General features: G+C 44.4%; 3 protein-coding genes across 4 annotated transcripts; 2 read left to right on the plus strand and 1 right to left on the minus strand.

The window, feature by feature from the left end:
* Nucleotides 1-439: 439 nt before the first annotated feature.
* On the plus strand, nt 440-10827 carry LOC120046170 (palmitoyltransferase ZDHHC16B-like). The gene is made up of 10 exons (XM_038991185.1): nt 440-684; nt 3703-3956; nt 4334-4528; nt 4651-4739; nt 4855-4883; nt 5083-5216; nt 6908-6993; nt 8628-8751; nt 8846-8916; nt 8994-10827. The coding sequence occupies exons 2-10, from the start codon at nt 3711-3713 to the stop codon at nt 9100-9102; spliced, it is 1083 nt and encodes a 360-aa protein (XP_038847113.1). The 5' UTR covers nt 440-684; nt 3703-3710; the 3' UTR covers nt 9103-10827.
* A 618-nt stretch (nt 10828-11445) lies between these two features.
* On the minus strand, nt 11446-28148 carry LOC120046168 (MMS19 nucleotide excision repair protein homolog). Its single transcript, XM_038991184.1, has 31 exons — nt 28045-28148; nt 27521-27569; nt 27306-27406; nt 27120-27205; nt 26913-26987; nt 26718-26787; nt 26419-26547; nt 25256-25317; nt 24760-24846; nt 24460-24534; nt 24283-24360; nt 24009-24147; nt 23039-23193; nt 22672-22741; nt 21628-21753; nt 21307-21388; nt 20936-21033; nt 20647-20808; nt 20008-20163; nt 19681-19774; nt 19227-19329; nt 18986-19063; nt 18653-18779; nt 18455-18561; nt 18119-18175; nt 17804-17990; nt 17592-17674; nt 14101-14265; nt 12504-12563; nt 12264-12364; nt 11446-12083 (listed from the first exon to the last, which is right to left on the minus strand). Exons 1-31 carry the CDS (start codon nt 28130-28132, stop codon nt 12053-12055), a joined length of 3081 nt encoding a protein of 1026 aa, XP_038847112.1. The 5' UTR covers nt 28133-28148; the 3' UTR covers nt 11446-12052.
* A 415-nt stretch (nt 28149-28563) lies between these two features.
* Nucleotides 28564-42010, plus strand: LOC120046171 (ubiquitin domain-containing protein 1-like). Of its 2 annotated transcripts, XM_038991187.1 has the most exons (4): nt 28564-28619; nt 29183-29324; nt 38333-38560; nt 38822-42010. In XM_038991187.1, exons 2-4 carry the CDS (start codon nt 29237-29239, stop codon nt 39202-39204), a joined length of 699 nt encoding a protein of 232 aa, XP_038847115.1. In that variant the 5' UTR covers nt 28564-28619; nt 29183-29236; the 3' UTR covers nt 39205-42010. The 2 variants fall into 2 exon arrangements, with proteins under 2 accessions (XP_038847115.1, XP_038847114.1); XM_038991186.1 differs by having other exon boundaries at nt 28570-29324.
* The last annotated feature ends 12566 nt before the right edge of the window (nt 42011-54576 follow it).

Raw genomic sequence — 54576 nt, forward strand, 5'->3', positions numbered from 1 at the left:
GATTATACTTTGATGCCTAATGTTGTTAGTTAGAAAGCTGACTTCGAGAAAAAACAGTCAAGACAAAGTTGACAGCTTCTGACTAGTTATGACAGCAAGATCATGACAGCAATATCAGGCAAGTACACGCATTTTAATTTGCTGTTATGCATCTAGCTATGTTATTTTAATGTGATGTTTATACTCTTAAGATTTAAAGAACAGCAAAGACCGATTTTTGATCAGAAAATAGGCATCTTTCCACTGCACAGATGCCGTCTCTCTCCAGTCATATGACGTCTCCACTTCCTGCTTGGAGTACCAATTTTGAGACAACGATGTTTTCTCCTCTAATAAAGAAATGTTTCCAGATTTAATTTATGGTACTCATTAAACATGAAAATCCCCAAAGGATGGATGATGTAGCGCAGCTTGAATCAATCAACAGATTAGCAGGGAACGGTTTTATTTACATCTTGAAAAGTACAAAAAAAAATCATTTCCCATGATCCAATGCATGCCCAAAGGGGTACGACGTCTCGAGGATTTTTGACACAAGAAAATAAGATAGGCTGCTTCCGCGCGCGATTTATAATGGTTTGCTCACTTTGCGAAATCTCTTGAGTGTAGCTAACGTTTCACAGTTATAATGACTTGAATGTCAATGCATTTAACCTAGCTGGTCCTATCATCTCTGAAGATAAGGTGAGTGAAATATTTTGATTATTGGCATATCAATGGTGTCAGTACTAGTAATTAGCCAGCTAGTTATCATAGCTAACTGCTAGCGAGCCATCATAAAATGGCAATATTTTGCAATCAACACACATCTCAGATTGTATTCTAATGTCATGGAGCGGCCTGCCAGCGGAAAACTCAGCAATCAAGATTGCCAGGCTGGTGGCACTCTGTCAACATGGTTTGTCTTTTGTGGTAGCCAGCGGCAACAGATATTAACATGACACTGAGTATGCTTGTCTGTGCCTTAAAGCGGCAATCGGAGGTTGAAACAAGAATAAGACATACTCCTCCTCGCCACCTTTTCGGTAAAAGGCTGAGAAATGGGTCTAGAGAAATGTTAGCTCTCAATCTCAAATTCACCAGCAGAGCTATGGACACAATGACTGAGCCATCCATGACATCAACAGGATCGTTTTAACCATGTTGAGGCTATATAGGGTTTGTTTACAAACATTTGAGTAATGGTTCTGATGGGGTACGACAGTTGAACTAAGCTCATGAGACATTTATAACTTAAATTCTTCAATAATTGATGGGTAAATGTAATTAATTTATGTCCTAAAATGTATGTAGTAACTGCAGATTGCCCCTTTTTAACGTTAGAGAACCCTGTAACATGAAGACTAGAAAGAAGTCAGGGCTATGTTATTTGTACAGTCAGCGCAGAGCTGCAGACATTCCAGATGTTTTGAGTGTTGATGGTGTGAATGTGATCATAGAAATGTAGTACTTTAGGATGTAGAACTTACTGTTCAGTGGTGACTGCATTAACATTCTATTTTGTAGAATAGGATTCTTTTCTTAATATGTGAATATGTCATTTGCATCCCTTTGGATTGTAGAATGAGGCCATTTTCTGGAGTACAATAACCCCAATAAACAACTCCCATCATTCCCTGGGCCCAGTGCTGTCAACACCGGTGTAAATGTTTACCCCGAGGACTGAACCAAGAGACACAGCAGTAGCACAGAGAGAGAGAGAGAAGTCTTGAGCAGAAGCAACAAACAGACCGAAGTGTCCGTTTTAGAGTTGTCAGTGCAGCTTGCCAGTTGCAAGGCCTGTGCTGCACACAAATATGCTAAGCCAGTTTCAGGGACAGACAGGGCAAAGCTTATTACCCTGGCAGAGCAGAGGTGACAATTTCCTTGCTGGGCAGATTTGGAGGTTGCCGTAGAGACTGCCCTCGCTGCCTTAAAGAGCTTAATTGTTGTGTTTTAAAACTGAGAATTAAGGGGTTAATCTGAGATTGCGGAAAAACGAGCTTTCTGATGGTGATGATCAGGTTTAGAGATTGATTGCATGTTCACATTTTGTTCATACAGGTTTGTTCCAATATGTCACTCTGAACTCTACCTTTGGAAATTCATGTGTAGTTGGTAGGTAGTCAACAACAGCCTGTCGATTTGGCAGGAAACCACCCCTAATCTTTTCCAGTTCCACGCAGCTTTTCTATGACTGGCATGCTGCCATATGCTGATCAATGATCTCCGTAATACTGGGTGACTTCATGGTCACCTGTTGGCATTATTAGATTTCTGTCATTCTATCTGCGCAGGTTGTAAAGAGGGATTACATACTCTCTGCATATTGACAACAGAGGGGGCAGTTGTAGGCCAAACAGCTGGCCACAGTGAAGGTCCCAGCTTTATAATTGATGATTAGGCCTTACAAATGTAATTAAAAGTTGGAACGAATGCCCCTCTTCACTTTTCTGGAAATTGCACAATTAAAGCAAAAAAGAAGTCCCCAAGCCTCCAGTGAAGAGAGAATCAACTTTCCCTCAAGTTATGGCTGAACCTTGCCTAATTTAACCTCCCAAAAGGCAAAAATATCTTGATTTGGTCGCTAGATGTTGAACTAAGGTTGCTATAGTATGTTAACAAGATAGTCTACTTCTGTTTTGTTGTTCACTCGCCTCACTCAAAAAAATAATCTGTAAAACATTTAACAAAATGTGTATGGCCTTAGCGTTCTGGAGAGCCTAACCAATGTTTCCCCCTTATCGGTGTAACTAATACTCACTTTCATGAAATTGATGCCCCAAATGGGTGTCCACTTATTCCCCTCTTAGGAAATTCATCCTTGGGCTTTTGGTGTCTTATAAGGTTACTGGTTTTGCATACCCAAGGTCTTTCAATAGAAGGCTCGGCCACAGAACTGTATTTCTAATGAATTATTAACATTATACGTTTTGTGAGAGTGGACGCACTCATTACCTGATAGCCCTGTCCCATTTTCTGGACATGCATCCTTTGGTTCCATTGGAAATGGCACTCACCTGGTTTTAATTACTTTAATGCCTTGTCTTCGCTCTGTGGAGAGGAAGACTGCGCTGAGCAGACGTCTCTCTTGATGAGCTTTTCTAGGTCTTGGAGAGCTGGTTGTTGTTAAGCATTTAAAGGGATACTTCAGGATTTTGGCAATGAGGCCTTTTATCTACACCAGAGTCAGATAAACTCGTTGATACCATTTTTATGTCTCTGTGGTAGCTAAGATGGAGGTAGTTTCGCAAGCTAATGCAATTAGCAATTGCGCTAGTTAGCAACTTCCTTCAAACTGCACGCGGAGACATAAAAATGGTATCCACGAGTTCATCTGACTGGGGAAATAAAGGGCCTCTGCCAAAATCCTGAAGTGTCCCTTTAATTGAGAGATAAGCTGAGGTTCTTCAGTTTTCTTAAGGAGAGTGGAATTCCACCTGTTTTGTATTGTTTTCATGTTTTATTCAGACAGATTAGAATTAAAGGAGGAACTTGAGGAGAAGAACACATTAGGAAGGGTGGATGCGGGTATTGAACCCTGGTCTCCGAAGTCGCAGTATGTGTCGAGCTGGGAGTGTTACCACTCAACCGTGGGTTGTATTTCTCAAAGAAAGAGTGACGACGATGACACATCTGCAATATGGATGACTGTACATTCCAAGTTCTTCTTTCCGGTCGTAGTAGTTTTTCACCTGCTTCTGTGTTGTGTGTCTGTGGAAGACTGGGCCATGCGCAGCTGGAGGTGGCAGTTCTCCAGGATGATGCGCCTTTGCCTGCGCTGGTGCCGACTGTGTCCTAAGCGAGGGGTGCGCCCCAGCAAACCCCGGAGGAAGCTAGGAGAGCTGTGGAGCTACTGGAAGCTGCTGCTCAACTCCCTCTACTTCAACAGCCTCACCAACTCTGACACCTACCTGGACTGTGTCTTTGAACCCATCTACTGGATTGTGGACAATGTGACTCGCTGGTTTGGGGTGGTAAGTCAATAGATCACTTTTCTGATACATTTGACATTTTATATACATTTGAGTCATATAACAGATGCTTTTATCCAGAGCAACTTTCACGAACAGTTAGGGTCAAGTGCCATGCTTAAGGGCACGTCAACAGATTTTTCACCTAGTTGGTTTGGGGACTCAAACTGCTAAGCTATCTGCTGCCCTGTCTGTAGATGTACAGTCAAATAGCTTTGTTTTAATGTAGTTAATTAAATATAGGCTAGTTAATTAAATATCCCATGTTTGGTTACATTAACCTTTTTGCTCTTCCATTTTTTCCCCCACAGTTTTTTCGCCTTTCACGCTCCCTCATGAGTTGTTCCCTCTGTCCGTGTCCTCCTCTCCTCTGTTCCCAGGTATTTGTGTGCCTGGTGATTGCCCTCACCAGCTCTGTGGTGGTCATTGTCTACCTGTGCCTGTTGCCTGTTATCCTCAACACCTACCCACTGCAGTGGATCATCTGGCACCTCACCTATGGCCACTGGGTCCTCATGATGGTCCTCTTCCACTACTACAAGGCCACCACCACCTCCCCTGGACACCCACCACAGGTGAGGTGCCCGCTCCAATGCCTGCAGAAACACGGTTTTGTGAAGACACAGGCTATAGGCAGTTTTAGGTGTGGTTGTGAAATAACTGTCTTCTATTTCCCTTTTTTTGGTTTGTTTCTCAGGTTAAAAGTGATACACCGTCAGTGACCATCTGTAAGAAATGCATCGTCCCCAAACCAGCCAGGACTCACCACTGCAGCATCTGCAATACGTAAGTTAAGGTCTCTGTCAGTCATTAGATGTCATCAAGAAATACAAAACCTCTACTGGATAGCTCTAGTCCATGGCGCAGGTCAATCACACTGAGTGACTTTCTTTCATTCCAGGTGTATTCTGAAGATGGATCACCACTGTCGTATCCTTTCTATCGAGACCCACAAACAGTCTTCGACATCTCACCTGTCTCATTCCTTTTTTTGTGTAATCTTTTTATTTGAATTTAATACATGTTAAAACCCAAGGGGGGGGACAGTCATTCAATTGAATAATCTCTCGCATTCCTACATGTTTTATCTTTGTTAGATCATTGCCCTTAACTTGCCTTGTGGCGCTAGCTTGGCTCAACAACTGTGTGGGCCACTTCAACCACCGCTACTTTTTCTCCTTCTGCCTGTACATGACCATGGGCTGCATGTACTGCAGCGTCAGCTGCAAAGACATGTTCATAGAGGCCTACAACGCTGTCGAGGTGAGGGAGATCAACAGACGGAAGAATGTCAACTTCTTAGAGGTTCTAGAAGGCTTGACATTTTGACTTTCAAAGAGTATTCGGAGTACTGCCCTCCGTGTAAATCATGCCTTGTTATTGACATGTGGACCAAACACCCTGATTGAGTGAGGCCGCTTGGTTCATGACTGTTTGGATAGTCTGGCATGTCTTTGCCACATTTTTCCTTCTGTTATGTGCTAGGTGAGGCGTGGGCTTGTCGTATAGGTAAGCGAAAGGCCATACATTCTGAGCATGATGTGTCAAGTTGAGCTGCCGCAAGTTTAGCTAAAGAGACAGGCAAAAGACAGCAGCCAAGCAAAGCTGGCTAACGGAGCGCCAAGGGAGCTTTGTAATGTAGGACTCAAAGACATCAGATGTAACATTAACAGCAATTAAATACACGTGTTTCTTGTTAAGTCCACTGAGAAGGCTCATGGCTGTTTGTCTAATGTAATTTAAAGTCTCCAGGATCAAGATCACTTACTGTTTTGACACCAGTCCACCATGGTAGGATGGGAGTTTATATAGTAACAGATCCTATGGCTCTTAGGCAACACCTCACTGTTTTAGATTTTTAAAATGCTTCCATCGCTGTGACAAATTCTCTCTAGCTACAGAGGTATCATGATAATAACCAGTCTAGTCGATAGTTTCCCTCACTATTATGAGTTCTGATTGAGCTAGTCAACAGCACTAACTTCTCTCCTGCATTTGGCTGTTGTCCCCCAAATGACATTTTATTCCCTATATAATGCACTACTTTTGACCAGAGCATTGTGGGCCCCGGTCAAAAGTAGTGCACTACATATGGAATAGGGTGCGATTTGGGATGTAACCAGTGTGTGTATTGATATTGTTCCATTAGCAGTGTGAATGGGGAGCCACAGAGGGAGCCAGTGATAAGAGTAGGCGACAGACTGCTTCTCAGTCTGGCCATGTAGTACAAAAGGTTCTTGAAATCACAGCACTCAGAACAGGGCCTGGTTTTCCAAAAGCATCTTAAGGCTGTTTGGGAAACCGGGCCCTGGTGTGTTGGCCAAAATTAAAACTGCAGATTCATTTGTGGAGGGTACTCAAAAAAGATGTTGAAAGTCATCATTTTTTGGCCCGGTAGTACTACAGATTGACAGGCTGCAAAGGTCCACTGGGCAACACTGGGTCCCACTGTCAATTAACAATCAACATTTGACAACAATGAGGCAATCATCTCCATGTGTAGTATGGGGCCTTCTATGTTTCCCTGCCCAGTGAGACTGCAGCTCTCTCCTCAAGCCAGGCAGTCCCATGTGATTGGTAGTTAGTTCGAGGTCCCTTGGCTATGATTGGCTACAGACTTGGCATCTAGAGTTTTGCTGATTTGCCACTAGTTGCATCCTGAGGACCGGGGATGTGCTCCTTTGTTAACCCAGCTACTGTTTGTTATTGGGCTTTTTTGTGGTTGGTGGTTTAACCCTGTGGAATACTCATTGGTATCACATTTACTAATTGAACTGTAACTTGAGTGAGACCATTCTGCACATTTTTAAGTGCGTTTTTAGCTTAAACGGTGTAGGAGGAGTAGCGTGTTTAAGGTTGAAAATTTAAGCTGGGGTTTTTGCTGTGCAAGCCCCACAATTTAAACTGCTTTTCATGTAGGGTCTTTACATTGTTTGCTTTTGCTTTCTTTCTAGAGCTACTATCAGACCCCACCAGCACTGTTTTCCTTCAGGGAAAAGTTGGTCCACAATGGTGTCATTTTCCTTTGGGTGCTGACAAGGTGAGACGAATTTGTAACCGCTAAAAGTTTGGGGTTTTGTTGTGGTGAACTGCTATGGCTGTTCTGTGTGTGTTCTCAAATAGACCTCATCTTGAGTTGTGTTCAGTACAGTCGTGGCCAAAAGTTTTGAATGACACAAATTTTCAAAGTTTGCTGCCTCGGTGTCTTTAGATATTTTTGTCAGATGTTACTATGGAATACTGACGTATAATTACAAGGATTTCATACGTGTCAAATGCTTTTATTGACAATTACATGAAGTTGATGCAAAGAGTCAAAATTTGCAGTGTTGACCCTTCTTTTTCAAGACCTCTGCAATCCGCCCTGGCATGCTGTAAATTAACCTCTGCGCCACATCCTGACTGATGGCAGCCCATTCTTGCATAAGCAATGCTTGCAGTTTGTCAGAATTTGTGGGTTTTTGTTTGTCCACCCACCTCTTGAGGATTGACCACAAGTTCTCAATGGGATTAAGATCTGGGGAGTTTCCTGGCCATGGACCTAAAATATCGATGTGTTGTTCCCCGAGCCACTTAGTTATCACTTTTGCCTTATGTCAAGGTGCTCCATCATGCTGGAAAAGGCATTGTTCGTCACCAAACTGTTCCTGGATGGTTGGGAGAAGTTGCTCTCGGAGGATGTGTTGGTACCATTCTTGGCTATGTTCTTAGGCAAATTTGTGAGTGAGCCCACTCCCTTGGCTGAGAAGCAACCCCACACATGAATGGTCTCAGGATGCTTTACTGTTGGCATGACACAGGACTGATGGTAGCGCTCACCTTGTCTTCTCCAGACAAGCTTTTTTCCGGATGCCCCAAACATTCGGAAAGGGGATTCAGAGAAAATGACTTTACCCCAGTCCTCAGCAGTCTAATCCCTGTACCTTTTGCAGAATATCAGTCTCTCCCTGATGTTTTTCCTGGAGAGAAGTGGCTTCTTTGCTACCCTTCTTGACACTAGGCCATCCACCAAAAGTCTTCGCCTCACTGTGTGTGCAGATGCACTCACACCTGCCTGCTGCCATTCCTGAGCAAGCTCTGTACTGGTGGTGCCGCGATCCCGCAGCTGAATCAACTTTAGGAGACGGTCCTGGCGCCTGCGGGACTTTCTTGGGCGCCCTGAAGCCTTCTTCACAACAATTGAACCGCTCTCCTTGAAGTTCTTGATGATCCGATAAATGGTTGATTTAGGTGCATTCTTACTGGTAGCAATATCCTTGCCTGTGAAGTCCTTTTTGTGCAAAGCAATGATGATGGCATGTGTTTCCTTGCAGGTAACAGAGGAAGAACAATGATTCCAAGCACCACCCTCCTTTTGAAGCTTCCAGTCTGTTATTCGAACTCAATCAGCATGACAGAGTGATCTCCAGCCTTGTCCTCGTCAACACTCTCACCTGTGTTAACGAGAGAATCACTGACATGTCAGCTGGTCCTTTTGTGGATTCAGTTAATTTGCATGGCAGAGGGACTTTGCAATTAATCTGATCACTCTTCATAACATTCTGGAGTATATGCAAATTGCCATCATACAAACTGAGGCAGCAGACTTTGTGAAAATTAATATTTGTCATTCAACTTTTGGCCACGACTGTACAATTGACAGATGGTCATGATCGCTGTTTGTATTCCCTGCAGTTCGGTGGCAGTTGCTCTGGGAGGTCTGACACTGTGGCATGCTATCCTCATCACTCGAGGAGAGACCAGTGTGGAGAGACACATCAACAAGAAAGAAATCAGACGTTTAAAGGAGAAAGGAAAGGTGAGGCTTATTGGACTCTGTATGGGTTTACCAAAATATCAACATGGTGTACCAGTTCGGAATGAGTGAGTAAAGCCTGTTTCTCTTTTGTAAGGTGTTCCGAAATCCATACCACTATGGGAAAATAAACCATTGGAAAGTTTTGTTTGGCGTGGAGGAGACAAGGTAAGCCTTGTTTTTAGGCTGTTGTGAAACATACATGATTGTTCTTACTGAGTTGGTTTGTCTTCCTCTTCCCACAGTCACTGGTTGACCAGAGTCCTCCTGCCGTCTAGCCATGTTCCCCATGAAGATGGACTGATATGGGAATGCCCTCGGGCTCTCACCAGAAGAGACCCGATGACCATCTAACCTCACTACTCACTGCTGCTGGACAGTTCCTCATCTCCACTTTATGGGCCATAATCACTGCTATGGCCCCTGGATGGTGGGGTAGACAGAAGACTTCTTTTAGCCTCTGAGGAGTGGACTATTTGGTGTTGATTGTGGCCCATGAGTCCAGGGACCTTAATCAGACCTCCAGTCACTGTCATGTGAAGTGAACTGATGGTCCTGTCTTTAATTGGCTCCTTGTCTTGTGAACTGACTGTGTTTTTGTACTGTTAGGTATGTTGTCCAAAGTTGATGTGAAGTGTGTGCTTTTTAATTGTACTGAAGTCACAGAAGAAGCAGTTTGGACTTTTTCAGTGCCAAAGAACAGCTTTCCACCAAAGGCTAGGTTCGAGCTAGATAACCACATGCCGTGGCCATTGTCCAACTATGGGTGAGTACTCTGGAGACTCCAGTTAGATTATGGTGCTCATGTTACTGAGCAGTGCCCCTGTCAATATTAGGAATTGTCATAAGATTGCTATGTTAAATCTTTAACCTGGTTTCTATTTGTTAATTATCAGGCACTAATGCAAAGTACAGTTTAATGTATTTTCTACTATTATCCAATCTCTCCCACATTGATTTCCCCACTAAAAAGCGGCGTGTACACTACACGATTTTGGTCCTGATAGCTGTCCCGGTCAAGTTTTTGAGATCGGTATTTTCAAACATGGGTTTTACTTTATCGGCATAAAATCAGCAATGATCTTGTAGTGTGAGATGTGCAACAAGTTTTTAGAATGGTGATAAGCAATAGCCAATGAGAGCTCGCCAGTGAGATGACGTTTCGCATCACACAGAATGTGTAGGTGCTCGAGCCGGAGCCATGAATACTATTAGTACGCGTTTGTACTTCCCTTTAACCAAAGCGTCAAGTCGTTACAGCTCTGAAGTTCACAAGCAATGTTATTGAAATCAAAATGTTGTCTAGATATTTAAACTCTGTATGGCAAGCGTGAAAGTCTTAAATAAAGGAGAGCCGCACACTCTAGGAGCTCAGATGCAAAACTATTTATGTCCAACGTTTCGACAGACAAGCCGTCTTCATCAGGGTATAATGACAAACACTGCGAGATGATTCATTTTATATAGTGTCAAAAGACACACAGGTGTCTTATCATGGACAGTTGTGGCCTGATATCAATGGTTAATTATATTAAAATAGCATACAAATACAATTTGGCTACAGCGTGAAAGTCTGACTGAAAACGTTTGAGGCTGTTGAGACCGCTCGTTGTAGCTACATTAAATCTAATAGCGTGGTATATAGAATCCTCACAAGTGAATTATCTTGTAGTGTTTGACCCCTGTCTGTGCCACATCGTTTAGTGCGCACCACTACATTGGCAAGACAACTACAGGAAAGAGGTTGTTTAACCTCTACGGAATCACTCCCCCCCCCCCCCCAGGTCATGGTTGCGCTAACGTGATGAGCATGACGTAAGTAGCATGAACATAGACATATCTGATATGAGCAGAAAGCTTAAATTCTTGTTAATCTAACTGCAATGTCCAATTTACAGTAGCTATTAGTGAAAGAATACCATGCTATTGTTGAGGAGAGTACACAGTTAGGTACTTAAATGTATCAATTAAGCACATGTTGAACAGTAATGCAATGGTTCATTGGATCAGTCTAAAACTTTGCAGAGACTGTTGCCATCTAGTGGCAAATCTAAATTGCACCTAAACTGGAATAATACATTGTGGTCTTTCTCTTGCATTTCAAAGATTAAAAAAAAACTTTTCTTTGTGTTATAGATCTAATGTGTTATTCTCCTACATTAATTTCAAAGTCTTTCCTTTTAAATGGTATCAATAATATGCATATCCTTGCTTCAGGTCCTGAGCTACAGGCAGTTTAGATTTGGGTGTGTCATTTTAGGTGAAAAAATAAATAAATAAAAAATGGGTCAGATCCTTGAGGTTTTTATTGTGAGAGGCTCAGCGACGTTAAGATTTTGAAAGTTGTGTAGTGTACACCCGGCTTAACCAACATTAAGATCACTTAACATGGTCGGAAAGCTGCGGACTTCCTCCTAGCTGATCTCGAATATGGCCACCATAGTTAGAATTCCTAGATTGGTCGGGGGATATTTCTTGTGGCCAGCCTGTAACAGGAGGGAGGGGCTATGTGGTTGACATAGTGAAAGTTGACTGCTGTGACATGACCAATAGAAACTGTTTAACTATATTGAGCACATCTATCATTACAATTGATAATACTTTTGATATTAGCTTGTATTGTTTTAATATTTGATAAAGGATTGTTTTTGGAAACGTCATCCAGCTTCTTTGAGCTCGTTGATTTTAAAGCACTGATTCATTTACAAAAATGGTTTTATTGACAGCTTAAGTTAGACATTTAAATATTGTCCACATATCTTCGGCATATGTTTGAGGTTCAAAGTTAGCCTAGTGAAATTAAATGTGCAGCCTACCATGTGCCAGCTGCATCAATCCTTCCAATACTGAATACAATGTTGACTCTTCATAATGGCATCTTCACGAGCGATGTTAAACACATTAATATTGTCATCTATGGTTAGATAGTCAATTATGTAAAATGTACTTAAATCAGTAGCTCTCGTACACAACTGGCAGGGTGAGGTCAAATGTTAGACTTGTAACTCATGATTTCAAGGCATAATATTGTAGATAGAAATGGTTCTCTCTGTGCCAAGCTTGTTTCAGTGCAGCGCAGTCCTTCCATGATGGACGGTTGGCTGTCACCTATAGGTCCACGCCACCATGCAGTGGTGGAGGGGTAGCAGTACAAAAAAAAATGGACGTGTAAAAGGTGAAGTGCTGTGGGTGGTGAGATGTCACAGACTCCAAGGGCAAAAAACTAGGGTCCCATGCCTGGATCCAAAGCCTCTTCCTCAGGAGCAGGCGGTCCCACAACCAGTCTGTAATGGTGGGGCCAAACTCACCTTCCCCCTGGACTCCCCAGTAGGAACCTTCACATGAGACACAATGGAGAGAAATTCGGGGCCTGTTTTTCTCATTGTTAGGTTTTTTGTGTCATATTGACTTCTTGTCTGGTGAATCCTGTTCCATTTCTAACAATGTTACATCAACAGATTGAAATGCCTAACCCTTGTAGTTGTGAGAATGTTTGAGGAAATCTAATGCCTCACCATTCATTGCGTGCCACCACCGCCTCGCTCCTCACCATCCTCTTGAGGTCGTCCAGGGGCACAGCCAGGCCACGCAGCACCCTCGCACGGAAAGGCATGATCTGCCAGAGGAAGGGTGGGTTTGTTTATGACCAGAGTTTATATGAATTGGTTGTTAAAGCCAATCACTTGTTAAAATCCCATCTGTGTGGCCAGTTGGCTGACAGAGGTTGTTCTGTGCAGTCCAGGACCGAGTCTTACCTCATGTTCTGGAAAGCGGGAGAGGGCATGGATACAGCGCAGAGAGGCTATCCGCACTTTCTGTGAGGACGAGGAGAGAGACAGACAAAAAAACGACCTTCGTGAGTGAAGATAAGTGTATGGGGATTGGGGACAATGGTACTCAAGGTTACCTTGGTTCATGTTGCCGCTGAATACTGAATAGTCCAGATTTCAGAAACACTGAGTTGCATTCTGGGGTTTATGACATTAATTGCGTTTCAGGTTAAAGACCACACCGGTACAGTCAAGCAGCATTTCATTTGCAGATGTATTGTGGGTTATAGTGATAGTGTGTTCGATTCTCGGGACCACACATACGTAAAATGTATGCACATGACTGCTTGTCACTTTGGATAAGTGTCTACTAAATGGCATATTATTGAATGCTCGCGGGGACACGGCTGAATCAACTACCTCTGGCACAGGAATAATAAGATACAAGGTCTGTGGGACAACGCTAATGTCACAGAGAGAACACATCTCTGCCTGATGCTCACATTTGACTATGTATTTAGCTTTCTCAATACTTGTCCCATTGGCATATGTCACTTTTATAATGATAGTGTGTGTGTGTGTTTGTCTGCCTGCGTGTGGTGTGTAATATAGGGTATGTGGACACCCCTTAAAATGAGTCGATTCGGCTATTTCAGACACACCAGTTGCTGACAGCTGTATAAAATTGAGCACACAGCCATGCAATCTCCAAAGATAAACATTGACAGTCAAATGGCCTTACTGAAGCGCTCATTGACTTTCAGCGTGGACCGACAGCCTGCCAACTTTCCAACAAGTCAGTTTGTCAAATTTTTGCCCTGCTAGAGGTGTCCGGTCAACTGTAAAACAGGACCGCCTAGTGTTAAAGAGCGCAAAAATTGTCCACCCTCGGTTGCAACACTCACTACCAAGTTCCAAACTGCCTCTGGAAGCAACGTCAGCACAAGAACAGTTTGTGCGTCGGCTGGAGTGGTTTAAAGCTTGCCGCCATTGGACTCTGGAAACACGTTCTCTGGAGTGATGAATCATGCTTCACCATCTGGCAGTCCGATGGACAAATTTGGGTTTGGCGGATGCCAGGATAACGCTACCTGCCCCAAAGCATAGTCCCAACTAAAGTTTGGTGGAGGAGGAATAATGGTCTGGGGCAGTTTTTCATGGTCCAGTGAAGGGTAATCTTACAGCATACAATGACATTCTAGACGCTTCTGTGCTTCCAACTTTGTAGCAACAGTTTGTGGACGGCCCTTTCCTAATTCGGCATGACAATGCCCGGTCCATTCAGAAATGGTTTGTCGAGATCGGTGTGGAAGAACACCTTTGGGATGAATTGGAATGCCAACTGCGAGCCAGGCCTAATCGCCCAACATCAACGCCCGACCGCACTAATGCTCTTGTGGCTGAATGGAAGCAATCCCCCCAGCAATGTTCCAACATCTAGTGGAAAGCCTTCCCAGAAGAGCGGAGGCTGTTATAGCAGCAAAGGGGGGACCAACTCCATATTAATGCCCATGATATTGGAATGAGATGTTCGACGAGCAGGCGTCCACATACACTAAGTAACCAAAGGTATGATACGTACCATAGCAGGGCTTGTGGTGAGGGTGAGGGTGCGGCCTACTAGCGCCTCCAGCTGAGTGATGAGGGCGGAGGGGGGGTCCATGAGGACAGGTTGCAGGCAGGACAGGGTGGACAGCTGCACCGCCTGGTCTGGACAGGACAGGGCCTCTAGCAGGAGGGGCAGGAGCTGACCAAACAGTGGAGAATAGAAAAGGAGGACATCACCACATCCTTAAGATACAGTGCCTTCAGAAAGTACTCACACACCCTGATTTTCTTTCTACATTTTGATGTTACAAAGTGCGACTAAAATGGATTTAAGTAATTTTTTTGTCATTTATTTATTTTTGATCCATCTACCAATAGGTGCCTTTGAGGCATTGGAAAACATCCCTGGTCTTTTTTTGTATTTTAGCTAACACTTTTATTTACAATGATGGCCTACCAAAAGGTCTCCTGCGGGGACGGGGGCTGGGATTAAAAATGAAATACAGGACAAAAACACACATCACGACAAGAAACACCACAACACTACATAAAGAGAGACCTAAGACAACAACATGGTAGCAACACCACATAACAACATGGCAGAAGAACAAAAGATGGTACAAACATTATTGGGCACAGACAAAGGCATGAAGGTAGAGACGAGACAACACATCACGCGAAGCAGCCACAAGTGTCCATGATTGAGTCTTTGAATGAAGAGATGGAGATAAAACTGTCCAGTTTGTGTGTGTTCCAGTCGCTAGCTGCAGCGAACTGAAAAGAGGAGCGACCCAGGGATGTGTGTGCTTTGGGGACCTTTAACAGAATGTGACTGGCAGAACATGTGTTGTATGTGGAGGATAAGGGCTGCAGTAGGTATCTCAGATAAGGGGGAGTATTGAGTGCAACGATGTGTCCGATAAGGAATATTGGTGGCAAATCTGATGGCCGAATGGTAAAGAACATCTAGCGGCTCGAGAGCAGCCTTTACCTACCAATCTATAAATTACGTCTCCGTAATCCATCAGTAGGATGGTCATCTGAATCAGGGTTAGTTTGGCAGCTGGGGTGAAAGAGGAGCGATTACGATAGAGGAAACCAAGTGTAGGTTTAACTTTAGCCTGCAGCTTTGATATGTGCTGAGAGAAGGACAGTGTTCCGTCTAGCCATACGCCAAAGTACTTGCATGAGGTGACTACCTCAAGCTCTAAACCCTCAGAGGTAGTAATCACACAAGTAGGGGCATTCTTCTTACCAAACCACATGACCTTTGTTTTGGAAGTGTTCAGAACGTTTTTTTTTTTTGTACCTTTATTTAACTAGGCAAGTCAATTGAACACATTCTTATTCTCAATGACGGCCTAGGAACGGTGGGTTAACTGCCTTGTTCAGGGGCAGAACGACAGATTTTTACCTTGTCAGCTCGGGGATTCAATCTTGCAACCTTACAGTTAACTAGTCCAACGCTCTAACCACCTGCCTCTCATTGCACTCCACGAGGAGCCTGCCTGTTACGCGAATGCAGTAAGCCAAGGTAAGTTGCTAGCTAGCATTAAACTTATCTTATAAAAAAACAATCAATCAGTCATAATCACTAGTTAACTACACATGGTTGATGATATTACTAGTTTATCTAGCATGTCCTGCGTTGCATATAATCGATGCGGTGCATATTCATGAAAAAGGACTGTCCTTGCTCCAATGTGTACCTAACCATAAACATCAATGCCTTTCTTAAAATCAATACACAGAAGTATATATTTTTAAACCTGCATATTTAGCTAAAAGAAATCCAGGTTAGCAGGCAATATTAACCAGGTGAAATTGTGTCACTTCTCTTGCGTTCATTGCACGCAGAGTCAGGGTATATGCAACAGTTTGGGCCGCCTGGGTCGTTGCGAACTAATTTGCCAGAATTTTACGTAATTATGACATAACATTGAAGGATGTGCAATGTAACAGGAATATTTAGACTTATGGATGCCACCCGTTAGATAAAATACGGAACAGTTCCGTATTTCACTGAAAGAATAAACGTCTTGTTTTCGAGATGATAGTTTCCGGATTCGACCATATTAATGACCTAAGGCTCGTATTTCTGTCTGTTATTATGTTATAATTAAGTCTATGATTTGATAGAGCATTCTGACTGAGCGATGGTAGACACCAGGAGGCTCGTAAGCATTCATTCAAACAGCACTTTCGTGCTCTTTGCTGTGCTTCAAGCATTGCGCTGTTTATGACTTCAAGCCCATCAACTCCCGAGATTAGGCTGGTGTAACCAATGTGAAATGACAAACGTCACTCGCTCTGAGACTTGGAGTAGTTATTCCCCTTGCTCTGCATGGGTAACGCTGCTTCGAGGGTGGCTGTTGTCGATGTGTTCCTGGTTCGAGCCCAGGTAGGGGCGAGGAGAGGAAGCTATACTGTTACACTGGCAATACTAAAGTGCCTATAAGAACATCCAATAGTCAAAGGTATATAAAATACAAATGGTATAGAGAGAAATAGTCCTATAATTCCTATAATAACTACAACCTAAAACTTCTTACCTGGGAATATTGAAGACTCATGTTAAAAGAAACCACCAGCTTTCATATGTTCTGAGCAAGGAACTTATACGTTAGCTGTTTTACATTGCACTTTTACTTTCTTCTCCAACACTTTGTTTTTGCATTATTTAAACCAAATTGAACATGTTTCATTATTTATTTGAGGCTAAATTGATTTTTATTGATATTATATTAAGTTAAAATAAGTGTTCATTCAGTATTGTTGTAATTGTCATTATTACAAAAAATAAAAAAATAAAAAAAAATCGGCCAATTAATCGGTATCGGCTTTTTTTGGTCCTCCAATAATCGGTATCGGCGTTGAAAAATCATAGTCGGTCGACCTCTACTCCAGACATTTCAGCTTTTTAAATAAAAAATAATTATTAATTAGTAAAAAAAAATCTACAAACAAAATTCCACTTTGACATTATTGGGTGTAGATCACTGACACATCTAAATGTACCGGTAATCAACTTTAAATTCAGGCTGTAACACAAAATGTGGAAAAAGTCAACGGGTGTGAATACTTTCTGAAGGCCCTGTAACAGTACCATAGTGGGATATAATGCTCATCACAGATGTATAAAATAAGAATTTTATAAACTGGGTGGTTTGAGCCCTGAATGCTGATTGGCTAAAAGCAGTGGTATATCAGACCGTATACCACATATTTATTTTTACTGTTCTAATTATGTTGGTAACCAGTTTATAATAGCAATAAGGCACCTCGGGGTTTGTGGTATATGGCCAATATACCACGGCTAAGGGCTGTATCCAGTCACTTCGCGTTGTGTTATGCCTAAGAACAGCCCTTAGCAGTGGTATATTGGCAATATACCACACCCCTCTCAGATATGTGTTTTAGATTTAAGGAATATATTCATGGAAAAAATAAATTTCTAAGTTGTTCCTGTTTTTGCTCCCTTGTCTGGCACTTATCTATACTGTTTCACTGGTTCTCTCTACTTACCGCTGGTAGCTCAGTGAGCTGAACCTGTCTGGGTAGGTTGTTCACTATGTGAGACAGTGCCTTCAGGTAGCCAGACTTCTTCTCTGTAGAGGGAGAGAAGGAAGGGAAAGTTAAGAATCGGTACAATGAACAGGACTCTCACAAACTGGTCAACAAGTTACAACACGTGGCCAGTATCTGTAGTGCATTGAAAATGTGTCCCTCTCCGGTACCTTGGGCTGCAGAGTTAAAGCCCTGGACCAGCTTGGCCGAGTTCTCGGTGAAGAAGCGCTGGCGGTACATGATGCGTATGTCGGCGTTGCAACCGCGGTTGAGGACGTCCGGCGAGTCGCTCATCAAGAGAGAGAATCCATCGGCAGCTAACGAACCCAGTTCTGAGTCACTGAGCAGGGAGAAAAGCTGAGACCGACACAGGATTATTGCTGTGTGAGGTTACTGAGGTAGAGATTTTTCTAGGGGAGAAGAGACAAAACAATTAAACTACAGACTGTGTGTGTGTAGGAGGACAGAGGACTCCTGTCCTTTACCTTGTCAGTCAGGGCTGTGGACAGAGGGTGGTAGCGGAGGAGGAGAGCCTTGGCCACCTAAAGACAAGAAAGCCATTCACAACTTGATGAATGAATGGACAGAACACCATAACAACATACAATAGGCAAGTCACCATTCACCCTAAAGGAGAGGTCGTAGGAGAAACAGAGATCCCTAGTCTAGAGACACAGGGGGGTTACAGTGTGGGGAGTTCAGTAGGCTAAGTATGGGCTGAGGGGAACAGAGAACGAAAGAGAATACATGGAAATCATAGAAACTGATGTGATTGGATAAAATACTGCCATGTGAGTAGCAATACAAAACGGGGGTCTAACCCAGAGCAGCAGCGTGAACGCCTGCTTTCGGACCGAGGAGGACGCACAGTCCAGCTCAGTGGAGATCCTCTTCAACATCCTGTCTATCAGAGAGTCCAGGGCTTCTCCTGTAGAAAGACACAACATTAAATATACCATCTCACCAACATTCACTTGACCAATCCTCATTCAGATCAAGGACAGGACTGGAGGACTCGCCTGCAGGCCTCTTGTTGACCAGCCCAGCGTAGCACTTGGCGGCTGAGGTGTAGGAGAGGGGATGGTCACAGGTACAGCTCAGCTCCTCCAGTTCTAACAGTAGCCTATCCATCTGTGGAACCTCCACCTGTCCAGGACACACGGTCAGTCAGTCAATGATAACAGGCTAAATTAAGCCATTAAATGTCAGGATATCTTAAGAATGCAACATTTGAGTATCCAGTGTAACGCATTAAACCGGTATCCATTGTATGAACATTTAACAGTACAAACACGGTTACAATGTGGTTTTGAGACCCTGTGATGAGTAGCAGACATGTAGGGCGTTCTTACACTCCGTGGCAGCGAACACACACAGCCCATTAGAAGACACACCATCTGGGACTGGCTCCAGGAGTCACCTGCCTGCTTCTGGAGGACAAGGTCAAAGGACAACCCATTCAATATACCACTCACAGATACAATGCTCTATTTACTCCCAGCATGCATCCTGTCCCTTGAGTATCCTCAGTAGTAGGTATAAGTGTGTTTTGATAAAGGAGATGGCTGGGTGTCTTTAGCATTGAACCCTGACCTTGAGGAGCTGGATCTGGGAGGGGAAGGCATTCTCTGGCAGGAAGGACATGTCCCCATCCAGGAAGAGGGACACCGCCCGCGAGGCTGTTTGGCCCGCCAGTCTGGTGACACAGCAGAGCTTAGTAGGGTTACAAAATTCCGGGAACTTTCAATAAACTCCCATTGTTTTCCAGAAATCCTGGTTGGAGGAATCTGGATTTCCTGCCTGTTTCCTCCTGAATCTGGGAATCAACCAGATTCATTTTTCCCAACCAGGAGTTTGGGAAAACCAGGGAATGTATTAAAAGTTCCGAGAGTTTTACAACCCTAGTGGTTAGCACCAAGCCAACATATTTACATATGACATAATACATGTGCCGTCATCAATTATGTGTGTGTGTGTGTGTGTGTGTGTGTGTGTGTGTGTCTCTCGTCTGACTGGGTGGCTGGCTCTCTCAGTGATGCCAACTCACTGGGACTGTAGTCGGGCACAGGTGGTGCTGATGACTGGTACCATGGCTGATAGGACAGACTCCTCCACTAAAGGACTCTGATGGTCTGAGGACCCTTCACATATAAAAGAGAGCAGAAAAAAAACATCAGTCAAAAAGAGTTAGGTCTTCTGCATTTAGTTTGCATAGGTTTGCCAAAACACACCAACTCATTTTCAGAACAGCTCTCCATTGAACCAGAGATTCCTTATCTCAAGGGACTTCCTGGTTCAATAAAGGTTACATTAATCAAAACATTACAATGTGTTGCAGAGGCCTGAAGGCATTAGTTGGTCAGAATATTCTCACCCTGCATAGCTGCCTGCAAGGCCAGTCCGAGCAGGCGCGGAATGATGATGTCATGGAAGACGCGGCCGGTCTCTTCAGTGTCCTGGGCATGCTCTGCTATCCTCTGCAGATTGTGGCACACAGAGATCACCTCCTCCAATGAAAATGAGCCAGTGCCTGTTGGGAGAGAGATTACATCTTCATTGTCATCAGTCTACTTATACAAAAGGTGCAATATGCAGAAATTGCTCCGCCATTTCCTGGTTGCTAGAATTCTAATAGTTCAAGCAATGCATAGTGTAGAGAACCATTGCACCATCTAAACTGCTGGGAAATATATTTACAACCACCACAAAAATTCTGTTTTTCAGCTATTTGAAGCTGGTGTACAAAACCGAAAGTAAATGACAAAAAGGAAAGGGGAAGCATCGAAATAGTGCACATAGAAGAGATCTGCCGCTTCTTAGACTTGCTTTCAATGAGAATAACATATCTATAACTCACATTTCTATGTGAATTTGGTCAGGTCGCCCAAAAAGTTACATATTGCAGCTTTAACATAGAGAGATAGGGGAGTTTACCTATACAACGAAACATAAGACATATTTAGAAAGGGTCTACCTATACAAAGACAGATGAGTGTGTGGTAGTGACACATACCAGTGTGTGAGGAGGTGAGAACCTGTAGCAGGACAGGTGTGCTCTCCTGAACCACACTGGGCCGGGACGACACCGCAGCCAGCGCCGTCAAACACCGCTGACGTACGGCCTGCTGGGAATGTTCCTGGGACGGCGTGGCGCTGTCACCTTGTGCCATGGACTCTGGGAACAGGAGAGAAAAGGGTTCAGTTCAGTAACCCTCCTCCGGTTGGAATGATGTCATTGAAGGAACGTAATGATAAAGACCTTTGTTTACATTTTTTCGTTTTGACCTTTGACCCTAACCCACCTGAGAAGATCTCCCCCTTCAGCCGTGGAACCATCTTAGAGATGAAGGCTAGAGGGTGCAGACAAGCCAGAGCCCCTGCACACTCAACCACAGCCAGGCTGGACAGACAGGGAGAGGCAGAGAGAAGAACCCAACCCTTGTGTTAATTGATTAGGCACACACAGGTTGTGTTTACACAGGCAGCCCAATTCTGATGGGTTATTTCTCACTAACTGGTCTTTTGACCAATCACATCAGATCTTTATCAGCGCTTATCTGATTGGTCAAAATACCAATTAGTGAAATAAAAAAGATCAGAAGTGGGCTGCCTGTGTAAATGTGGCCACAGATTTCTGATTGCCCTCCCAGAAGAACTGAAAACAGGTACTAACCTGACTTTAGAATCTTCCTCCTCCAGGATGAGCCTGGTGAGGTGGTCAACGGCCAGCTCCACATCTGACTCTAACAGCAGGACTAGGAGAGAGGTGGGAGAGGTCAACCTATACGTCTCAGCATAGTAAGGGGAGATGTAGCACAATCTGAATGGCCAATTAAATGTATTCTCTATCCCACAAGCTGAACAGCATGTGAACAAAGACTCATTCTGACTTCAATTCAATCCTGTGTAGCAGTGAGAGGAGCTCAAAAGGTCTCAAATGTGTTGGTCAGGTATATGTTAATTGGAAGAGGGATTGCGAGGTCAGGAGTCTCACCTGTCTGTTGGCTCAGGGCAGTGAGCACACGCAGTGATGTGATCTGGAGCCCAGCACTGTTCTCAGCCAGGGCAGAGAACACTATACTGCAAAGAGACTGCCTGAAGTCCAACAGCACACTCTCATCTGGTGAGAGGAGAGAGAAGGAGGGGGGAGGGAGAGAGACAAAGAAAGTAGGGAAGGAGAGAGGGAGGAAGAGAGAAAAGGGAGAGAAGGAGGGGTGTGAGAGTGGTGGGAAAAGGTTAATAGAACAATTCACACCGCCACATATCACACGAACCAGGAGGGAAATTTCATGAGGGACTGAGTTATTGCACAGTAGAAATGGCTGGATATTCTCATCATTCCTAAAGCATGAATTGTTATTATGCTGGGGCAAGTTCTAACAGCGTTCTGCTTCAAATACTCTTTCAAATGGAGCCCTGAAATGAAGCATTGTAAATCACTTGTTTAGCTGCAGAGGCAGAACATGAAAGGAGGAACAAGGGACAATAAATCTCTAAAAGTCCAAGCCGATGGGGGGGGGGGGGGCGATGACGAAATATTTAACCCACAGAGCTACCTCCGTACTTCCATTGGTTTGTACGGGTTACATTCAGACGAGTTCCGTGACACTTGTGGGGTCAGAGCAAAATGAAGAAAACTATCGTGTTTGTGCGAGTCACCCCTTTCCATAGTTTGTAGCTCAAACTAAAGGCCATAAATTACAGACAGAAATTGGCACATCAGAGTTACTGACTTTAAACGAGTCCCATGCTGTGGGGCTCGTAGAGCAAAACAGAGAACATCATCATTACAGACGTTTTCGTGAGAAGACCAATTTCTCATGGGCTGACAAACACCGCTGTAGCTCGGCCACCTTCCACCGCAGATGCGCAAGGCCAACATAGGAGGATGTGGCGGGTTGAGAGGCAGCCTATGCAACAAAACAATATATCTCTGACGGGTTTTGATAGAGATTATTTTATTATGTTAACTAGATTGACGCACGGCTCTTAATGAACGTCGCACAAAGATCGGGACAGTAATGAACGTTACACTTACCCTCCTCTGAAGACTTCACTGGCTGGACGAAGCCCTGTAACACCTCCAGTAGGGTGCGCCGCTGAGCACACTACACGGGGGAGGACACAGACAGATATTTAAGATTTCTGTAGGAACCAAGCCAGAACCAAGATATTTACAACAGGCTGGGCTGCCTACATGTCCTGTGGAAGTATTGGGTCAGCAAAAGGCCATAACTTACAATGCAATAACACTGTGATTTTGACTATGTGGGAAGCCAGAAAAACACACAATGTGAGAAATCTGACTGGCAGAATTGACTCAAATCATTACCAACAGTCAAGAATGGGAGACAAGCGTCAACACTGATGGAAATGGAACGACCTAGCTGGCTGGTGTGACTCACTTGTGTTCGGCTGTTGTATTGTTCTATGAGGGACGGCATGATGGCGGCTGCAACTCTGTGGCTCGCCCTGTAGGAGGCGGTAGAGGTGGCCTGCAGCAGCTTGGCGCTGGGCCACACCAGCTTCAGGTCCGGCTCACACAGGTGGTGCTGACAGTCTACAAAACATTAGGCTGGGTTGGCAAATTGGCGATGGCACGTGTATCAGGACATCATGCTGGACTATATGAAGTGTGTATACCTACATCTATCTGGGTGTAAATAACGAACAGTGTGGTGAGTCGAAGGTGGAAGGTTGCGAGTAAGCATCGAGGGCAGACAGGTAGCAATGAGCCTGAGATTTATTTGCCATCGCTCGCCTTCATCTGAAGCCAAGCTGCCTCTGTGGAGTTGTCATCGTCTCTCATCTCCCTCCACCTCTCTCTCTCAATTTTAAAAATGTTTCAATTTAAGGGGCTTTATTGGTATGGGAAACATACGTTTACATTGCCAAAGCAAGTGAAATAGATAATAAACAAAAAGTGAAATAAACAAAAAAAGTTTACATTAAACTCACAAAAGTTCCAAAAGAATAAAGACATTTCAAAAGTCATTATGTATATATACAGTGTTGTAATGATGTGCAAATAGAAAAATAAAAAACGTAAATATAACCTATATTTATAATGGTGTTTGTTCTTCACAGGTTGCCATTTTCTTGTGTCAAGAGGTCACAAATGTTGCTGCTGTGATGGCGCACTGTGGTATTTCACCCAGTAGATATGGGAGTTTATCAAAATTGGATTTGTTTTCAAATTCTTTGTGGGTCTGTGTAATCTGAGGGAAATATGTCTCTCTAATATGGTCATACATTTGGCAGGAGGTGAGTCCGTCTCCCTCTCACACATTTCCACTGACCCCACACAATAACAAAATAGACAAACACCTTTGACATTAGTTGGCTCCTGTTTCTCAGATTTGTTTGAGGGGTTACCTTTGAGGACCAAGTCGAGGAAGACATTGAGGTAGTCTTCAGAGTCAGAGTTGAGGACGGAGCGGGAGATGCAGGCTGTCAGGGCACCGAGGGCAGCTAGACCAGCGGACTCCACCCTCTCACTGGCTGTCTGGAACACCTGCACAGGGATGGAGGCCAATCAAACTCTCCATTCAGACTATCAAGATGCCTCGTGTACTGTTCGAGACACTTTCACACAATTCTAATAGTAATTTTCGATGTTGCCAGCCCCCCAGGTTCCATTGAAACGCACCTCCCTGCGCAGCGAGGCCCAAAGGCCTGGTAGGAATTCGGCTAGCTCTTTATGTTCATACACAGAAGCACAGGCAGTCTGCAACATGAGGATGAAACACAGCTCATTAAGGCATGAATGCCATTTACTTTATATATAAACCATAAAGATGATCTGAGGTGACCAACATGGTATTACCAGGGTCTGCAGGGAGTCCACCTTGGCACTCTGAACATCGGAGTCCAGCTTCTCAATGATCAGCGGCAGCAGGAACTGTTGAAGCGAGACAATCAACAAATCATAACTACACCCACCCAAACGCTTTCACTTGTTCACTTTCTGTCTCTCACAAACATACAACCTTACACAAAGACTATATCTGATGTCCTTTAACGTTCTAAAAGGCTATGCGTTGTGTAGTCTCGCTTGCCAGACACGGCAGATGTGGGAAGAGGCTACGCATTGCGTGTAGTGTGCAGTACAGTACGTCTTCCCCACCTCTGCAAAGCGTGGTGTTCCAGTGAGCACGGCCCTCAGGGCGAGGATGAGCTCTTCCTGGGTGATGCCGTGGGGGTCATTGGGTGGCTGGGTGGGGACACACACAGAGACAGTCATGGATGTCAACCATTTCAAAACACGGAACAACTCAAATTGAATGTTTTAATTGATTGAATGAAACTTAGATCCAGCTCATCAAAAGACCTTCCTTAATACTCTTAATACTTTAAAATGAATGTTAATCAAGTACTGTTATGAGTGATCTCCACTATCAAGCTCAATCTGAATCACAAAAAAATGGAATAATACAAGCTGTCTGTCAAAGTGTTTAGACCCGGGGCTTATCCATTTCCTATATTCCTCTGCCAGATGCTAGTCAGTGTCACATGGCTCAGGTATCAGAGCACATAGGACAGAGAGCCACATACGCATTGTCTCCTGGGTAGGTTCATCTGGCGGGTCTAAGTCCACAACAGCTGCACAAACAAACACTTACCGGGCTGAAGTCTATGGGGAAATAGCAGGATGTAACTTCAAACAGCTCCTCTGTGAATTTACCTGAATAAAGAAACACAGACATGATATTACCGTCTACGGATTGAGGAATCGTTAGATAATACATGTATTAAATATCAACCCAACTACTGGTATACATAAAACAGGGCTTAAATCTGTCCTCTTGTGTGTGTGTGCGCACGTAAAGGACTCCAGACTAACTCTTTCCACTGGTGCAACTAACCTTTTCAGTTGGTGACACCAGCCCATGATTTGGTTGCACAAAAATGTTGTTGCGGCACCACGCAAAATATATATATTTTGCAATCATCTTATGAAATCATTTACAGTGCTACTTAGTTGGTATGCTTCAAGACATACGTTTCATCCAACATGTCCAAGCAGAAATGCATGAACATGATGTGCAACCTAAACCAGTGACTCGTGAACTCTGCTTCATATGGCTAGCTCTCAGGAGAGCTGTTCTCAGTAATGACATGCAGGTTTTTCCATGCCTCCGCGCACCCTAATCTCTGCAATTTACAGATACAATTTCATTAATGGAGAGAAAGACACTGGCAGTCTAAACAACACGAGCAGCACTCGCGAGACTACACTAAGTTCACTTCCGAAACATGACTCAGCTTGAATTAGTCTCTGTCCATCTGTCACACACCACAGACTAAACAAGCAGAAGCCAATGCTTCATTTCTCGTAACCAGGACATGGTTAATCCACAACAAAAAGTCAAGAGTTCATATCATGCCTTGACACCGTGTTGATATTGTTACCTGACACCGTGTCGCTATTGTTACCTGACACCGCGTCGCTATTGTTACCTGACACCGTGTTGATGGTGAGTTTGGGTCACCTGTGTGCCACACACGTTTAGAGGGTCTTTTTTCCCTGCTTGTCGTTATAGCACGTTTTCCTAAGACACAGCGGATCAATTTCCTCAAGCAATGTAATTTCCCTGTTCCTTATTGAATACAACCTGCCTTCACCTCATTACTGAGGAAGCAATTAAATGAAGATGGATGTGTTACAAGTTCACTCAATGCCCAGTAAACCTGAGCAACATTGAAACACAAGATGACAGCACAACTAAAAAAGGTACATAAAACACATTTGTAAAGTTTGGAATAACAATGTGTGTGTTCTCACCCAGATCATAGCCTCCATGGATGATTTTCCCAGCGATCTGGAAGGCCAGGAGAAGATTGCGTGGGTCCCTCTCCCCATCCACTGACTGGACAAACCCAAAAACAAAGTCTGCACCCAGGCCCTTCAGCTCTGTGGGATTGAAAAAGTGGTCCATCAATTTAACAACATGCAGATAAGCAACATACAGATCATGCTGATTATTACAAAGCTGTACAGTCTCAATGTTGACCACTCTCAACAAGGATTTCTACAATCCGCTGATTTCTCCATTATAGCTACCACTCTACCTCAGTTCTTACCTGACTCTCTGGATTCCATAAGCTGGGTTAGGATGTTGTAAACACATGACCGCTCCACCAGCATCAGGGACTGTAGTGACAAAGAAAGCAGAAACAGGGTCAGGGGTTTTGCAGTATAAGAAACATATAGGCCCCCTCTGTATGCTAATTATTTAGGAGAGTTGACACTTGACAGGGCAGGTTGGATGTGCTCACCTGCACATGAACGTCCTGGAAGAGTGATTTCAGAATGGACACTGCAGACCCAGGCGGCAACACTGAGCATTTTGTCTGAAGGGGTTATTTCAAAACGTTGGTCAGGAATAGGCAAGGAATGTCTGTCAGTTCACTTTTGACAATAGTCGCATTTCTATCTAATATTCACGTCAAATTTAACATGAGGCTACTAAGATTGAGACTTACCAGTGCTTTCAACCCCTTTAAGACATGTGGTGTGATGACATAGTGGTCCTTGAGTCTGTTCTCATAAAACGCTAGAAGGACTTCCACTGAGGGTAAAACAAAAAGAAGAAGATAATCAATAGCCATGGACAGGACATATAGCACCCACAAACCAAAACGACAAAGATGTATTATAGTGCTGTTTACCTTCTCTCTCTGTAAGGTCTCCATGGCACTGCTGTAGGACATTGGAGAGGAGCTGGACACCACGGGCTCGGGTCTGGGGTTGGGAGCTGGCCAGATGCAAGCTGCACAGAGACAAGATGGTCAGCTTGTTAGTGTTGGCTGAAACTGCATGACATTGAAGTTGATGACATTGATAGTGAATGGGACAATAATGATTAATGTAACTTAAACATTACCCCAACGCTTCAACCAACTGTAGTATTGTAAACTGTCCAGCCTTGAGTCCTAATAAAAGGAAAATACATTTATTCAGCCAGAGGAAAGACACGTGGTCAATGAGTAGGATATATCATGCAGACACTTTTAGGGGACAGGGAAGTAGGTTCAGAGTCTAATGTCAAAGACGGTACACTTTGTGCTAATATGTTGATAAATACCCTTTTCACAGCAGGTTGGTTAGAAAGTTAGCAAACAAGTTCTGGCCAAAAACATATGTTCATTCGCTTGACTTCAAAGACATTGATTGCCACTTTGTATACCTTGATAGCTACTGAACAGGCTGTTGTTGTCCGTTTTTGTAGTATGCACTTGAACCAATGACCGGTTAAACACAGAAAGTAACGTTAAGAGTTTTGATGGCCTACTGCTAGCTAGCATGCTAGCCAGATGTCATGCTGGGCCACCAGTCACGCGCGATTTCTGTATCGTTCATTGACGTTCATCTCAAAAACCAAATCAGAGAGAAAGGTGGCTGAAATACCTGTTGCGGTGTCTGCGGCCTTGCTGTCCTGTAGTCCCGAAACAAATTCTTCTACCAAGCCCACTAGCAAGGCACTACCCGCAGCCATCACGAACAGCCTTGGTTCAACCAAACTGAAGTGAGCATGCGTGGAAAGTTCTTGCGATTACCCTGAGAGCAGTCACAAAAAAAGTAATAATACCAAATATGATATTGAACCCCATGCATAAATGTGCAAATACTTTTTTGCAATGTATTAAAGCTGTACATTCTTTACTGACCAAATAATACATAAACTTGTTGTGGAAGTGCATGGCTATGTGCATATTCTAAATAAATGTTATATATGGAAATGTTTATATTTCTATGTATCATTTGACCGTTCATCTGCAAAATATATATATATAAAGTTAGTTTTGGCATGGTTGAGGACTTTCATTTGTTCAAGGGATGCTCCCCACCCCTGAAGGAAATCGTGACGTGCGATAATCTGACACCCCTTGCCTTGAGCACGCGCAGGCGTAAAATGTTACTGTTGCTACCCGCACCAGGAAGAGAAGGGGGATTTAAAAACCTGGCTGAGAAAAATGAGAAAGGTTTGAAATTGACCACGGTGTTAAACGGAAAATCATATCAACAATAATTTTGGTTTAAAATCCAAGCTATCTGTTTAGAATAATTACGTGGTCGTGAGTACGTGAAAGGTTATTTACTAATGTTAACTAGCTAAATTAGCTAGGGCTGTCTCGCGCAACGACGGGTGGTAGTTATCAAGCCAGCGATCTAATGTGAGCTTGCTAACAAGTTGCTTAGCAAATTGTTGTCCACGAAACTAGCTAGTTGCCACGCTAACTTGTCTAAGTAGAATGTATAGAGGGCAGTCTAGATATAATGCAATCAATTATTGTTGACACTTATCCCGTTTAGCTTGCTAGCGAGTCTGCACGTGACTACTCATTTTGGAATGTTGGATCGCATCAAACAATAATAAAGCAGAAGTATCTAGCTAGCTCTTCCGCGCTTACAATTTAGTTGTGCGACCAGTGTTCACATTCCATCTAACGTTAATTTGTGGATTCTGCTATCAAGAAAAGCACCTTGACCTAGCGAGTTAATTTTGTACAGCGGTTCTAGCTATATCTAATTGTTTTGGAACTAGGTAGCGGTTGGCTAATAATGGGGCCCCGACATAGTTAGCCAACTGATAATAATCATGGGAGGATGTGTTGGGAGAGAACGTGAGGACACACAGGGCCACGGATCATCCAGAAGCAGTGGAAGGGCACACCGAAAACGTGGAAGTAAGTAATGGTAACTTTGTTGTCTGAGTGCATCGAATAGAAACATAGTTCAACACATTACGTGGTAAATGTTTACCATGTAGTACCATATCTACCCATTTCATTACTACAACATATTAACCCCCAGAGAAATATGGATTTCGTCCTTAAGGTTCTCACTCTTAACACGGGTACCCAATCTGGACTGTGCCCAAATAACTGTAGGATAAGTTTGAAATGTCCCTTCCCCCGTCTTGCAGGACACAAATGGACACGAGTTACTTCCTGTTACCTCTCTACCAGTACAGAAAAATGTATGCACTCACTACTGTAAGTCGCTCTGGATAAAAGCATCTGCTAAATTACTAAAATGTACCAACGATGGCTGTATAAATAGCTACCAACACAGCTAGGCTAAACCTAATTTGATCAGGGAAAACACCATTGGTTGACTGACTGTCAATAATACATCATAGTAGTTGAGTTGACTCTTCACCAACAATGTTATCATGATTTTTCATGTGCAAGTCCATTGCCTTGCTAAGATTATTTTCTGTATTAGAAAAATAGTGGCAGACTGCCATGTTTAACCTGTTATAGTTTGTTTGCGTTTTAAGTGACTGATGGAATGTAGATTGCTGCTAAAGCACTTTGCATAAAGACTGACGCTACAGGCTCCAAATAGCTTAGGTCTAATGAAACACAAATTGGAAACTTCCAAGGGACACGGAAAGCAGTAAGATCCCTCTGCCACATAGGACCTATCAACACCTCGGCCTAATTTAGAAAATGCAATCTTACACTGGACTGTGGGACTGTCATAACACAGTTTCTAAACCCAGAGGCGCAACATCGCAAGACTTCCGGGAAAGCTTGCGAAACAGACCATCCCGGGGTTAGGGGTTTGAGAAGTCAATAAGTGAAGTGAAGACCCGATGATGCATTTCTACGCATGAGCTTTGCTAGCCAACATCACCTTAAAGTGTGCTCGGGATTTCTATTGGAGAAGCAGTTTGTATTTCTTCATACTGTACGGTCTTTAGTCACAATGTGCCATTAGACTTTCTTGGTGTATTATACAACAGGGCTCCCGAGTGGCGCAGCGGTCTAAGGCACTGCATCTCAATGCTAGAGGCGTCACTACAAACACCCTGGTTCGCATCCAGGCTGTATCACAACCGGCTGTGATTGGGAGTCCCATAGGGCGGCGCACAATTGGCCCAGCGTCGTCCGGGTTTGGCAGGTGTAGACCGTCATTGTGAATTTGTTCTGCCTAGTTAAATAAAAACATAAAAAAATCGAAAGACCTCGTCTATAAAGTTGACTGAAGAACCAACAATGATTTGTAGAGGCTTCAGGACAGTGTTTCCCAAACACATTTTGGTTTTTGCCCTAGCACTACACAGCTGATTGAAATGGTGATCAGCTGATTATCTGAATCAGCTGTGTAGTGCTAGGGCAAAAACCAAAATGTGCAGCCCGAGTTTGTGAAACGCTGCCTTAGGAGCAGTGAGTGTTTGATGCAGGTAGACTAGAGGCACTCCCAGGCCGGTAATAAGAACAAGTCGTGTCATGTGCCCTACAGCAGTGGTTCTCAAACCTCTCCTCTGGGACCTCCAGCCATTCCATGTATTTGATCTATTCCAGAGCTAGCACACCTGATTCAACTTGTCAACTAAGTATCAAGCCCTTGACTGTGTGAGTCAGTGAGCGAGTTCAGGCCTACAACAAAATTGTGAAACGTCTGGGGGTCGCTGAGGAGAGGTTTGCGAACCACTGCCCTACGGCAACTGTTCCACCGGGGCTGCGTGCACCAGGCCGGCATGCAGTGTGCCATGTGAAAACAAGGAGATGTCTGACGTTTCTCAGTGTCATGTCTCCCATTAGGACTAGAAATAAGTACCAGGGTGCTAAGTTAAGAATGACTTGCTGCCTTTGTTTTATTAATTTTTTAATTTTATTTCACCTTTATTTAACCAGGTAGGCTAGTTGAGAACAAGTTCTCATTTACAACTGCGACCTGGCCAAGATAAAGCAAAGCAGTGTGACACACACAACAACACAGTTTCACATGGAATAAACAATAAACAAGCCAATAACACAATAAACAAGTCAATGACACAGTAGGGAAAAAAGAAAGTCTATATACAGTGTGTGCAAAAGGCATGAGGTAGGCAATAAATAGGCCATAGGAGCGAATAAGATACTGGTGTGCCTAAGAGCAGAAAAGTAAATAAAAACAGTATGGGGATGAGGTAGGTAGATTGGGTGGGCTATTTACAGATGGACTATGTACAGCTGCAGCGATCGGTTAGCTGATGTTTAAAGTTGGTGAGGGAAATAAGTCTCCAACTTCAGCGATTTTTGCAATTCGTTCCAGTCACTGGCAGCAGAGAACTGGAAGGAAAGGCGGCCAAATGAGGTGTTGGCTTTGGGGATGATCAGTGAGATATGTGGGTGGAAGTATTGTTTTATTCCTTGGTGTAGAACTTCATTTGGGTGTAAGCATTTGTTTAATTATAACCGTGGCCAAGTCATGTTGTAGCTACATGTAAAATAAAGGAAACACCAACATAGTGTCTTAATAGGGCGTTGGGCTGCAAAAACAGCTTGAATATGCCTTGGCATAGATTCTACGTGTCCTGAACCTATATTGGAGTGATGCATCACTATTCTTATAAAAATAATTATGAATATGTACTTTATTCAACTTATATATTCTTCCACAAGAAATTCCATAATTTGGTGTTTTGTTGATGGTGGAAAACACTGTCTCAGGCACCGATCCAGAATCTCCCAGAAGTGTTCAATTGGGTTGAGATCTGATGATACACACACACACCCTTTAAACCCCCCTATGCTCATTTGAGACCCTTCTTTCAAAGTCACTGAGATCTCTTCTAGCCATGGTATCCAAAATAATGGCCAACTGGGAATTTTTATACATGACCCTACGCATAATGGGATGTTAATTGCTTAATTAACTCAGGATCCACTCCTGTGGAAGCACCTGCTTTCAATAGAGTACCGAAGTATCAGTCATAATACCCATAAAACCTAGCAGTCAAACAAGGAAATGGTTCCAATCATTTTCCCACCATTCATTTTTGCCATAGGGGATTTTAGAAATACTTAAAATAAGGGCTGTGTTTCATGTAGGCTTACCCTGGTGTGACGTTTAGATAACCATGTAAATCTCTCTTGGACAAAGTGATATATATATACACTGCTCAAAAAAATAAAGGGAACACTTAAACAACACAATATAACTCCAAGTCAATCACACTTCTGTGAAATCAAACTGTCCACTTAGGAAGCAACACTGATTGACAATAAATTTCACATGCTGTTGTGCAAATGGAATAGACAAAAGGTGGAAATTATAGGCAATTAGCAAGACACCCCCAAAAAAGGAGTGATTCTGCAGGTGGTGACCACAGACCACTTCTCAGTTCCTATGCTTCCTGGCTGATGTTTTGGTCACTTTTGAATGCTGGCGGTGCTCTCACTCTAGTGGTAGCATGAGACGGAGTCTACAACCCACACAAGTGGCTCAGGTAGTGCAGTTCATCCAGGATGGCACATCAATGCGAGCTGTGGCAAAAAGGTTTGCTGTGTCTGTCAGCGTAGTGTCCAGAGCATGGAGGCGCTACCAGGAGACAGGCCAGTACATCAGGAGACGTGGAGGAGGCCGTAGGAGGGCAACAACCCAGCAGCAGGACCGCTACCTCCGCCTTTGTGCAAGGAGGTGCACTGCCAGAGCCCTGCAAAATGACCTCCAGCAGGCCACAAATGTGCATGTGTCAGCATATGGTCTCACAAGGGCTCTGAGGATCTCATCTCGGTACCTAATGGCAGTCAGGCTACCTCTGGTGAGCACATGGAGGGCTGTGCGGCCCCACAAAGAAATGCCACCCCACACCATGACTGACCCATCGCCAAACCGGTCATGCTGGAGGATGTTGCAGGCAGCAGAACGTTCTCCACGGCGTCTCCAGACTCTGTCACGTCTGTCACATGTGCTCATGTGCTCAGTGTGAACCTGCTTTCATCTGTGAAGAGCACAGGGCGCCAGTGGCGAATTTGCCAATCTTGGTGTTCTCTGGCAAATGCCAAACGTCCTGCACGGTGTTGGGCTGTAAGCACAACCCCCACCTGTGGACGTCGGGCCCTCATACCACCCTCATGGAGTCTGTTTCTGACCATTTGAGCAGACACATGCACATTTGTGGCCTGCTGGAGGTCATTTTGCAGGGCGCTGGCAGTGCACCTCCTTGCACAAAGGCGGAGGTAGCGGTCCTGCTGCTGGGTTGTTGCCCTCCTACGGCCTCCTCCACGTCTCCTGATGTACTGGCCTGTCTCCTGGTAGCGCCTCCATGCTCTGGACACTACGCTGACAGACACAGCAAACCTTTTTGCCACAGCTCGCATTGATGTGCCATCCTGGATGAACTGCACTACCTGAGTCACTTGTGTGGGTTGTAGACTCCGTCTCATGCTACCACTAGAGTGAGAGCACCGCCAGCATTCAAAAGTGACCAAAACATCAGCCAGGAAGCATAGGAACTGAGAAGTGGTCTGTGGTCACCACCTGCAGAATCACTCCTTTTTTGGGGGTGTCTTGCTAATTGCCTATAATTTCCACCTTTTGTCTATTCCATTTGCACAACAGCATGTGAAATTTATTGTCAATCAGTGTTGCTTCCTAAGTGGACAGTTTGATTTCACAGAAGTGTGATTGACTTGGAGTTACATTGTGTTGTTTAAGTGTTCCCTTTATTTTTTTGAGCAGTGTATATTAATACAAGTCCCTTTATCCCTCACGCCAGGGTAAGCCTACACGAAACACAGCCCTTATTTTAAATGTTTCTAATTTTCCCTATGGGGAAAATGAAGGGTGGAAAAACGATTGGAACCATTTCCCTGTTTGACTGCTAGGTTTTATGGGTATTATGACACCTCCACTGTGGAGCTCTATATCCACATCAAAGTTGTCTAGCAACTGGGGCTAAGCCTAGTTGATAGCAGTTTTCAAACAGCTTTTTGGATGTTCTGTGGAGGTTTGGCAGGCGAGGCCAAGTTTTATCTTTAGCCGCAGAATGTCGAGGAGGACTGTGTTTTGAAAAAGGCGATAAGATTGTCAATTACAGGGGTGACTATGTGTTCACAGTGAATTTGTGCTTGGCCCAAGCCTAGTTTTGACTTTCATAGAATTCATTCCTACATGGCTGTACTGTCTGTGAAAGGGATACTTCCTAGTCTTGCGGATATGCTTTTAACTTGCAATGTTGGTTCAGGGCTGAAATTGGCCTACTTCAACATTGACATTGTAGGGGTGAAAGCAGGCTGTAGGCCTCTAGGAACAGATCTGCCCTATATTTAGTGTTATCGGGGGAGGAGGCGCTATGATGTAAGATTGTAACCTATTATTTTGAACCCAAGCCCCAAGATTATACTTTTTAACAGCCACATACAGCCCACCGCTACATCACAAGTGTATCTTCGTGTCCTGAAACAGTACATAATGTGATCTGCAATGCAGTCCTGTCTGTAAAATGCAATTTACCAACACCCCAGTGTGGCATTATCTGCCCCTTCGTAACCTCAACAAGCCCCACGTGAGGAGCACACCCTGCTATTGCGTCATGTCTCTGGAATGCTTCTCTAATGCTGCGGCAACATGGATTCATGATGGGTGGAGATGCTCCTTGGCCTAGTGCTGCAATATCTGCACACCTGGAAATAGGCCTGCACGTTTCCAAACTATTTGCTAATCTGATGTTGAAACGTTAGCTGGTAATCAAGACGACACATTAGACCTATTCACTTTTTTCAAGAGGCCTAGTCTAGGCTATATGATGACTGGAAAGTCTACAAGTCCTTTTTCCCAAGACAGCATGTATGTTGAGTTGAACGTACAGTATATGATGTCCCTTACCACTGCGTTTCCCAAACTCGGTCCTGGGTGCACATTTAGTTTTTTGCCCCTAGGACTACACAGCCGATTCAAGTAACCAACTCATCATCAAGCTTGGATTATTTGAATCAGCTAGGGACAGAACCAAAACAGTCCCCAGGACCGAGTTTGGGATACCCTGCCTTACGACATTACATAGTGTTGCACACACAGTTGTGTCCTAGCCCTGTATGCTGCCTGATCCAACAACTCTCATAGACTAGTCCATTACTCTGCTTGAGTGCTAGTATGAAGATTATTACACTCTACTCCCTGTATATCCTACACTGTCCTACCGTTTACTCCTCGTAAGCTACCTGCACTCTAAATAATTTGTTTGGTGGAAAGGTGACCTTTTTTCGATACTTGGCAACTGCCCTTGGTTAGCCTAGTTGTCAATGAAGACCAGAGATGCCGCTGATCATGTTAGGACAACAATCGCCGCCTCAGCAGACTCTTCTTTGACCATTCAAACACTCGTTTGTGAGCTAACTGGGCCCGTTTAGTACCACGTGACAGACCGAGCCGAAGTCGCACTGGTGCCAACTATAAAACTCAGCTGCTCAGTTTGACACCAAGTCCTCATTGGAGGCCGGGACCTACCTCTCCATACCATTCTGAGAGCTGCTTGTCAGCCGTCTGCCTGCGTCCTATTAAGCCCCCTCTCTCCTTTAGGTTATGTGGTTGAGACAGGAGGTGTTTTAGAGGCGCTGTATGGTGGTCAGCCTGGCCTGGTGCTGAAGGAACACTTTACCACATGCTGAAAAGTGTTTTCCTGGCTTCCCCGATAGGTGTGCAGTGCTAATCCAATGCTAAGCATGGATTATCTTTCAGATGTACATGGCGTAATACTGTCTGCAAATTCTAATTCTAAACCCTGATTGAGGGTATAGAGAGCTGTGTGTGTGTGGGGTGGGGGGTTCTTTGCTGGCAATGTAGGGAAAACTTCTCCAGACGGGCAGGCCCAAACACTCCAGAAATGTCTTGTTAACTGTTGCATCCGTGCTAGTGAAACGTTTGGAGATGGAAACACCCATCACATGCTGTGTGTACCCAGTGCAACCGAGATTGCCACACACTCACTCTACGCTATCCTGGACCGTGTATGGTGCGGGAGGGGGAATTTTATTGTCCAAACAACCCCCCCCCCCCCCCCCCCCCGCTCTCGGGAATGCCTACTTTGCTCTGTCATGCAAACGAGCAGAGCCTAGATTGGTCTTGTTTATGTTGTGTGGCTCACCTGGCTGCCTTGAATCTGGCAGAGAGGGGAGGACTTTGGTCATGATGATGAGGAAGAGGGTTTATTATAGCTGGGTGTACTAGTCCTCATGGAATACCTAACGCTGCAAAGGCCTGCTGTGGCATTGCCAGAGCAACGTGTAACGTCTATTAGTTTATTAAGTATCTCTCTAGGGCAGTTTTTTTTAAAGAGCTCTAGTCTTCTGTGTCTGGTACAACTTGCTTATATGGTATTATGATGACCTTATTGAACATAGGTGATAGACTGTCCTATTATAATGAGATTCCAGGCATTGACAGACGCCACGACATTGTTGCTCTAGTTTCGTCCATGGTAATGACTGTGTCATGATGATGCCCCCCACATTGTCTAAGCCCCCTCTAACATTCTTTAATGGGTGTTGTTCACTCTGCGTCGCAAATCAATGGCTGCTGGTAAGTCTCATTAGGTAATAGGCTATCTAGTCTATTGTACTTGGAAATGAATATCTGAGTAATTTAGCAGATGCTCTCATACAGAGCGAGGTGAGACCACAACATAGAGTATAGAGTACATTTAGGGGTGGGAGGGGCAAGAGACCAGAGGTGGTGGAACAGAGTGCTCTGGTTTGGGTGTAGGGTTTGAGCATAGCTTGAAAGTAAGGAGGGTCAGTTCCCCTTGCTTCACTGTGGGCAAGCACCAGAGTCTTGAAGATGATGCGAGCATCGACTGGAAGCCAGAGTGTGCGGAGGAGCGGGGTGACATGGGAGGACTTGGGAAGGGTGGACAGCAGACGGGCTGCTGCGTTCTGGGTAAGTTGCAGGGGTTTGATGGCACAAGCGGGGAGCCCAGCCAACAGTTGCAGTAGTCCAGACTCCAGACGGGAGAGGACAAGTGCCTGGATTAGGACCTGAGCCGCTTCCTGTGTGAGGAAAAGTCATACTCTATGGATGTCGTAGAGTATGAACCTGCAGGTGCAAGTCACTGCTTAGATGTTTGCAGAGAACGACAGCATGTTATCCAGGGTCAGGCCATAGTTCTTTCCACTCTGGGAGGGGGAGCACCGTGGAGTTGTCAACCACAATGGAGAGGTCTTGGATCGGGCAGGCCTTCCCCGGGAGGAAGAGCAACTCCGTTTTGTTGAGCTTGAGGTAGTGGGCCGACATCCAAGCTGAGATACCTGCCAGGCACGCAGAGATGCGTGTCACCACCTGGGTGTCAGAAGGGAGGGAAGAGGAGTAGTTGAGTTTCATCCGCATAGCAATAATAGGAGAGACCATGTGAGGATATGACAGAGCCCAGTGACTTGGAATAGAAATGGCTTTGTGGCCAACAGATAGTTGGAGGAAGGCAAAGAACCTGGATTGCAGCCTTGACAGAAGTGATGATGTGGGAGGTACTCCCATTGCCCTATCATGTCTCCCGAAAACTGTCAAAAGGCCAGATATATGCAGCAGACATTCCCTATCATGTGCTAGATTGTATATACCCAGATAATCCCCATGCCCAGATAAGGACCTAGAGTTAACATGTTTACCATGTGGATGTCCTTGCCTTGGACATGCCTACGATCTAACTTTGGGAGGTGTTGAAAACAATTATGTGTACCTTAACTATATTTTGTAACAAATAGGCTAGAATGGGTATCTGGCACTTTGACATTAGCCCTTGCTGTAACCATATGGGTTTTTAGAGAGATGTAACCCAGTATATATTGCTGAGCATGTGACTAAAACTGTACCCGTTTCAATGCACTAAACAATGATGTGTAGCGATATTCTGGTACGTAGTCTGTAGGTTGATATTAGAAAAGCCTTCTAATAATGTGACTTTTTGTTGTGTCCCTCCCTGCAGGTCGCAATGAGCCCCTGAAGAAGGACAAGCCCAAGTGGAAGAGTGACTATCCCATGACGGAGGGCCAGCTCCGCAGTAAGAGGGATGAGTTCTGGGACACAGCCCCGGCCTTCGAGGGCCGAAAGGAGATCTGGGACGCTCTGAAGGCAGCCACCGTCGCCCTGGAGTGCAACGACCACGAGCTGGCCCAGGCCATAGTAGACGGAGCCAGCATCACACTGCCTCACGGTGAGGCACACACACACGCAAGATATGGGGAAGCTATGATAATCTGGGGGCACATTTGGAATCTGAATAGACTTGAACTGTCAGTACATTTGGAACAATGGTAATATTACACCATGATGTTTTTGCACAACTATTGACCTGATTATGAAATCTGATTCATGTTTCTCTGATTCATGCCTGAGTCAAGACCACTTCCTGAGCAGTTGTGAAATAACACACATTTAGCAACAGAACATGTTTTTTCCTCTGTCTGTGTTCCAGGCTCCCTGACAGAGTGTTATGATGAGCTGGGTAGCCGCTACCAGCTGCCCGTCTACTGCCTGGCCCCGCCGGTCAATCTGATCTCCGAGCGCAGCGACGAGGACCCCGGCGACAGCCCCGAGCCCACAGCCGCCCCCAAGAAGGAGTTCCAGCTCAAGGTGCGCCTCTCCACGGGCAAGGACCTGCGCCTCAGCGCCAGCATGGCCGATTCCATCGGGCAGCTGAAGAAGCAGCTTCAGGCCCAGGAGGACATCGACACGGCCCACCAGCGCTGGTTCTTCTCAGGCAAGCTGCTCACGGACAAGACCCGCCTGCAGGACACTAAGATCCAGAAGGACTTTGTCATCCAGGTCATCGTCAACCCGCAGGCCCCCATTAACTAGGTCCCAGATGAAAGGAGGATCGACGGAGGAGCCCTGGATAATGGTTTTACCGCTGATCTGTAAAACAGAGAGGTGATTTGGGGAATTACGGTTAATAGATGAACAACAGAAGGGAGAGACTCTGAAGTGCTGCTTTTCAATGTTTCATTGTTTACCATTAAAGAGTGTGGTTCTTTTCAGTGTGTCACTTCTCTATAGGACGGTTGGTCGATCGATCCAGACGTTTCAGACCAGACCACTCACCCGAAGGGGTGTTTTCTGTCACTCACCACACGAACTTTGAAGTAAATCATAGTAGAATTGCCCCCCCAGACGTGAGACATTGCAGGCGTGCACCGCACGGCACGTGCAAGGGGTCTGCGTCTGCACTAACCAAGTGCCAATTGAAATCGCAGAATCTTTTACATAGTTTGTAAAGCACATCTTTTTCTGTCCCTGGTCTCTACTCTGGTACCCTGTAATGGATACTTCCCACGATCCTCCCTCAAGTGATATACAAAACTTTTTCTCTCATTGTTTTCTTTCTTTTTTTGAGTTAATCTCAAACAAAGCTTTTTTGCACAGTTGATTTGTACTTGCGTGGAAGTTTGTGTGCCTTCAAGGAAGAAAACTAAACAGAATCCTGCTTTTTTTACTGCTAAAGCCTTCTGTCTCTAGATTCAGGAATAATCGTTTCATAGATCTATACAAATCCTAAATATACTGCTGCATTTCTCGATCAGCTGTCTCTATGTCAGTTATTGCATTTCAAATGTACCACTGGTGTTTCCATGGATGTTAGCCCCGTGTTGTCCCTAATGGTTGTATGCGCCCCCCCACGCTCCTATTGTCAATGTACCGTAAAGTGACAATGATTAGAGAGCCTAGCCCTTGTATGCTGTGCCACATTACAATCCTGAGGTGAAATGGGAAGCTCAAGCTACAGTGAAGATGATAGGAGAACGTCTCTCTGTTTTAGTATATAGTCATGGAAGAGGAACAGTGGTTTTCTGGCTGTCTTGGGTGGCACCTCGCTGCACATGAGGTGCTCCTTTACCCTTCACGTCAGTCCTTTGTTTTTCCATCTCTCTCTAAGCGCTTGTGCCTCTTTCTTTTATGGCCTCATCAAAAGAACATAAACAAGATACTCAGTGGTGGATGGTTAAGCTGGAGGTGGGAAGACTTGTTACCAGGCTATTGTCATCATAGTTATGCTATCATTTAAAGGGATATTTTGGCAATGAGGCAATTTATTTACTTCCCCAGTGTCGGATGAACACGTGGATACTATTTTTATGCCTTTGTGTTTTAGAATGAAGAAAGTTAAAGGTAGTTTCACATGCCAATGCTAACTAGTGTTAGCGCACTGACTGGAAGTCTATGGGTATCTGCTAGCATGCTATGCCCTTTAAGGATTTTAGGTTTGTTGTCTGTATAGGCATTTGAACTTTATCCAACTTTAGCTCAAACAGTTGATCAATGACTGTGCTGGGAATATATTTGTTATTAACCTTTATGCAAACTTGAGTATTTCTCTCAACTTACAATGTATGTGCAATACAAAATAGACCTCGTACCTTTTGATTCTCCCCTTATTTCATATATACAGTAGCATTAGCTATGACTATGTAAAGGTTCTCAGAAACACAACATAGGAGCCTGCTATCTTCAGATTGCTTTGTTGTACAATCAGCCTTTGACCTTGTTCAGAGTTTCATATTGCTTTCATCTCTGTTTTGAAATGTTGTCCCATCTATAAAAGTGTTCAAATGGCCACTTCTTTCTTTTAATGGGATGTCATCACTATAACAATCATGTACCTTGCGTGAATTGGCTTGGCCCTTGTCCCCCCCCCATTTTCTGTGAAGGTTAGCACAGCCATTTGGGCTCAGAAAAATACCTAACTTTGCAATAGAGCCTCTTTTTAGTCTCCCACCTCTTCTGTGTAAAACAGTAGAGACCCATGTTCTGTTAGCTGTGTTGCTACATCTTGTCTCAATCCCTCCTTGCAGAATGTGGCTCAAATGTTTGCTTCATCTAGGTTAATTTAGTGCTATGAGAGGTAACGAGATACGTCGGTCTAACATCAATGTACAATCCCTACACCGGACAGCACAAAAATAGAAACCTCAATGTAATCTATGTGAGGGAGCTGCACGATGTTGCCAGTAAGGACAAATCTGATGCCACAGAGCAATGACATCACACAAGGGCCGTGGTTCGATCCAGGCCAGGGGAGCAGGGGAGAGAGAGCGACTTCTCTGCTCTTCCTTCAGTTTTCTGAGGCCTGTGAACCTCCCATCACAATAGTTGGGAGAGATTTCAACAATTGTCTAGGAAAGATCCCTTATGCAGGCAATTAATCAGACACGCTTTCTGTTTTAGTAAGAATGTACAAGTATGTTTTGTATGCATGATACGTGTTTGATCATATGGGGGTCAGATCAGGAGTTTCATTTGTATGTTTCTGTAGTGTCCTAAGTCATATATTAGTCATGGTACACAGGTGGACTCAGTCATGCAGTAGACTAAAGCTGGTAATATGGCCATGGATATTTATTTTAGTTATTTTGCGGGTTACTTTAGGAAACCATGTACACTGCTTTATGTTCCTCTCGGACCTCAGATACCAATAAGCCATTGCATTTTAATCAAGCATTTTCACCAGGGTGGATCAAGAGGCCTTGCTCAAAGCAGAAACATGCAAATTGTGTTTTTGTTGATGTCCACAAGGATGTATAAAGATATGTATATTTAGTCATTTGGAAAAAATAAGTGATTATTATATATGAGATTTCTGATAATTAAAAATGCTTACAACAACTCATTTTACAAGTGACGTGTACATTTATAAGATGATTTCATTTTCAACCTTGTTTTTAGCTGTAACAATTACAATTATTGTTAAAGGAAATCTCTCTCTTCATTTTATCCTGTAGCCAAATCTGTATGTGGCCTTGGACCAGAATATCCTTACTAGCCTCTGTAAATGAATAACAACCAAAGTGATTTTTTATTCGTTTAAATGTTTGTGTTCTCTTGTCCCTTTGGTGATCCGTTTTTAAAGTTCAATACTTATTGAATGAACTTCCCTGGACTCGCCCCACACAATGCAAGTTCAGGTAATTGATTTAGGTCATACTGCCATCTTGTGGATATACAGTATAATTTAGTGTATTGATTATTGACTGTGAAATTCTCTTGTGGCACACTAAAGAAACATGATCACTTCCTTTCTTCTATAGAAATAAGATAAAGGAAGAGGGGGTGAGCGAAAAGCACATGGAGACGTGACACCGAAGCAGAAAGATCGGCTACTCCTGGAATATAATGCAGAAGACTGTAGAGAATGAAGTTGAGTACTCGGTAGAGTCGTTGATGATGGCAGATGCTCCTCATGGGGCGACTAAGCAATCTATTCTACTCCCACTAATTCAAGTATTTCCAGTCTTATTGCTCAGATCCCCACCATCCAGTTTTACTCCCCATCTGTAACATGAATGAGAGACCATGCTGTTATCCTGAAGACCATGGGTATGTTTTTGCTGAAAGCCATAAGGCTCTGATTTCCCTGACCTCTGTGTTGAAGAGTTTACAAACCCCTGCATTATCTCTGACTGTTATTTGAATATACTATTCTCTTACATTATGTAATTTACTTGGCAGTCATTTTCTTTTCCAGAACCGGAACACTTAAATGTGATCATATCTTCAACAAATTGAACTTTGATGGGCCAAAAAGAGCAACGGATGTTGGTGGGTTACTGGACTTGGCTCTAACAAGGTATGTTTGGAGTCCCTGATGAGTCCAGTGAGCCTCGCCCAGTGAGAAGGTATGACTGCTGAGCAGGCTCTGGTCTGGTCTTGTGTGTTTGACTGGGCTTGTCTGATCCAGAAGGAAATACCACCCACGTTAGTTGACCTCTTCCTCGATCCTCCACTACGCCCAGATTAGGTTGTGCTGAGTTACAGGATATGCAGCATTCAGTCGACCATCCTCGGTTAATTTAATAATAATTGTGAAACATTACAGTTATTATTTTTAGATAAAACTATTTCTAAATATATTCATGTCACCAAATAATTGATTGAAACACACTGTTTTGCAATGGTCTACAGTAGCCTCAGCAGCACTCTGTAGGGTAGCACCATGGTGTAGCCTCAGCAGCACTCTGTAGGGTAGCACCATGGTGTAGCCTCAGCAGCACTCTGTAGGGTAGCACCATGGTGTAGCCTCAGCAGCACTCTGTAGGGTAGCACCATGGTGTAGCCTCAGCAGCACTCTGTAGGGTAGCACCATGGTGTAGCCTCAGCAGCACTCTGTAGGGTAGCACCATGGTGTAGCCTCAGCAGCACTCTGTAGGGTAGCACCATGGTGTAGCCTCAGCAGCACTCTGTAGGGTAGCACCATGGTGTAGCCTCAGCAGCACTCTGTAGGGTAGCACCATGGTGTAGCCTCAGCAGCACTCTGTAGGGTAGCACCATGGTGTAGCCTCAGCAGCACTCTGTAGGGTAGCACCATGGTGTAGCCTCAGCAGCACTCTGTAGGGTAGCACCACGGTGTAGCCTCAGCAGCACTCTGTAGGGTAGCACCACGGTGTAGCCTCAGCAGCACTCTGTAGGGTAGCACCACGGTGTAGCCTCAGCAGCACTCTGTAGGGTAGCACCACGGTGTAGCCTCAGCAGCACTCTGTAGGGTAGCACCACGGTGTAGCCTCAGCAGCACTCTGTAGGGTAGCACCACGGTGTAGCCTCAGCAGCACTCTGTAGGGTAGCACCACGGTGTAGCCTCAGCAGCACTCTGTAGGGTAGCACCACGGTGTAGCCTCAGCAGCACTCTGTAGGGTAGCACCACGGTGTAGCCTCAGCAGCACTCTGTAGGGTAGCACCACGGTGTAGCCTCAGCAGCACTCTGTAGGGTAGCACCACGGTGTAGCCTCAGCAGCACTCTGTAGGGTAGCACCACGGTGTAGCCTCAGCAGCACTCTGTAGGGTAGCACCACGGTGTAGCCTCAGCAGCACTCTGTAGGGTAGCACCACGGTGTAGCCTCAGCAGCACTCTGTAGGGTAGCACCACGGTGTAGCCTCAGCAGCACTCTGTAGGGTAGCACCACGGTGTAGCCTCAGCAGCACTCTGTAGGGTAGCACCACGGTGTAGCCTCAGCAGCACTCTGTAGGGTAGCACCACGGTGTAGCCTCAGCAGCACTCTGTAGGGTAGCACCACGGTGTAGCCTCAGCAGCACTCTGTAGGGTAGCACCACGGTGTAGCCTCAGCAGCACTCTGTAGGGTAGCACCACGGTGTAGCCTCAGCAGCACTCTGTAGGGTAGCACCACGGTGTAGCCTCAGCAGCACTCTGTAGGGTAGCACCACGGTGTAGCCAGAGGACAGCAAGCTGCTTTGTAAATGACATCGCCGAATTCAAGAATCGGTAGGATAGTCAGTTTTACGAGGGTGTGTTTTGGCAGCATGAGTGAAGGATGCTTTTTTGCGAAATAGGAAGCCGATTCTAGATTCAATTTTGGATTGGAGATGCTTAGTGTGAGTCTGGAAGGAGAGTTTACAGTCTAACCAGACACCTAGGTATTTGTAGTTGTCGTGGTAAACATTAAGTGTTGGACCACCACGAGCTGCCAGAACAGCTTCAATGAGCCTTGACATAGATTCTAAGTGGCTGGAACTCTATTAGAGGGATTCGAAACCATTCTTCCTCGAGAAATTCCATAATTTGGTGTTTTGTTGATGGTGGTGGGAAACACTGTCTCAGGCTCCTCCCCAGAAGCTCCCATAAGGGGTTAAATTGGGTTTAGATCTGGTGACTAAGATGGCCATGGCATACGGTTTAGATCGTTTTCATGATCATAAAACCCTTCAGGGACCACTTGTGCCCTGTGGATAGGGTATTGTCATCCTATGGGCTGGGGGCATAGCAATGGTGGCCAAAATAATGGGCAACTGGGCCTGCCCAGCATTTTAGTAGATGACTTTAAGTGTGATGGGATGTGAATTGCTCAGGAACCACACCTGTGTGGAAGCACCTGCTTTCAATATACTTTGCCTCAATTTACTTTAACGCTAAATTGTAATTATTTCGCCTCTATGGCCTATTTATTGCCTACCTCCCTACTCTTCTACATTTGCACACACTGTACATAGATTTTTCTATTTTTTCTATTGTGTTATTGACTGTATGTTTGTTTATGTGTAACTTTGTTGTTTTTGTCACACTGTTTTGCTTTATCTTGGCCAGGTCGCAGTTGTAAATGAGAACTTGTTCTCAACTGGCCTACCTTGTGAAATAAAAATAAAAAGTGTTTCCATTATTTTGGCAGTTACCTGTACATATACACTACCAGTCAAATGTTTTAGAACACCTCATTGAAGGGTTTTTCTTTCTTTTGACTTTTTTCCACATTGTAGAATAGTGAAGACATCAAAACTATGAAATAACACATGGAATCATGTAGTAACCAAAAAAGTGTTAAACAAATCAAATTATATTTTAAATTTGAGATTCTTCAAATAGCCACCCTTTGCCTTGATGACAGCTTTGCACACTTTGCAGTCTCTCAACCAGCTTCATGAGGTAGTCACCTGAAATGCATTTCAATTGACAGGTGTGCCTTGTTAAAAGTTAATTTGTGGAATTTCTTTCCTTCTTAATGCGTTTGAGCCAACCAGTTGTGTTGTGACAAGGTATGGGGGTATACAGAAGATAGTTCTATTTGGTAAAAGACCAAGTCCATATTATGGCAAGAACAGCTCAAATAAGCAAAGAGAAATTACAGTCCATCATTATTTTAAGACATGAAGGTCAGTCAATCCGGAAAATGTTGAGTTTCTTTAAGCGCAGTCTCAAAAGCCCCCGTGTCATCGATGGCCAGCCAGCGTACACGGTGAGACGCCTTCTGAGGGTTCGACTACGGGGCAGGGGTTTCCAGTACCTGGTTGACTGTGAGGGTTATGGCCCGGAGGAGAGATGCTGGGTTCTCGCTAAAGACATCCTGGACCCGGCTCTCATCGCTGACTTTCACCCCCAACACCCCAGTCAACCAGGTATCTGCCAGGTGGAATGCCAGGTGGCGTCCGTAGAGGGGGGAGGTACTGTCACGCCTTGATCTGTTTCACCTATCTTTGTGATTGTCTCCACCCCCCCCACCCCCAGGTGTCGCCCATCTTCCCCATTATCCCCTGTGTATTTTCTGTCTGTTGCCAGTTCTTGTTTGTTCAAGCCTACCAGCGTTTTGTCTCAGCTCCTGCCTTTTCTCTTTCTCATCCTCCTGGTTTTTGACCCTTGCCTGTCCTGACCCTGTACCTGCCCGCCTGACCACTCTGCCTGAGCCTGCCTGCCGTCCTTTACCTTTGTTCCACCTCTGGATTTCCGACCTCCGCGTGACCTGAACCTGCCTACCGTCCTGTACCATGGCCTCTACTCTGCATTATCGACCCCTGCCTGCCTTGACCTGTCATTTGCCTGCCACTGTTACAATAAACATTGTTACTTCACACAGTCTGCACTTGGGTCTTACCTTGGTACCTGATAGAGCGACAGTTGCTGATAATGGGCCTATGTAGATATTCTAATAAAACAATCTGCCGTTTCCAGCTACAATGGTCATTAACAATGTCTACATTGTATTTCTGATCAATTAGTTTTTTTAATGGACAAAAAAGTTGCTTTTCTTTCAAAAACAAGGACATTTCTTAGTGACCTCAAACGTTGAACGGTAGTGTGTGTTTTCTCAACAACAGGTTATGGTCAATGTCAGACTGCACTGAAATCTAACAGTTTAGCTCCCACAATCTTCTTATCAATTTCTTTCACCCAATCATCAGTCATTTGTGTCAATGTAGTACATGTTGAGTGCCCTTCTCTATAAGCATGCTGAGCCTTTGGTCTAACACCATTTTTTTCCAAAAGTTTGCTAAGAACTGGCAGCAAGTTGATTGGTCTGCTGTTAGAACAAGTAAAGACCGCTTTACCACTCTTAGGTAGCGGAATGACTTTAGCTTCTCTCCAGGCCTGAGGACCAACACCTTCCTCTAGACTCAGATGAAAGACAGGAGTGGCCATAGTCAGCTACCATCCTCAGTAGCCTTCCGTTTAAGTTGTCAATGCCAGGAGGATTGTTATTGATCAAAAACGATACTTTGTACACCTGTCCCAAAATAACTTTACAAAGTTCAAACTTACAATGCTTTTCTTTCATTAGTTTTTTTTGATGCATGAATACGATGGCTCACTATTCGTTGTTAGCATTCCTGCTTAAGTTTGCCCACTTTGCCAATGAAGTAATAATACAAATAATTGGCAACATCAAAAGGTTTTGTGATGAGTAAGCCATCGATGAAATATGTAGTTGAATTGGTCTTTCAGTACTCAAGTTTTTTTCTCCAGAATTTTTTAGATTATTGATCTTGGCTTCATAATACAGTTTCTTGCTCTTAATTTCTCAATTTGCAGTAAGTCAGCCAGTCAGATGTGTAGCCAGACCTTTTAGCCACTTCTTCTGCCCCATCTATTTCAACCATACAGTTTTTCAATTCCTCATCAATCCATGGAGCCTTAACAGTTCTAACAGTACATTTCTTAACAGGTGGCATGTATGTAAAGAATTGGAAGAAGCTATGTCATAAATTCATCAAGTGCAGCGTCTGGATGCTCCTTATTAATCACATCAGACCAACGTCGGCCACAAGAGTCACAGCAGAAACTTTTTGTATGATTCTATTTTAGGCCCAGCTTTTGAATCCTTGGTTCTCCTAGATGTAGCATCCAATTACTGCATCCAATGGGTAAGGAAACCACTTTAGAACAGAGTTCTACAGTATTAGTTAAAATGTGATCAATACATGTGGGTGATCTTGTTCCTGTAGTGTTTGCAAACACCCAGGTAGGTTGATTAATAACCTGAACCAGTTTACAGGCACTGGTTACAGTGAGAAGCTTCCTCTTGAGCGGAAAGCTTGATTAAAACCAGTCAATATTCATGTCCCCAAGAAAGTAGACCTCTCTGTTTACATTGCACACACTATCAACCATTTCACACACATTATTTAGATACTGACTGTTAGAACTTTGTGGCCTTTAGCAACACCCCAAAAGAATAGGCTTTAGATGAGGAAAGTGAACCTGCAGCCACAGTACTTCAATAACACTTGACATGAGATCTTCTCTAAGAATTACTGGGATATGGCTCTGAATATATTCTATATACAAAAGTATGTGGACACCCTGTCAAATTAATGGATTCGGCTATTTCAACCACACCCGTTGCTGACAGGTGTATAAAATTGAGCACACAGCCATGCAATCTCCATAGACGAACATTGGCAGTAGAATGGCCTTACTGAAGAGGTCAGTGACTTTCAATGTGGCACCGTCATAGGATGCCACCTTTCCAACAAGTAAGTTTGTCAAATTTCTGCCCAGCTTCAGCTGCCCTGGTCAGCTGTAAGTGCTGTTATTGTGAAGTGGAAATGTCTAGGAGCAACTAAGCCGTGAAGTGGTAGGCCACACAAGCTCACATAACGGGACCGCCAGGTGCTGAAGCACGTAGCGAGTAAAAATCATCTGTCCTCGGTTGCAACACTTACTACCTAGTTCCAAACTGCCTCTGGAAGCAATGTCAGCGCAATAACTGTTTGTCGGGAGCCTTCATGAAATGGATTTCCATGGCCGAGCAGCCGCACACAAGCCTAAGATAACCATGCGCAATGCCAAGCGTTGGCTGGAGTGGTGTAAAGCTTGCGGCCATTCGACTTGTTTTTTGAGATCGGTGTGGAAGAACTTGACTGGCCTGCACAGAGTCCTGACCTCAACCCCATTGAACGCCTTTGGGATGAATTGGAACGCCGACTGCGAGCCAGGCCTAATCGCCCAACATCAGTGCCTGACCTCACTAATGCTCTTGTGGCTGAATGGAAGAAAGTCCCCGCAGCAATGTTCCAACATCTTGTGGAAAGCCTTCCTAGAAGAGTGGAGGCTGTTATAGCAGCAAAGGGGGGACCAACTCCAAATTAATGCCCATGATTTTTGAATGAGATGTTTGACAAGCAGGTGTTCAATACTCTTGGTCATGTAGTGTGTGAATATATAGCAACACCTCCCCATAAGCATTCCTGTCACTTCTACAGATGTTATGTCCTTGTACTGCTACTGTTTTATCATCAAAGGAATGATCTAAGTGAGTCTCAGAAATGGCTAATATATTTATGTTTTCTGATGTTAGCAAGTTATGGATTTCATTAACCTTATTTCTAAGTCTACATATATTAATATGGGCTATTTTCAGCTCTTTCCTGGGTAACTTCTCAGAGATAGACATAATATGGAAAATAACAAACAAGTGTGTGTGTGCTGCGGGGTTAAAGCTACGAACCCATACGCTTGGCTCTCTTATCCCTTCCAGGCTTTTGGGAGGGAGGGCGGACAAAGAGCCTTTTATATCGGACGTAAGCAATGTCCCCACACGTTTTGGCAGCTTTCATGGCCGGGATAAGTTATTTTCTTTTCTGGCGCACAGCTTCAGGATAGTCCTTGTTGAGGAAGATCTACGTTCCCCTCAAGTTCTTGGCTCTTTCCAGAACCCCTACCTTGTCCTTGAACCTCAGGAACAGCTACTATCAGCCTGGGCCTGTCACCTGGGCCGGTGGTGGCTTTTCCTGTGGGCGCTCTCCATCTCAATCTTCCTGTGATCTATCTTCAGTTTCTCCAAGATAATTTCCCTCACTTTGTCCTCAGACTCCATCCAAGTATTGTGGAGATTCTGCAATTCCGTCGACATCAATGTTGTTCTGCCTTGATTGTCCCTCGAGATAATCTGATTTCTCTGTCATTGTTATCATGGATTCACATACAGAATTAATGTACTCTCTCAATGACTTAAAGATTGTTGTTATCTTGCTGTTTCCAGTGGCCATGATGGTGAGCATTTACCCACTGAAGTCGGTTACGACGCCAAACTGCAGTCAGGTCAAGACCCTGGTGAGGACGACGAGCATGCAGATGAGCTTCCCTGAGACGGTTTCTGACATTTTGTGCAGAAATTCTTCGGTTGTGCAAACCCACAGTTTAATCAAATGTTCGGGTGGCTGGGCTCAGACACTCCCCCAGGTGAAGAAGCCAGATGTGGCTTCTTCAGCCAGATGTGCTCACCAGGTCCTGGGCTGGCGTGGTTACACGTGGTCTGCATTTGTGAGCCTTGTTGGATGTACTGCCAAATTCTCTAAAACGACGTTGGAGGCGGCAACAGCTCTGGTGGACATTCCTGCAGTCAGCATGCCAATTGCATGCTTCCTCAAAACTGTGACATTGTGTTGTGTGACAAAACTGCACATTTTAGAGTGGCCTTTTATTGTCCCCAGCACAAGGTTCACCTGCGTAATGATCATACTGTTTAATCCGCTTCTTCATATGTCACACCTGTCAGGTGGATGGATTATCTTGGCGAAGGAGAAATGCTCACTAACAGGGATGTAAACACATTTGTGCACCAAATTTGAGAGCAATACGTTTTTTGTGCATGTGGAAAATGTCTGGGATCTTTAATTTCAGCTCATGAAACATGGGACCAACACTTTACATATTGGCTTTATATTTCTGTTCAGCGTTATAGCCAGTACAGCACGCACAACAGACAGCCTGACTCCACTAGTTTGTCATCACCACTAGATGGCACTGTGCACAAGATGTTAGAACAAGGAGAATTTTTGGCTTGGATACCGGTATACAGTAATAGGCTGCAGGCTGATTCCTTCAACTGAGAGAGCTTATATTTGAAGTGTTCCCTGGAGATAAAACGTATTAGGAACATACACCATGTTCAGATTTTGTCATCGATTCAAAAGTGTTTAGATTTTTCCATGACTGTTTTCACCATTTATGTAACATGAGGCTGATGGATAATGAATTAATATAATATAATTCCCAGTAGCACTGTGGGGTGAATGGTATGGCTATCATCAGAGGTCTGAAGGGTTCAATGTTAGGGAACTGGCCTGAGGACAGGACCAGAGGTGGTCAGCCAACGACGTCTGTGATTTCTGCTGGCCCCAGATCTGCCGCTTGGCTGCCTCCACTCAACTTACTGTCACACATAATATCCTAATGTCACGACACAGTCCCACAAGTACTCCAACAGACAGTATTTGACCTGGACGTGAGAGATCATTGAGATTTCTGAAAGATGCTTGAGTAATCCTCAGTAGACTATACTGTAACACCATACAGTAACGTTACATTTCTTCACAAGTCGACTGAGGTTTTTTCATATTTTTCCCAATATATGACGCCCATGTACATATGCACAAGAAAACACACACGCACACACTATACACACACTATACACAGTACTCTCTCTCTCTCCCTCTCAAGGCAAATACAGTCTACAGGGCGGATGAAAATCCCTGAAAAAAGGCCCTATTGATGGAATTTCTCAAGAGGCGTTTGTGGTTGGCTGCCCTGCCAGGACCTGAGTGGAATCAGGCCATTCTACACTGTGTGCCATTACAGACCCAGAATGAGCCTATCAAGCCTATATGCACAAACGTGCTCCAAACAGTTTTCAATGCGTTGAGGTGCTCAGCTGAGCAATCTGGAGTCTCCATAGGCATCTTTGACTGTAATTTACCCCAATTACCCCATTAGAAATGGACTAATTTCTCAGCTTCTCAGAACGAGCAGTATCAACATACTAAGGGAGAGGGATACACCTTTATGCAGTTTCTGAGCAAGAGCTCTGACTGAATCTTGTGGGATAGCTTGTAGGCATGTTGAAGAACATACACTATCTAATATCAAAAAATATTAGATAATGGTGGACAGGTTCTGTTTATTGGGCGCACAACCAATTCATGTTTTACTCCTTGTGTAAATCCCTTCTGTGCTTGGGCCGACTTACAGCACATGTCATCGGTATGCATCGTCAACGGGGAAGAAGGATTTTAAGGTCACAGCTGTTCGTGGCGGAGGACTATGGAGCAGGGCGTGTAGGGTTGCTCTATGATCTTGTGCAAACTGGGCAGCTCTTTGTCCAGAATAACAGAAAGCTCTGACCAGAATAGAAGAAGCAATCTTGTCAGGGCAGCAGATCTTGCAGAACACAGTTCATGTGAGTCAGTGTGTGGGGTTGGAGGCCCGGGGAGTTAGGTGGGTTTTAATGCTAATCTGCTGCCATCTCCTCGTGGCCAGTCGCCTGGAACGTTCCCCCACCGCTCACTAAATGCTTACCTTAATGCTCCTCACCTCATAATGCTGCTCACCTCAACACAATGTGCATAAACCTGTGTTGAGGTGAGCAGCATTCCATGGGCTGATATGACGTCACATGGTCTCAGTGACTCCAGGGGAGGACAACAGCAGACGCCGGACACCTTGTCTTTCCAGGAAGTGGGCTGTGGACCCAATGACCAAACCCCGGTTCTAAACGGGTTTCAACTTGCCTCTCTACACAGATCTATTTGAATATAGCAATGAAATCAGCATACAGAGGTTTAAAGTAAACCATCCACCCTCACTATGCAACATAATACAATATCACACCATCAAAAGTCATAAGTCAATCCCAATTTGCCGATTACAGGAATCAACACCTGTGAACTTAACATATATTTCACTGACACACATTGTGTCCCTGCACTGGATTACAGGGGACAGGGACGGGAGCCGGGACAGGGTGTCCATCTCACCTGTAGTAAGCTATTGTGTTCGATGTGGCCTAGTTCCATCTTAGAGCCAGATATCCTTTCCCCTTAAGGCTGTGGCACCAGCTCCCTGTCTAAGCCTTGAGCCCCCTGCCCTGCAAGTTGGTCAAGCCTACCAGCCAGCCAAACACTCCCAACAACCAACAACACAAACAACATCAATAACATCCCCCGTAATGAAACACTTGCCCCAGGCCAAATAAAGCTCCTCCTCACTCTCTATCCCGGCCCCATGGACCAATGAGGACGCTGCGCATCGGCTCCAGCTCTGACACCAACCCTAACCAACTCAAACACCCTCTGAGCTACTGACAGCCAGAGGCTTAGGAGAATCCTGAGGTCCCTGGATTCATTTGCTAAAACTCTGCCAGCTAATCTGTTAATGCGGTTGTTTTTAATAGGGTGACGGTGTATTTGTCTGTAGAATTAAGGTAGGCCTGCATCCCAAATGGTACCCTATTCCCTATGTAGTGCCCTACTTTTTACCTGAGCCTGGCCGAAAGTAGCACACTATGTGTTGAGGAATAGGATGTCATTTGGGACGCTCACAGTGCTGTGGTTGGGGATGTGCTGCTGTTTCCAGGATACTGCGAGACCATTGGTTAGAATGGGCCCGTAGAGGGTTACATTCTTGAGGGGGAAACAACATAATTGCAACTGGCCTAAATATTTCTCCACAGACCGCATGATGGAGATAGTGGAAAATGTACAGGTAACTGCCAAAATAAAGGAAACACCAACATAAAGTGTCTTAATAGGGCTTTGTGCCACCACGAGCTGCCAGAACATCTTCAATGCGCCTTGGCATAGATTCTACAAGTGTCTGGAACATGACGCTAAGCATGATAGGATATTAATTGCTTAATTAACCGAGGAACCACACCTGTGTGGAAGTACCGTCTTTCAATATACTTTGCCTCCATTTACTCAGGCGTTTCCTTTATTTTGGCAGTTACCTGTAGGTTTGTGTCAACATTTCAATGTATCAGATCATATTCATTTTCATTCATTGTTTTTTATACTGTGGTGAGGGATTGAATTTGATTGACGCTTGCTTTAAGGGTCTATTCCATCACCATTTTATATGGTGCTTTTTTTAAATGTTTCTGTACATGCAATCTGTTATGTTCATTTCTATGGAGGTTGTGTAAGGACGGGAAATAGCAGCATATGTTTCTGTTGGAGTTCTAGATATTGATGGCTTCCCCAGTGGACCTCTTTACTCCCAATGGGCAGTATCCACATTTGTGCACAGCATTTAATTTAATTCACTGTGTGTGTGTGTGTGTGTGTGTGTGTGTGTGTGTGTGTGTGTGTGTGTGTGTGTGTGTGTGTGTGTGCGCGTGTGTGTGTGTGTGTGTGTGTGTGTGTGTGTGTGTGCGTGCGTGCGTGCGTGCGTGCGTGCGTGTGTGTGTGTACAGTATGTGTGTGTGTGTACAGTGTGTACAGTGTGTGTGTGTGTGTGTGTGTACAGTATGTGTGTGTTATTCAGAAAAGTCATACCATGCCAAAATTCTTTCTGCAGTCTTGTGGTTGTTTTTCTCAGAGAAAAAAAAGTCAGTCTAACCCAGCAGGCAGCGGGCGGCCATTTGACAAAATGTCTGACGACCGTTTGAGTCAACATAACCAGTAGTCTAGCTTAGTTAGAGCCGTCCGAGGCACGGTGCTGCGCCTACTTCCAATTAGTTT

Source organism: Salvelinus namaycush, chromosome 4, assembly GCF_016432855.1.
Source record: "Salvelinus namaycush isolate Seneca chromosome 4, SaNama_1.0, whole genome shotgun sequence".
Taxonomy (NCBI): Eukaryota; Metazoa; Chordata; class Actinopteri; order Salmoniformes; family Salmonidae; genus Salvelinus; species Salvelinus namaycush.

Excerpts from the sequence above, each read along its gene's own strand:
- LOC120046171 (XM_038991187.1), top strand. The coding sequence starts at position 29,237 with ATGGGAGGATGTGTTGGGAGAGAACGTGAGGACACACAGGGCCACGGA. Across the intron at positions 29,325-38,332 it reads GGCACACCGAAAACGTGGAA|GTCGCAATGAGCCCCTGAAG; the intron begins GTAAGTAATGGT and ends CCCTCCCTGCAG. Across the intron at positions 38,561-38,821 it reads CAGCATCACACTGCCTCACG|GCTCCCTGACAGAGTGTTAT; the intron begins GTGAGGCACACA and ends TCTGTGTTCCAG.
- LOC120046168 (XM_038991184.1), bottom strand. The coding sequence starts at position 28,132 with ATGGCTGCGGGTAGTGCCTTGCTAGTGGGCTTGGTAGAAGAATTTGTT. Across the intron at positions 26,988-27,119 it reads TAAAGGGGTTGAAAGCACTG|ACAAAATGCTCAGTGTTGCC; the intron begins GTAAGTCTCAAT and ends TAACCCCTTCAG. Across the intron at positions 25,318-26,418 it reads CCATGGAGGCTATGATCTGG|GTAAATTCACAGAGGAGCTG; the intron begins GTGAGAACACAC and ends TTCTTTATTCAG.
- LOC120046170 (XM_038991185.1), top strand. The coding sequence starts at position 3,711 with ATGCGCAGCTGGAGGTGGCAGTTCTCCAGGATGATGCGCCTTTGCCTG. Across the intron at positions 3,957-4,333 it reads TGACTCGCTGGTTTGGGGTG|GTATTTGTGTGCCTGGTGAT; the intron begins GTAAGTCAATAG and ends CTCTGTTCCCAG. Across the intron at positions 4,529-4,650 it reads CCCCTGGACACCCACCACAG|GTTAAAAGTGATACACCGTC; the intron begins GTGAGGTGCCCG and ends TTTGTTTCTCAG.